The sequence below is a fragment of the Camellia sinensis genome, chromosome 4, assembly GCF_055761805.1.
Source record: "Camellia sinensis isolate YWXY chromosome 4, ASM5576180v1, whole genome shotgun sequence".
Lineage (NCBI taxonomy): Eukaryota > Viridiplantae > Streptophyta > Magnoliopsida > Ericales > Theaceae > Camellia > Camellia sinensis.
This window is the reverse complement of record NC_138964.1, coordinates 181,060,219-181,132,307: the sequence shown is the minus strand read 5'-3', so window position 1 is coordinate 181,132,307 and position 72,089 is coordinate 181,060,219. Positions and strand designations below refer to the sequence as shown.

General features: G+C 38.2%; 2 protein-coding genes across 3 annotated transcripts in view; both read left to right on the top strand.

The window, feature by feature from the left end:
• The window catches only part of LOC114293265 (butanoate--CoA ligase AAE1), a 10,375-nt gene extending 649 nt beyond the window's left edge, over positions 1 to 9,726 (top strand). Inside the window, exon 2 of the mRNA XM_028237302.2 lies at positions 8,174 to 9,726. Coding sequence (XP_028093103.2) covers positions 8,174 to 9,625 — 1,452 coding nt within the window. The 3' untranslated portion in view covers positions 9,626 to 9,726. The remainder of the gene's footprint in view (positions 1 to 8,173) is intronic.
• A 27,844-nt stretch (positions 9,727 to 37,570) lies between these two features.
• On the top strand, positions 37,571 to 59,975 carry LOC114293254 (protein DETOXIFICATION 45, chloroplastic). 2 transcript variants are annotated; one of them, XM_028237294.2, is made up of 15 exons: positions 37,571 to 37,737; positions 37,930 to 38,342; positions 38,545 to 38,687; positions 39,945 to 40,088; positions 40,251 to 40,375; positions 40,605 to 40,740; positions 42,134 to 42,230; positions 42,374 to 42,474; positions 43,634 to 43,797; positions 43,929 to 44,000; positions 44,188 to 44,304; positions 44,394 to 44,489; positions 44,587 to 44,708; positions 59,018 to 59,075; positions 59,714 to 59,975. In XM_028237294.2, the coding sequence occupies exons 2-15, from the start codon at positions 38,053 to 38,055 to the stop codon at positions 59,723 to 59,725; spliced, it is 1,677 nt and encodes a 558-aa protein (XP_028093095.2). In that variant the 5' UTR covers positions 37,571 to 37,737; positions 37,930 to 38,052; the 3' UTR covers positions 59,726 to 59,975. The 2 variants fall into 2 exon arrangements, with proteins under 2 accessions (XP_028093095.2, XP_028093096.2); XM_028237295.2 differs by having other exon boundaries at positions 37,689 to 37,737; positions 38,490 to 38,687.
• Positions 59,976 to 72,089: the final 12,114 nt, after the last annotated feature.

Genomic DNA, 72,089 nt, shown 5'->3' with positions numbered 1-72,089 from the left:
CTAAAATGATTCATTTATTTTTTAATGTTTCATTTTATCATAATTAGGACATTTAGCTTAATAGTTGTATAACACGTTTTATAGTGTGAGGTCTTGGTTAAACTCCTATTCAAAAAAGTTTGATACCTTTTGTGATGAGTGGTTTATTTTTTCAAAAAAATAAATCATTTCACCATTGATTTTTGTCGGATGTCATCATTTAAATTAAATTGACATAAATTAAAATTTTAAGTAACAAAATTAAAACTACAATCTATTTACTAAGATCTATTAACAATATTTATTATCTTCATATATAAATTTCTCATTCCATCAAAATTGGATAATTTTCATAATCACACCCCTAATTTTTTATTTATTTATTTTAAGAATAAAATTTCTCAATGTTTTGAATGACACTTACAGTTTTAAGGTTAAAATTTCTTCTTCTTCTTCTTCTTCTTCTTCTTCTTTTTAATGTGATTTTCTTTTTCTTTTCTTTTTTTATTTTTCTTTTTTTAAGTTCTTGTATCTTACCCAAAATAATTTCCCAAAACCAACTTAGCATTTATTTATTTTAAGAATGAAATTTCTCAATGTTTTGAATCACAATTACAGTTTTAAGGTTAAAAGTTCTTCTTCTTTTTTCTTAATGTGATTTTTTTATTTTTTATTTTAAGTTTCTTGTATCTATCCCAAAAATAATCAGCTTGTTTAGTTTGAATTTTCAGGATTCACTTTTCAGGAAATTAAAATTTTTTATTTTCCATATATTTTTTTTGTTTTCACTATTTTTTTTTAAATATTCTAAGCGGTTTTTTTAATTTTTAGATTTACCAAACATAAATACACTTAAAAAGTATAATAATTGTGAAAAAATCTTTAGAAAATTCACTAAGTACTAAAAATATTTTTAAAAAAATGAGAATTCGGTACATTTTTTTTTATTCTAGTGTATTTATTGATTTTTTAAAATATTTTTTTTTATAAATATTTTACTTTTTAGACACATCTAAATAAGGTACATATAAAAAAGTAAAAAATTATTTAAAATTTTAAAAATATTCACTAAAAATAAAAATAAAAATAAAAAACTTAATTTTTAAAAAATTGAATCCAAAAAATTAAAACCAAATACACAGAATAATTTCCCAAAACCAACTTAATGGGTGTTTGGCAAGCTTCATATAAGCTGCCATCGTTTGGCATGTCAAATTTTTTGACTTTTTGACTATTTTAGTTATAAAAAAATAAAATAAACTTTTTAATCTAATAAGACAAAATATCATATTCAAACTATAATCATTTTATTTTTTTTCTCACAAAAGTCATAAAAGTTAAAAAATTTATCACAAACAAGACTTTTTAACCCCAAATTAAAATAATTAAAAAAATTAAAAGATCAAAAAATCAACCCATATCCTAAACAAACACTTTATAAAAGACAAAAAATAAAAAGCCAAAGGCCTTACCGTTAGAAAATAAAAAAACAAAAGTTAGGACATGTGATCAAATGACAAAACTACCTTTCTTTTGTCAGCATCCCACCCATTCTCACAGTTGGGACACGTGTTCCCAAAACAAGGGTATAATGGGAAAAATTAATAATAAAAATTGTAATATGTGACATAATATATATAAAAAATAAAAATAAAATCAAACCCCTAAAGGACAGCTTAGTGATGTGAATATTCAGTAATGTTTTGAAAAATTGATAAAAAAATTAATTTTTTAATTTTTTGTGACTTTTTGACTTTTTTGTGTTAAAAAAATTGGCTTTTTTTGTAACATTTTGTGTAAAAAAGTTAAAAAACTAAAAAACTAAAAAAAATTTTTAGAAAGTTCTCAAAACACCTTTCAGTAGCTTAGGCCTTCTTTGATAAGTTGTGATTTTATTTTAGAAGTCAAAAAATTATTAAATTAAAATTTTATTTTCATTCACTTTATTTTTTGCACATTTTATTATATTAAAAGCTTATTTTAAATATATTAATTTTTTTTATTTTATATTTTAATCAAAATATTAAAAAATTATTTAAAAAGTCTGTTTTCAAACAAGTTACTATAGAAATCCAAGATTTCGTAAAAGAATGTTGTGATTTGAATTTGTTGAATTGAAACTGTGAGGAGGATATATACATTATAGGGTTTTTTTTTTGGTACATATTTTTTTGTGATGTGTATTATATGCTAGTTATAATAATTTATATTTTTGATATCACTATTATTATAATTAAATTATTTTCATTTATAATTGAAAGAAACCTAATGAATAATAATCAGATATCATTTGAGTACAAGTTTATTTAATTATAACTAAAATAATAATTATAATATGTTATAACACTAATAAGCTATAACCAATTTTTAACAATCACCAAACACCAAGCTACATCATATAATTACTACTTGTGCCACAACCAAAGACATCTTTGATTTCAATCAAAATAACAACCACATTTGGTGTTCAGAAAGTTGGGTTGGCGGTTTTTTTTTTTTTTTGCTAAAAACAGTAAATAAACATAAAATAAGTTAAAATAACCATAATCATTTCACTTTTTTCTCATAATCAACAATCAACTATTATTCTAAACACAATTTTTTTTAACCAGACTAAAATAATCAAAAACTCAAAAAACCAATTAAAATAGTCAAGTTCTCAAATGAGCCCAATAAGTCAATCTTAAGAAATTAAAAATAATCACAACCATATAATTGGATGGAAGCAAATTAAAATCTTCATCACAATAAATCAGTGGACGCTGCAAACCAAAATTGTCTACATGTAGACAATAAATTAGGGGGGGATCCTGCTAACCAAATGGTCTACATGTGAACCTCGTAGCATGTTCTCCATAATATGAGCATCGATTTTTTTAGATTATTCTTTTTTTTTAAGTAATTATAAAGTACTATTTTATTTTATTTTTATTAAACTTAAATTTGATATAAAAAAAAAATTAAATACCTCCAATCTTTTTACTAAATGTTCATCAAATTAACAGAAAATTATCTTTTCATCAAATATTTCATTAAATTTGAATTTGGGGAAAATTTTAAGAGAGTGGAATATCCAACAATATTTTGTGGTACATTTATTTAGGATTGTTTTAAAATTTGATTATTTTAATTAATTTTTTGACTTTTTACGAAAAATTGTGAAAAAAATCAAAAAAATTAATTAGTTTTTTTGTAATAACATTTTGAATATTTTAGCCAATTGCCAAAACAAGCCTTAATAAAGTCTACAAAATAAGTCTAGGCACCAAATTCCTCAATAAAGTATTTTTATTGATTAATTGTAAGAAGTAAGATTAAAAGTTAAAACAACCTTGATTATCTCGATTTAAATCACCAAATTTTACAAATATATTGCCTGATATATAACAAAAATACAAATATCCTCATATGATATTATGAAAGTTACATACACCCATCTTAGAGTTTTGGCCTTGTTTAAGAATTCTGTTAAAAGTTAATTTTTTAGTTTTTTGACTTTTTTTTTTCATATTATTTTTATATTTCTTTTGCACGTTTTTTCAAATAATGACAAAAAGTCAACTTTTAATCTACTTTACAAAACAAACAGTCTTTTAACATGTTAACAAAAATCATAAAATTACTTAATTACCCTTTATTTCAAAAAGAGTTACCATATTGTATAATCTAATTCCTCACCCAACTCCCTTTCTTTACCCTCTCCAAAAACATTTTACCCATTATCCCTCTCTACCGAGTGATTGTTTGGTAGTTTGAGAGTATTACTCTATTCTATTTATTACTTAACACTTGCCAAATTATTTCTTACAATCATAACAAAAGTACTTAATTTTACAACTTTAATCAATAAATAACAAGTTAGAGAACAATGTGAATTTACTCCAAAACTACCACCTAATTTTTCTTCCCTTCAATCACCTCACTTGCGTCCTCCATCACCTCAAACATACCTACAAATCCACTTGTACTGTATGATGTTGGATTTAGGGTTATAGTGAATTTCTTAATTGTTATATTTGAATCATAAATTTAGATAAAAATTTAAAGAAAGAAGAAAAATACTATTTGAAAATAATTATTGGACAATTAATAAAAAACAAATACTATTTTGCCATGTGATTAGATGATATAAAATAGTGATAAAAATGAGTAAATGATATATGACAGTCTTTTTTATCCGTATTGAATTGTTGATCACTAATTTAATATAACCATATTAAATTATTGACTACCAGTTCATCTAAAAGCTCAAGACCTTAAAGAGAAAAGCAATTTTATTATTTATATTATACTAATAGTCAACGTGTGCTATGCACGGCTAAATACATATGATAATGATGTCTATTAATTTTGTATAAATTTTTCAGTTATAAAATTATTTTTCTTATGAATTTTGAGATATATAATAATAATATCTATTAACACCGTATGGATTTTTAAATTATAAAATTTACTTTACCCAATGGCCTAACTTGAGGAGATGCAAATTGAGTGGATTCAACCTGAGTAATTTGAATTCTTACAATTTTATGACATGGTCAAAAGAACAATAAATTTGGCTAGACTCGAAAAAAAAATTCAGTCAAAACTTAAATAAGGATTATCACAATTCAAACAAACAACCAATTTCTATTGTTAATTATATATATATATATATATATCAATAATGCTAGGTATCATGAAAACAATGTCATGAAAAGTTTTCATGAAGATTCTCTACCCTTGGATTAGATTATAGTGTTTGTAGTGTTTTATTGTATGTTATGCATTCACCATTGAATTAGTTTCATGAAATTTTTCATGATATTTATTTTATGATATGTAGCATTACCCTATATATATACACAACTCTACTGGGACCTCCAGTGGGGGTGACTCACAGTGCCACGTGTCGGCCTGGGGGTGGCTGAAAACCAAAAAAAAAAACTGATTTTTGGACCAATCACAGAGGACCCCAGCACCCTCACTGGGGTCTCAAGCTTTATTCATATATATATATATATATATATAACCTAGTATTAAATTCATGGAAACTAGAAAAAAAAAAAAAAAAAAAAAATTGATAAGAGTTAGACCATGTGATGCGCCATAGAAAATGGCCAACTTCCACCATGTGGTGTGCCACAGAAAATTGCCAAGTCTACCTGTAACTTCATTATTGCCTTAGTTGTGTAATAACCAAATCTTGGGAGTTGATCAGTGGTCCCATAAATTCAATCCATTGGAAAAAAAACTATGCCTTTATAAGAGGATCTCTCTATCTAAAACATTAAAAAATTAAAAATTATATATATATATATATATGAGAATCTCAAACACTATAGTATTTTAATTATAGTAATGTTGCTTTCCGATGTACTTACAAAAATTATAGTAATGTTAAAATAGTACGTGGTACGAAATATTAATTTCAATATTATAAGATATATTGTACTATAGTGGGATAAAATTATTTTATAACGGTCTAGTTTGTTTTTAGTTAGAGATTAAGATTGGACCGTTCAGTTCGGCTTGTGTGTTCATTTTTTGGTCTCATTTTAATAATCTGAACCGTTAATGTGTAGAACTCGTTAAGTACTATATCCTTGTAAAAAATCGCGTTGATCGGATATCGATAGCTATTTGATCAGATCAATTTTGTATAAAAAAAATGAACGACAAAAAAATAAACAATTGACAAAAATTAGATCTAATCAAATAGCTATCGATTTCCGATCAACGTGATAACAGAAATATAGTACTCGACGAGTTCTATATATTGAACGATTCGAAATATCTAAAAGATGCTCAAAAATGAACCCATGGACCGGATTGGACGGTCCAATCTTGATTGGGGACCAGCTGGACCCATTTTATAACATCTGTGACCAATTAACTTTTAAGATAAAATTTACACCTATACAATATAAATAGAAATTACAACTTATGTGAATGATAAATGAGTGAAAGATAATTTGATACAACTAACTTAAGATAAATTAAGCGTAAAAATAAAAAGCACATATATGACACAAGGCTATTTGTTTATTTTGTAACTTTAATTTAAAGTTATTAGTTGAAGCATTTTTAAAATTATGGTGAGTTATAGATACATGAAAAAAAAATTAGAAAAATTAAGTGTATAAAAATGTATATAAAAAATATGTCTTATTTATTCCAAATGTAATATTCACCACATTGAAAATGAATTTAGATCATACTAATTTTTATGTAAATTTTTATATATTTTTCCTCTACACCTATCATTGCAGTAAGCACGCAATATTGTGTAGCAAGAAAATTGTAACATATTTATATATTTTTATTATGTTAAAATAATGCATAAATTACAACACCACCAATAGTAATGTTTAATAAAATAAATAAATAATCTAATTACACAAAGTGTCGACATCTAGGGGTGTAAACTTGATCCGAACCCATCCGGGCCAGGACTTGGGCCGGCCCATGTCAAATCTCACAGGCTTTCGTCAAAATTTGGGTCAGTCGGGCCCGGCCGATCTACAAGCTAGAAATAGTAGACTCAAGTCCAGGCCCAGGAGATATTCCGATCTTAGGCCGGTAGGTGGGCCTGGACTCCGGCTTGGGCAGGACTTAAATATTTTTTATATTTTTTTCCACCAAAAAATGACTTTGGGTCTCGGGTTGGGCTTCAAGTGGGAATTAATCGGGCCGATGGGCAAGGCAAGACTTTAATTTGATGGCCCAGGCTAGGCCTAGAGTCCCGGGTTAGGCTCGGGCCCAGACCTAACCGAGCCTAATCGGGTCAGCTCTACCCCGAATAGCAAGCGGATTTTAAGTCACCCACGAGCCATTTTTAGTCACCAACGAGCCATTTTTACACTCCTATCGACATCCATTCCACACATATCACATGCCACCAATAAAAACTCGAATCCATTGACAGAATTTCACCGAATCCAATTGATTACTGCACTAATGTGTGGTTTGATTAAACAATATCTACATATTATTTAATTTTCATATTTGTATAAAAAATATTTTGTAAATAATAAAAATGTTACCTTTATTTAAGACAGTTGTTAGCAGCGTTAAATAATATTATTGACGTATTGTTGCTATATAAGTAATCAATTACTTTGTTTTTCACATTTTGTTTATGATATAACATGTCATAACTATAACTATATATAGGAGACATGAATGATTAAAGTTATTAAAATAATCAAAAATATAAATATTCCAATCAAATGACCGAATATACTATTCAACAATACTAGTTAAGTAAGTGGGGTTCACGTCGTCCAAATCTGTAAACGGCGATACCAATAATATAATATCACCCATATACAATGAAACTACATGTGAAAGATCAATTATAAGTACAATTGACTTGCCACATCTATATATATATATATATATATAAAGACTAAAATACAAGATGTGATTAGATAATGATACTAATGACATTATAGTCTCTTTTAGGTATTTGACTTTTATTTGTAGCAAAAGTTAAAAGTTGACTTTTTTGTATTTAAAGACATTTGGGAAGTTAGTTTTTAGCCATTGGTGAAATTACAATTCTACCCCTCATGGGTCAAAATGTGCTACATGGGTGAAGTTATAAATATTTTCAATTGAATGAGAGTAGTTTGGTCATTTTATTGTGATTTGATATCATAAACTAATATTAATCAAAAAAGTCAAAAGTAATTTTTTACCAACTTCTCAATTCGCTTGTCTAAAAAAATTAAAAAGTCACTTTTTATTATCTTCTCAAGACACCCCTATATAATCGTTGTATTGCAGTTTTTTTGCCTAAAAAGGAATGAAAACTTTTATGAAAACAATTTTTAAAACCAGTTTCTTTAACAAGTTTCCGTATCAATTTTAGTTATTGGGGGCTTGGTTTCTAAAATGAAAAAAATGACCTAATACAGTAAAATCGCCTTAGGGGACAACCTACCCGGGACAGAACTTCTATATATTTTTTAAGAAGGCAAGACTAATTAATTAGTTAGGCTTATTTCTGTATTGCAACTTCTTTTTTTTTTTCCCCCCCACATTTTGTAGATTTGAAACAATTTGATATATGCATGGTTTTCATGGCCTCAAATTTTCATGGCACATCAATATATCCAAAAACTCAAATTTTTTGGAAGCCAAATAAATTCTTGGGTGCTAATTAAATTTCTCACTATGCTTGAAAACCCTAATTTTGTAACAAGGGCAGGTTGCAGCTTTGGCCCCGAACGTTCCAGCACTCTATGAATTGCACTTTGGTGTTCCAATGGCAGGGGCAGTGCTTTCCGCACTTAACACAATGCTTGATGCATCCATGTTAACATTGTTATTACAACAATTAGAGCCCAGAATCATTTTTGTCGATTACCAATTTCTTGAAGTTGGCCTCAAAGCATTGGAGACGCTCTCATCTCTAACCAAAACCAAGCCTCCAGTTCTTGTTGTTGTCGCAGAGGACGATAAATCTTCAATATTCATAAAAGAACTCCCATCGGGTAGCCTAGACTATAACGAGGTTCTAGCAACAGGACAAATTGATTTCAAGATTATACCTCCAAGTGATGAGTGTCATCCAATCTCAGTGAATTACACTTCTGGCTCAACTGGGATGCCTAAGGGCGTGGTGTATAGCCATAGAGCCGCCTATCTCAATACGTTGGCTGAGATTTTTCGCAGTGAGATAAGAGAGATGCCGGTGTTTCTATGGACAGTGGACATGTTTCGCTGTAATGGGTGGTGCTTCACTTGGGCAGTGGCGGCTTTAGGTGGCACCAATATCTGTATTAGAAATGTCACAACAAAAGTCATCTTTGATTCCATTTGTCTTCACAAGGTGACACATTTTTGTGGTTCAACCACCATATTGAACATGATTGCAAATTCTCCCACCACAGATCATCGGATACTTTCTAGCAAGGCAGTTATGATAGTTGCTGGAGCACTGCCACCACCTCAAACTGTCAACAAAATTAAGGAATTGGGTTTCAATGTCGTTCACGCCTATGGAATGACAGAAGCACTTGGTCCAGTGACTGTTAAATTGTTAGTACCCTTAGGTGATGAACGTGAAAAGATAAAATGTCGCGAAGGGATCCACCACATTATGATGGAAGGAGTTGATGTAAAAGATCCAACAACGATGATAAGTGTACCGTCTGATGGGAAAACCATCGGTGAGGTGATGCTTAAGAGCAACACTATGATGTCAGGGTACTTAAAAAATTCACAAGCGACTCAACAAGCTTTTAGGGGCGGGTGGTATAGGACTGGGGACTTGGGAGTCAGACATCCAAACGGACACATACAAATGATGGACCGTGTTGTCGACACAATTAGTTGTGGGGGAGAGATTATAAGCACACTTGAGGTTGAAGCAGTGCTAGCTAGTCATCCAATGGTACTTGAAGCCGCTGTTGTTGGGAGGCCTGACGAGCGTTTAGGGGCGACGCCTTGTGCTTTTGTTAGGTTGAAAGAGGGGTGCAGTAGTACAAGTGCCCAAGAAATTATTGAGTTTTGTAGAGATAGATTGCCAAATTATGAGGCTCCTTGGAGTGTAGTTTTTGGGGATTTGCCAGTCAATTCAACTGGAAAGATACAAAAATTTGTTCTTAGAGAGGAGGTCAAAGCCATGGGCAATCTTCCTTGCTCAAATGGACATTGATGTAACTATCAAACCACAATAATTTAGGACTTTCTTGTAAAATTGTGAATGTTGGTTTCATATAACTCAACTGTTTGTCAAATAAAACACATGTTTTGCAATTTCATTGAATTGTTCGTTATATAATATGTGTTCTATATATGCTTGATTTCAAATAAATAATTAAAAATTATTTTTGAAATTAAAAAATTAAAAATTAAAATATACAGAAAAAAAATTATTTAGAATTAAGTAAATTTCAACTATTTTCATCGGAATTTCACTTGAGGTTTTTTTCTTTTTTGATTGTTTTGCAATTATGTTTTTCATTCTAAATAACAAACACATATGTCGTAACACAATTAGTAGAATTAATGTTGTGTTTGGTTGGGAGATTTGGAAAGGGATTTGGAAAGGAAAATGGAAAAGGTAGGTGAAATGTGAATAAATCATGCCTATATTTCACATAGTTTCACACACATTTTCCCTTTCCCTTTCCAAATCCCCCCACCAAACACAGCATAAAGAGAACATACGGTAAACAAGCTACAAAAATCCATTTTTTTTAAGAACAAAAAAAATTCACTTTTAATAAAATATAAATATAGTTCGTCATAGGTTTTATAATTTTAACTTGCTCTATGCCAGATTCATATGATGATACAGTAATATGCATGTGTCAATATACTAATTACTATTCCTTTTTATGAACTCGAGAAAGAATTTGTAGTTTAGATAAATCTCAAAAATTGTAATTAAAATTTATTCTATTTTTTATATCCTTTATTTAGATACTTGATATGAAATTCAGTGGTATATTATACTCCTAAAAGTACAAGATATGCAATACCACATCCCTTTTGGTATTGCATATCATAGAATGAGTTATTTTTCTTCTAACGGTAAAAAAATAATCATTCTCTTTTTATCCCATGTTATATTTTATTCTAACTAAACATAGTATATACATGGCTCCATAATTTATATATATATATATATATATAATTCATCTTATATCCTAAACATATTATATCTCACCATATATCTCTAATCATTATATATCCACCAAACCTCCCTGAGACTGTTAATATCATGTTTGTTGGCAAAGTGAAGCTGGGATCAGTAGTCCTTTCGAACTAGCATGGACCTTGGAAGAGAGGATTAGCAAAGGTCTCCAAGGATTGGGTTTCAAAATTAATGAGGGGATTAACTTGGAAAAAATATATTTTGCCTATGTATGTGTGTTTGTGTGTGTGGTTTTCAAAAACACCAAAGGATATTTATTGTATTTCATATAGCTGATCCCCTTACTAAAATATATCACAAATAAATACAATTATTTTTTTTTTTTTTTTAATTTCCTCACTAGCAATTTTTGTACTAACAATTCTATTCAACCTAAGTCTGGAAACAAACTGCCCTTGGAGCTCTCCTCTATAGGATGTCAGCTTATGTCAAATCCTCCAGTAAGTGAGGGTGAATCTTGTCTCAAATCAACTTGGGGGTAACTCAATTGAAAAATGCTTTGAGCTCTAATTTTTGAGTTCTAAAGCTAACTCTAATGAGTTGGCAGTGATATTTTGATCTTGATTTTTTTTTTTTTTTTTTTTTTTTTGTCATTGCCATGTTGTAGTGCTCTGAATCATCGATGAACTCAATTAGCCACTTTTATAGTCTTCTATTTGGGAGATTAAGGAATCAATATATTTTTTGCCAACAATTTCTCTCATTATAGGAGTTGTAGGTAGTTGTTTATTTCTTCCCAAATTTGAGCTGTTTCTTATGGTAGTTGTTGGGTTTGGTGCCTATCGGGCTTCTAATATGTGTTAGATTCTAATTGATTAGTTTAATATAATTATTCTTATATTTGTAATTAATCTGTTACTAATAAAGTAGGAAAAAAATGTATCAATTTTTTATGAATTCTGTCAACAAATTGCTCATTGGGTGTTCATTAAGGATCAAATAATGTCAAATAAGATATAATTTTAATATATGTTTTACATATTTTTCTGTACTTTATATATTTTTATACATTTTTATATTTTTTGATATATTTTCCATTAGTGGTTGTTAGCATTTCTTTAAAAAAAAAAAAACACGTTTGGTTTGTATTTCTGAAAAAATTTTGAAAAATTTTCTCTACAAATAAGTTTTTAAAAGTAATCAAACTAAACAAATTTTCCCAATAAAATTTCTCAAAACTTGTAAACTAAACAAATTTTCCAAACAAATCTCGCTCTCACACACATCAAATCAATCACTTTTTTCAAAACTCTCTCTCAAATAATTTTCCAAAACATCTTTTGAAAAAAACCAAACCAAACAACTTTTCGTACTTTTTATCACTAAAATACATCTCTCAAACACAAACCAAACATACCTTTAGCATTTGGTATAGTACTTTAAAAAGATTGGATAGTTTAGTTTGGGTTTGTGGGCCGATTACGGCTATACTTTGATTATTCAATTTATAATATTTTAGATCGCATTTATTAGATCATTCATATAGAAAAATTTTTTTTGACTATTTATGATAATTATTACCACGTGTTTTAATTACATTTGTTTTTAAGGAGGAAAAACATGAAATTATCCATTTCAATCCACTTCATGATATTCAATTTTTGTGTGTCAATTTCCGACCACACTGCCTAACAGGTATCCAGTTGGAGAGCACCGGCAGAATAGATTAAACCCGAACGACCTGTAACAGAAAGAAGAGTTTCGGGCGGTGGCTCGTCCACCCGGGGGCACTCCAACAATCAAGAAAGAAGAGTTTTCGGCGGTGGCTCGTCCACTCGGGGGCACTCCGACGATCAAGTCAGTACTCAATATCTCTCAAAGATAACCAATACTGCTTAACTCACTAGACAGAATATCAAAAGCATAAAAGACATGCCTTAGACCCATGAGGGTGCCTCCCTTTTGTAGCCAACACAATCCTAGTCCCAATAAAAGTCTAGCTCTAATGGACTTAGGATTACTGCTAATCTTGAACTCCCAGTAGAATTAGGATAAACTCTTTAAGAGTCTCATCTTCACCCAAACTGAAATCTTCTCCCATTGTAGGTTTCTTGTCCCTTATCCGCTTATCTCAGATTCCGGTATCCTCGCAGATAACCTCGACCTAGCCGAGATTACCTCGGCGTCATGATCAGAACACGTGGCACTTCGGCTGACACTTCAGTGACATCTCGGCCACGTGTTGTCATTCAAAAATTATGTACTCACACAATTCATTCTTAAAATTTTCTTAAATCTCTAAAGTGAGCAACATGTGACATTGGACAATAATTATTGGGTATTTTCATAGCAAAATGTGATATTGTTTATCTAGTAATCCAAATTAAAAAAGTTGTAAAAAAAAATATTGATAAAACATAATAACTTATTTTTATTAGATAGTTGAAAGAAAAAAAACGATTCACATAATTTAATTGGAATTTTTTATTTGTTGAAAATTTTATGAAAGTTAAATATTACATTAAAAGTATCTAACAATTTTCTTGACGGACATTCCATGTTAGTGGGGCAAAGTATAATTTTGACGGATTGCATGGAGATCGCTATTACAACCAAACATAATCATTGACTACATAACCAGTTTACAAAGCGCAGATGGCCCCAAGTCCCTATCCAATTAACGAGCACCATACAAGCATTTAGTGTGGTGGTGTACTACAACTCTCTGCCACTTATTTTCATCCAAATTTAGGAACATTTTAATGTGTGGACTAAAATTTTAATGTCATGGTAGCACTTCATCACATTCAGTGAGTAATTATCTTTCCACATATAGATGATAAGGTAAATAGAAAAAAATTAGGAGAATTTACGTATAAATTTTAATGGGTAAATTTATTATTTAATAAGTTATATGATAATTATTGACATTTTTTTATTAAATACTATAAAAAATTATACCAATTGTTAATTTTTAACGGCAGTTTAAAAATTTTGTTACAAAAAATATTATCAATTATAAGTTTTAGAGATAGTTTAAAAAAATTATCACCAAAAAAGTCACTAATTTTTAATTTTCACCGACAGTGTAAAAAATTTGTCATTGAAAAATGTCACTAATTATAAATTTTAGTGACAATTTATAAAAATTATGACAAAAAAAATCAATAATTGATAATTTTTAGCGACATGCAAAAAAAACACCTCAAAAAATTATTTTAGCGATAATTTTACTAGAATTTATTTTAATAGGATTTGATAGAAATTAAATCTAACTGTTAAGACCTATTAGTTGTTTATCCAAAAAATTATTAGATAGTGATTCTGACGGAGTAGTATTGTTAAGACCTATTAGTTGTTTATCCAAAAAATTATTAGATAGTGATTCTGACGGAGTAGTATTGTTGTATTCATATGTAGGGATTGGTCTCGCTTTGGAATTAACTTTTTTAGTGTTTTTTTATTTTTTTTTATGAGGTGAAAAAGAAGTTAATGTGTTTGAAAATGACTTTTTTTTTTCTTAATTGTATTGAAAATCATAAATTATTGAGATGTTTGATAATTTTTTTCAATATGTATATTTTTTAACTTTTTTTATTGACTTTTTAATTTTTTTACTTTTTTTTATTTTATTTTTTACACAACTCTTTTAACCAAAAAGTCAAGTCACTGAAGGTGCCTCAGATAGTGGATTTGATAATGGCTTTCTGGTAAGAATAATAGTACACTTATCATCTTTTTATATTACCTTTAGTATATCATTTTTTGTGTTAATATATTATTGATATAATGGGTTGTATCATTTATATCTATTTAGAATACAATCCTATAACATATGAGGTGGTACACCAAAGTAATTCTTTTTATTGTAATTTTTTTTTATAATATTCTTAAAAAAAATTAAAATGCATTTTGCTTTTGATTTTGTAAGATTAGAGCTAAAAAGTATTTTAAAAAAATCTGAACTTTTTTTGAATTTTTTGAAAAAAAAAAATAGATCCTTTTGAACTAAATGGCCGCAAAAAAAGAAATTTAACATTTTTTATAAAAAAAATTCACTAAATATAGAAAATATAAAATTTTAATTATTTCCAAATAAAACCTAAATCTAAATGAAACAAAAATATTTTGCAAATGCAAAATTGTTGAAGCTCTCAATTTTCGTATTAAAATGATGAAAATTAGTTAAATATATGTGAGATAAGCACTAAAATTTCCATGGACAACGGGTATGGGCGATAGGGTGGCAGATTCACATATGCGCGCGGGTGTGAGAGAGAGAGAAGGATCTACTTTTTCTTTTCTTTTTTTTCTGGAACTGAGGATCTATTTTTTCTTAGACCATCTCTAACGGTGAACCAAACCCAGCATCAAATTCAAATTTTGATGAAAAATTTATTTTTTCAAGCTCCAACCGTTGCACCAGATTGATATCAAAATGAGATTTCAGCAAAAAAAGCATCAAACTGAGAACGAGACACAGATTTTACCAAATCACTGTTACTGACCGTTGAAAGAGGTACACCGGTCAACCAGCCGGTTGCCCGGCTGGTTGACCATCCAGTCAACCAATAAAAGATTCAAACAGTTCAGGAAAAAAATTTCAAACCGTTAAAAAAAAAAAAAAAAAAAAAATTTGCCTAACCGGTCAACCGGCCGATCGACCACCCCGGTCGTCCCGAAAAAGTTCAGAAAGTTCAAAAAAAAGTTCAGACAATTCGCCAAAAAAAAAAAAAATTTTTTTTTTGCCTAACCGGTCAACCGGCCGGTCGACCACCTGGTTGTCCCGGGATAGATTTGGTGAAAGGTAAAGCGTTGGAGCGAGTGGTATCAAATTTAGTAAAATGGGTCATTTTTTACTCAAATTTGGTGAAAAATTTGAGTCACCGTTGGAGATGCTCTTAAGAGTAAGAGTTTGTTTGGTTGCACTAAAAAATTGCATTTATTTATCTTTTTATTTTTTCGAGTTACATTCTTTTCTCTTTTTTTTTTGTATATTTTTTTTGTAAAAAATTAAAAAGTACACTTATTTAAATTATCTTAAACGAATTATGTGCACAGAAATCAAATACAAAATGAGACATAACTCTTTTACAAGGAGTGGAGCCTACATGAGACCCACTAATGAGACCCAACCCTTTTGAAAGGGTTATATCCCATTTTGTATTTGATTTATGTGTCCCTAATATTACTACTGCCTTTTCGGAACTTAAATGTAATAGATTAGGAGGCCTGTTTGGTTGTGTTTTATTCTTATTTTTATATTTTAAAAATGCAGTTGTGTTTTATTCTTATTTTTATATTTTTATTTTTAAGATAAAATTTTAAAGGTATCCATTGTTTTCATATTGTTTCAATTTTGTGTTAACAGTTTTAAAAAATGTGACAAATTCATTTTGATATTTTCTAAAAAATGAGTTGTTTAAAAAAAAATGCAAAAACAATTTCGAAAATAGTTCATACAACAAATTTTATATGTTTTTCAAATAAATAAATAAATAAAAGCACAATCAAACAAAAAATTATTTCTTTTAATTGATTTGTCCTTTTCCCTTGCTTTCTTCTCTCAATTTTTTGGTTTCCCTTTGTAATGAATGGTACTTAGGGGCAGCGATGGTCATGTAAAAATGATCCTTGTCGGGAATTAGTGATGGAGACGGGTAAAAATTAAAATCGAGCATTGCCTGTTATCATTCTTAAAAATAAGACATTACTTGGTGAAATTTAAGGATGGCTCTTTTTCTATTAAATTGGGTCAAGAATATTTTGTTTTCAAATCATTATTTATTTCAATACACTTAAAAATTAAATTATGTGAGAATTTTGAAAAGGATGAATCTTAATAAATAATTAAATTATTATGAATATATTGAAATAAGAGATAAAAATTGGAAAACAAAGGATACCAGTAACCCGCAATAATTCATAACATTTTATATTAATTTTGCTTTTGGTATTAATTTTCTAGGTCACGTGTATTTTTATTTTTTATTTTTTATTGAGGATCACATGTATGACATGGGCAATCAAATGATAATAATAATTGATTATATGATCGTCATCAGGGTAGGTACGGCATGTGCATTTGTAATGTGCAATCAGTGCTATAGTTTGGGCAATCATTCTATGTTGTCGGGACCAAGAATAAAGTAAAACTGATTCTTTCCCCCAAACACTGCCTTAGTCATGAACCAGCTATTCAGATGGGCTCCATTTAAAAGATTGGACTTTAAATGATGATCACATAACATAATGATATCAAAATATAAATAGAAAATAGAAAAGCATTGCCAGCCTCAAGTGTTGGCTGATAGGTTCGTGGAGGAGAGACAAAATATTACATATCGGACGCATCAGTCACCTTCAAAGTGGTCGGCTCATGTGATTGATTCTTGAAAAAATAAATCTCCATTATCCCTTTTTCTTTCTTTTTAATTTGAAATTTCTATTATCTTAATAATTTATTAATGAATTTTAAGATCTATCATTAAAATATGATACTCATGAAAAGGCATCTCAAATGTTATGCTCACCACTATAATATTTATAGAAAAAAAATATAATGGTTAGTCCTGATGAAAGAGTATCTCAATCGATAGATGAAGTCAGTCTTAATCACACAAAAAAAAAAAAAAAAAAAAATTTAAGTAATTTTCATATTAAAAAATTATCTTGTAAAGTTAAGAAACAATTGAGACCATCTTGGCTTAAGCTAATGTTTAATGTTTTGTGCAACTCTTTTAAGACTTGTGTTTTTTTTTTTTTTTTTAAGGAAAACTTGGTTAAAACTCTCTGAGCCTAACACGTTAATCCTAAACTCCCTGAATAGAAAGCATGTCATTTATGAAGGACAAATTAATATTTTTTTTTTCTTTTTCTAGACAATATTGCTTGACTATACATTTTAGTGATGACCAACGAAGCATTCTTTCCTTTAATTCTTTGGTGTTGAAAGATTGGAATTCGAATTTTAGCGATGACCAACGAAGCATTCTTCCCCTTTAATTCTTTAGTGTTGAAAGATTGGAATTCGATTCCATCCGTGCCTATTTGTTGGTTTTTGAAAGGAAATTGGAGGTTGTTGAGACAATGCAGCCATTGGAAGCCTTGCAAGATCTGATCGAAGAAGCTAGGCTTCGAACAGTGTACTGGGCACTTTGTATCTATGTAGTATCTTACTTTTTTACTCTTAAGTTCTTCAATTTCGATGCAACTCAATGCTTTTCAACATCAAAGAAATTGATTCTTTCTGTTAAAAATTAATGGTTAACATCAAGGGTGGTTTTTGTGATTTCTGGATCGAGAAACTGTTAAATTTGTATTATGATATATGAAATTGAGAAGGAGATTAATGATCTGGTACTGGGCCGGACAGATCTAGGCCAGGCAGAATTTTGTCGGACAGATTTGGGTCGGGCAAGTGTTGGGCCGAGGATGTGTGGCCCAGTTTGGAAAGAAGTTGCTCGGTTAAGGCAACGCTCGGTTAGACCGAGCTACATGTTTGACGGAGGCGAAGCCAGTCAAGTTAAGTGACCGGCGCCCGGAAAGGCGTGGTCAGCCGAGGTACTTGTTTGTTCGGCTTTGTCGAGATGTTGCCTAGCCCGGTCCTTATTAAGCTTAGCTAGTGGAGTGCTTGGACATGAAGCACAGCACGACCGTTGGCGGACAAGATAGTGCAGCTCGGCTGCCGAGCTCCCAATAGAGTGAGCGGGCAGTTGAGATTAGGTGACGCTCAGCAGGATTTGTGCTGACAGATGGGATAGCAGAGCCACGTGTCAAGGGACCATTGGGAGCAGGTTTGGGATGCAGAAGGGTATATAAGCATGTCTGCACCCCCCATACGAGGAGAGGAACACTTTGTAAGGAACTCCTACACTCAAACACTCTCTTTCTCCTCTCCCTAAGGTGTGTGCTAATTAGATCGTCGGAGGGGTTTTCCGGCCACACACCGCCGAGTAGCTCACCCTCATTGTGCTTTCAGGTGATCGGACAGAAACGAAGCTTGGAAGAAAGGAGTACGGGCTTGTTGAAATATTTGCTCCCCGTACAATTGGCGCCGTCTGTGGGAATCTTGCAGATAAAACCTTGTCTTCCACGCTCGTCTGACCGCCGACCATGGCGAACAACGAAGAGTTTCTGTTGTCTGCCATAGACGGAGCAACCCCGGAGTTTACCCGACGGAGAGAAGGACCTCCCGCCATCCATCCAATGGCGGACTTGGAGACACCCACCAGAGGATAGTCAGGAGACGCGCGGGATAAGCGCGGGAGAAGTTATGGTCATTCACGAAGTCCGGACGGTCATCGGCGGCGGAGAGAATCACATGCCCGACGTCTGGAACACAAGTTGAGGGACCAAGACGCTGTCATCCGGCGAATGGCAGCGGAGATGGAGGAGCTCAAGCGGCATGTCAAAGGGAAGGGTGTAGCTGGAGTGGGTGACCACAGTGAGCGCACCCCATCCCGCCGTTCAGGCGATCAGAGTCAGCGACGCACTCCATCCATTTCTATTACCAGAAGTTATCAGGTTGGTGATTCCGACGTGCATGCAGAGAAGTCTAGCGCGCAAGATAGCACTTACCGGCCCTCACGTCCGGCGACGACGTCGAAGTATTCTCACTCCGCTCATTCAGAGGATTTGCGAGCGGTCTTAACGGAGCGGGCTCGCCGACGTGAAGCTCAGAGGATACCGGCGTTCCAGCGGCTATCCTACGGGGTTCACGCCAGTGTAGACACCCCATTTTTGACCGACCTTAAGACTCAGATGTCACCAGTTGAGCGCTCAGTGATACTGCATATTATGCTCATTTAGAAGTCTCAGAGTCGCGGCCGCGAGCCCTGCCTCCGGATTTCCGAACCCTCTTCTGTGCCTTGCCTCGATTTGCGAACCTGACTCGATTTTCTCTGTTTCTTTTCCTGAGGGGAGGGAGAGGTCCTGTAGACCATCTCTCAGTGGCCGTGGGCTACATTTTGTGGCTGTAGGCCATTTTACCCATTTCGGGGCCCGGTTCCCGGTTTTCGGAACCGTAGGCCGTGTGCCTCGGTTCGGGACCGCTTAACCATCACCTATTGCTCCGGTTTTTTGGCGTACTTCTTATTTGCTCCCTTTTGAGGGACACTGAGGTCTGAGAGACCCACTTTGTGGCCGAATGCCACTTCCGGTGCTTAACAGGCAGTTTTCGGGGCCCCGAACTGCGCGTTCTGGCTCCCGAACATTCGTTTTGCATCGATTTTCGTTCATTTTTGGCAGGTACCTCTGTTTCATCACCAGGAAGGCCGTAGAAGGGTGGGAGGCCAGCAATTGTTTCAGCAACCAGTTATATATCCTCCGGCGCCCTCCGACGCCCGTTTTTCTCACTTCCGAGCCAATGTTGAACACCCTTGGGCCATTTTCTTGAACTTCTAACTACATATTTGTGATGTACACACATGGGAGGACACCAAAAGTTGGTGGCCGGCCACTAATTCCATCTGACCCTTTTGAACCCTTCCTAAAAATGGCCTATTCTCTCTCCTGTTTTACAGTTTGCAATTTTGAACCATAGGGTTGTGATGAGGGAACCTGGGAGGACAGCAATGTGTGGTGGCCGGCCACTAATTCACCTTGACCCTTTTGACCCTTGGCCAGCCGGCCATGGGGGGTGGCCGGCCGGCCACCTGCATCTCCAAAAAGTGGCCGGCCATGATCCTCAGGTTGTGTTTGTTACAGTTATACATTTTTTCCCCCCAAAAACCTGTATCCGGAGGGGACCTTTTTTGGGGGGAAACTTGGCTTGTTTTCCCCCTATTTTCTTTCCCTCCTTTTCCCCCCTCTTTGGTCTAAAAAGCTGGCCTCCAGCATTGAGATAAGGGTGACAAAAAATTTCCTAAGAGCCTCTTGTATTGTATCCATCTCCATCTCCATCTCCAAGCTCCAAAACACCAAAATCCTACCCCATTTTCACACCACCACCTAGCATCACCACCACCACTCCATTTCCAGCAGCTTGGGAAACTTTCCAGCAGCTAGGAGGCATCACTTCTCAAGCCAAGAAGCAACCAAGGGTTGGTCTTCAAGGGTAAGTGTCAATTCCCTCTTTTTGAGCTTAATTTTGCAACATTTTTCTAGCTAGTTTTCTTGTTGTTTTGAGCTCCGGTCAAAACTGAAAGTACCCTTTATTTGAGCTCTATTTCATGTTTCATTAAGGGACTTTTGTCATTTGAGGTCCCCATATTGCACTTGCTTCATTATCCCCCTTGTATGCCATAATCTTGCATAGTATTTTTGGCCTGTGTGTGATCTGTTTTGAAGCATGATGTAAACTGTAAGTGAGATTATTTTGAGCCCCTCTTTAACATTGAAGAAGGGCTCATCACTGTTTGGGACCTCCATGTGCCACTTGTCATTATATCCCTCTTTGGTCCCCATTTTTGCATGATCTATTAGCCTATTATGCTTCTGTTTTTGGTCATTTTACAGAACTGAAAACAGTCTTATTTTAACCCCATATTCATGTTTTATTAAGGGTCTTTGGCTGTTTGATGAATTTTTTGTATACTTTGTGTTTTGACCTCTTTTGGGCCCTATCTTGCATGGCATTTTGAGCATACTTGTGTACTGATTTAGGCTTGGCCATCAACTTTAAAATATCATATTTTTGGCCCCTCTTCAATATTGTAGAAGGCCCCTAATCTGTTTGGGGTCAGCAGCTGTGAGTTGTTTCATTATCTCACATTTAGGGCCATTTTTGCATGCTATTTTTGCCCTATTTGTGTTTGCTGTTTGGCCATACTTTGAACTGTAAAAATGCTTATATAGGGGCTGCCTTGCTTCTGTCTTTTCATCTCATGTTCAAATTGTGCATGCATTGCATAGCTATAGGCCATTTCATGCGCCAAAATTCATGTTTCGGGAGAAACTCCATGCATCGGGTATCATTTCGCCTTGTTTCGGGGCTGTTTTTCCCCTCATTTTGCTACTGATTTTTTTATGTTCGCATATCATATTCCATGTCTTTGCCATGTCTCATTAGAGTGGCATTTCGGTGCCTGAGGGTTGGTCCTCGGTTTGCGTGCATGCGTGCACGCGTTTCGAGTTGTCTTGTTCTCATCTGATGGCCTCCTATGTAAGTGTGGCTGAGGTTCTCTCATGTTAGTGTAAGCCCATTATTGCATTGCGTATGCCATTTCATCCACAGCATTGTGTATGCTCGGTTGTGTATTACCTTATTACATTGTGTATGCCATTCCATAACATTGTGTATGTTAGGATTGTATCTTAGTTGCATTTCATACATGTCATGCATATTGCATCGTGTTCGGGATAGGAGTTAGCCCGGGCACAGGAAACGAGGTACGTTTCGTACTCCGAGTGACGGGACGTGTCTCAATTCCAAGTCACCGACACTCCGGATCATCCATGATGGAGTTAGGTTCTTGTTGTGTTTACACGTGCATTCATTCTATATTGAGTTACACATTTCGACTCCTCGGCCATCATGCATCGATATGCGTGATTGGTGGCACGAGGATCGAGGCATGCATATATCTGTGAAAATACATCGCTATGCCCCTTTCCTGCTCTCTGTTGCAGCAAATCAAGAATCAGCGATCTTCCGAGGCTTGGCGCGCATTTCAAGAAAAGTTGTAAACAGAGACTAATTGGGGCATCGTCATGGATTTCCGCGCAAAGGCAACCCGGGCATGCATCATTCATCATCCGGAGTGGAGTCAAGATAGTCCCTGGCTTGCATGCCAGTTTATTTATTTTCTTAGTTAATTTGTTAATTAATTAGGAATTTGTACATTATTTGGACTGTATTATTTGGACTGTAATATTCTTTTATTCGGGACTGTATATTTATTCGGACCCTCTGTGCGAGGGCATAATTGTAATAAGTGTGGGTGAGTGTGATGTATGTCTTCCAACCCCACGTCTTTCTTCCCTTTTATTTACCTGCTTATGATGGTTAGATTAGGGCATATTTCAATTAGCATACAGTATGACAGCATGTTTGCATCATTCATCTGTTTTGCATGCACTGGGCTCGGCGCATCATACTAACTGCATTTGTATTTCAATTCCAAGTTGAATACATGTTAGCTGTAGCATTCTATATGCCATGTTTAGAATAGCCGAGCCTGCTATAGTTTGCATTTTTGCATGTGTTGCATTAGGCATTTCTGTATACTTAGGATTCATGCATGATTTCTAATGAGTTTTTGTTTTGGCTTGGAGTACTCGGTAAGTTTTATGCTTTAGCATCCTTGCATGCGTGTGAGTGACTGCCATGAATAGCATGCTTACCATGAGGCTATATGCTTATGTGATATAACTGCCTGAATGCTTGTGGGTGAAGGTTGGGTTACTTGGATTGGAATAAATCATCAACTGTTTGTTTTAAGCCCACTAGATAGTGGCAAAACCATCTTTTCTAAGCCCACCTGCGGGTGGCAAAATCTGCATTTTAAGCCTACTTGCGAGTAGCAAACCATCTTTCAAAAAAACAAACATGAAATGTTTTCTTCCAATTCGGGCGATCCAGTCTATACTTGTATGCTGTGCGCATCACATAGTAACCTAGGCTAATAACCGGAATAAGGATACACAATGTTTTCAAAACTTGATATCACGGTTAGTAGAGGCCGATCTTTGATCGGGCGAGCGGGGGTGCTCACGAAGTGACCTTCCCTAATCGTACCCAAGTTCTCGAGCCGATGCAACTTTGGTGATGACGGACACGTGGCCTTTGGCACCGAGTCAGGGTTTCCTAAATTTTTCCAAAATAAAATATTTAGGTGGCGACTCTGTATCTGGCAAAGCAGTCCATGTTTGGCACTTCTTTCAAAAATCAGTTTTCTCAAAAACGATTTGCCGGATTTGGACTCTTTGGTTCAGACTTAGAACCGTGACCAATTTGAGAGTCTTGAGCTGTAGTGACCCCAAATGAACAGAACGGGAGCTCGTTCCTCCCGGGGCGTTCGGGGACGTCTACAGCCAGCGAGGAGGTCGGAATGCCTCCACCCCGCCAAGCAGCGCCGCTCCTAGTGGATTCAGATTTGGCCAGGCTAAGTGCCACCCCTTTTGTCCAGGAAATAGAAACAACACCGCTTCCGGCAGGCTTCCACCAGCCAAAGCTCACGCTTTACGACGGGAAAACCGATCCTTACATGCATGTGAGCCACTTCCGACAGGTTATGGCCGGACATAGGCGAAATGACCGACTTATGTGCCTGATCTTCCCGTCAAGTTTAGGCGAGCTGGGCTTGAAGTGGTTCGAGAGGTTGCCGAAAGGGAGCATACAACGGTGGCATCAGTTGGTCGAAGCCTTTGTGACGCGCTTCAAAACCAACATAAAAACACCAAAGGAAGTCAATCATTTACTGAGTGTGAAGATGGAACCGAGTGACACATTGAAGGCATACAATTCTAGGCATTGGGAGACCTTCAACGAGATCTTAGATTGCCCGGTCAACCTTGCAATCACTCAATACAAGCGTGGTCTCCCGGTCGGATATAGACTGCGGGACTCGCTTACCATGCACCAACCGACCTCCATGGGCTAGCTTATGCAGCGCATCAATGAGCACATCCGAGTCGAGGATGATGCGTCAGCATCTACCGTGAAGGCAACTTCGGTAGCAACAGACAAGAAGACAGCAGGCAAAGTGCACGCGGTTGAGCAGGAGTCCAACCGCTCAAGTGACCGCGCAGAGGAATCGGACCGTGGCTCGAATCGCAAAAATCGGGGTAGAGGACGTCGAAATGACCGGGATGACTACCCCCGAGATGACGTATCGGATGCAAACAGACGGTTGAAGGCAAGGACTGGCATAACCACGGTCTTCAAGATTCCGATCTATCGCATCCTTAGTGAAATCCGAGACGAGGAGTATGTCCAGTTTCCTGCTAAGTTGGGCGATGGACAAAAAGGCTACAATTCGCGGTATCGTTGCACGTTTCATCGAGCGCGAGGCCACCAGACAGAGGATTGTTTGCCATTAAGGCAACACCTGGAAGAGCTAGTCGCGGCCGGGTACCTGGATCTTTACATTGATGGGGGCGTTAAGGCAAATCAAGTTCCGGTTGATCCGCGGGGACCGGATGACTGAGATGCACCTCCTCAAGGGATTGTGAATGTCATCCACGGCATAGTGGAACCGGCGCGTGTTTGCGAGCTCCGTGGTATGATCAAGAAGGCAGAGAACATGAGGGAAGTTTTGTCAATTCAGCCTGCGCTCAAGAGGGGGAAGACGGAAGTGAAAGAGGTGATCAGTTTCTCCTCCAGGGACTTGGAGCGCATTCAGACACCGCACAATGACGCCTTAGTAGTAACACTTCGCATCAAAGATTTTGAAGTGAAACGGATCTTGGTCGATCAGGGAAGCTCGGTTGAGATCATGTACTACGACGCTTTCCAACAGCTTAAGCTCCGAGATACGGATTTGGCCCCGGCGACATCGCCGTTGGTTGGTTTTAACTCACAACCGGAGTGGCCTTTGGGAAAGATTATCTTGCCGGTCAAAGCTGGGTCCGTGGTCAAACAGGTGGAGTTCTGGGTATTACAGGCACCATCTACTTACAATTTAATCCTTGGAAGGGGGTGGCTTCACGCTATGCAAGCCGTGGCATCGACTTTCCACCAAGTAATGAGGTTCCCCTCGGCTATGGGGGCAATTGAGGAGATTTGGGGCGATCAGGTCATGTCAAAGCAGTGCTTCGTGGCGGTCAACGGGAGCCAGGCTGCCAAAGGATTTGTTCAAATGATTGAAGGACCGGAGGACCAGGGTGTCTTGGATGATGTGGGCAGCAAGTCCGAAGACAAAGCTGTCGAGGAATTGGTGGAAGTGCGAATTGATACAGAGCAGCCGGACAAGTTCTTCTTGCTCGGCTCAAGCCTTACTGCCACAGAACGGACCGAGATGGTTGAGTTCTTGATGGCCAACATCGAAGTTTTTGCGTGGTCGCCTTACGACATGCCCGGCCTCGATCCTAGTTTTATTTGTCATCATCTCAATGTCTTCCCCGAAGCCAAGCCAGTCATTCAGCAAACAAGGAGATCGGCGTTACATCACGCCGAGGTAGTTGCGGAAGAGGTCAAGAATTTGCTGGAGGCACGAGCAATTCAAGAAGTACACTATCCTCGGTGGATCTCAAATACAGTGGTGGCACCGAAGAAGAATGGGAAGTGGCGGGTTTGCGTTGATTACAAGACCGTCAACCGAGCTTGTCCAAAAGATAGCTTTCCTTTGCCTAGAATCGACCAGCTTCTGGATTTGACGGCTGGACATAACAAGCTAAGTTTCTTGGATGCTTACCACGGCTATCATCAGATTGCCATGCATAGGCCCGACCGAGAAATCACCTCGTTTACTACACCAAGGGGACTCTTTTGCTACCGAGTCATGCCTTTCGATTTGAAGAACGCCGGGGCAACTTTTCAGAGGATGGTGACCAAGATGTTTGCTCCTTTGCTGGGCCGGACAATGGAGGCCTACATTGATGATATGGTGGTTAAAAGCCGGCATCAGGCAGATCATTTGTCCGACTTGGCCGAGATATTCGCCATTCTCAAAAAACACAAGCTACGCCTGAATGCGTCTAAGTGTGCCTTCGGCGTGGGATCCGAAAAATTTTTGGGATTCTTAGTCACGAACCGAGGTATCGAAGCAGACCCTACACAAATTCAAGCCGTGCAAAAGTTGAAACAGCCTAGCTCGGCAAAAGATGTGCAGCATCTGGCCGAAATGGTCGCCGCGCTTAATCGATTTATAAGCCTGTCATCAGATCGCTGCCGCCCTTTCTTTCAGTCCTTAAAATCAAAGTTCTCCTGGGATGAAGGTTGTGACCGAGCTTTGGCCGAGCTCAAGGAGTATCTTTCTTCAACGCCACTGTTGGTCACACCGGAGCCTGGAGAAGAACTTTATCTTTATTTGGCTGTATCACAGCATGCAGTCAGTGCGGTGCTTGTCCGGGCTGAAGGAATCAAGCACCTCCCCATCTTTTATGTCAGCAAAACTTTGCTACCGGCAGAGTCGAGATACTTGCCGTTGGAGAAGCTTGCTTTGGCATTAATGATGGCTTCAAGAAAGTTGGCGCACTATTTCCATGCACATACCATCATCGTCTTGACCGAATTTCCCCTCAAAACTTTATTCGAGCGAGCAGACTTCTCCGGTTGGATTCTTAAGTGGGCGGTCGAGTTGGGACAGTTTGATGTGAAGTTCCAGCCGCACACTGCCATCAAAGCCCAGACTTTGGCCGACTTCGTCACCGAATTCTCACCTGGAACCCATCCGGTATGCCCGGTCGATATTACCACGGCAGATGATGAGGTGCAGACAAGACCATCTGAGATACAACCAGTTGGTGGAGGTAGCGACGCGGAGTTTGCGCGCACCACTGAAGCACCCTCAGTTTGTACGGTTTTATCACCCAGTAATGCGATGACGGAGTTGAATATCACCGACCAACCAGCTCTGTCCAGTCCCGCATCACCAAGAGGGGAAAAAATAAAACCACACAGCTCAGAGCCTGCGGCCGGCATAATACCGTAACCTGGTGATTCGCCTACGGACTTGAGCATTGCAGATCAACTTGCTGAGTCCGGTGCCGAATCATCAAGGGTGGCTGAATTGGAACCAATCAACACAGAACGTGAAACCGCACAACCAAGCAGTCGTGATCTCATCGACCTTCAAGCTTCTCAAGACCCCACAGAATACTAGAAGCTCTTTGTGGGGGAGATGTGGAAACTTTTTGTTGATGGAGCCTCGAACCGTCACGGCGTCGGGCTAGTTATAGTTTTGATATCCCCAGACGGATTGACAATTGAACACTCTATCACCCTTGGCTTTCCAGCATCCAACAACGAGGCTGAGTACGAGGCGCTTTTGGCCGGTCTCAAAAGCGCGCTTCAGATGAAAGCTTCCAAGCTAATGGTGTACAGTGATTCCCAGCTTGTGGTTAACCAAGTCGCTGGGATTTATGAAGCAAAGGATGACAGAATGGCAAAGTACCAAGCTTTGGTCAGGGAACATATCAAGCATTTTCAGGCAATCAGAGTTCAACAGATTGGCCGAGAAGAGAACAACCGAGCTGATGAGTTGGCCGGCCTCGCCTCAATGGTTGATTGCGCATTTCCTAACCCCCTGTTAATTGAATATCTTCCCCGGCCGAGTATTGAAGAAACCGGGCAGATGGAAGTACTCTGCACCGAGCTAGGTCCTTCTTGGATGGACCCTATCGTCGTTTTTCTCAGAGAACGGACTCTTCCACCCAACAGGAAGGAAGCACACAAAGTGCGTGTAAAGTCAGAGCGGTTTTGGCTCTCTCCTTCAGGCGTTTTGTATAAAAAGTCTTTCACCGGTCCATATCTGAGGTGTGTGCACCCGAGTAGCGTAGAAGCCTTCTTGTATGAAATTCACGAAGGCATTTGTGGTAGTCACATAGGGGGCAGGTCCTTAGCCTACCGCGCTATTTCACAAGGTTATTGGTGGCTGTGCATGCAAGCCGACGCCCAGAAATATGTTCGCAAGTGCGAGAAGTGCCAGAAGTTTGCGCACCAGATTCACCAGCCGGCCAGAGAATTCTTCCCCTAACCAGCTCTTGGCCTTTTGCAATGTGGGGATTAGACATAGTGGGGCCGCTCCTGACAGCTCCAGGCAACCGAAAGTTCTTCATCGCAGCAACCGACTACTTCACCATGTGGGTTGCAGCTGAGCCTTTGGCAACAATCAAGGAGAAAGACGTGAAGCGGTTTGTCTGGCAGAATGTAGTTACACGATTCGGCGTCCCTAAAATTTTGATTTCTAACAACGGCACCCAGTTTGACGGTCGCCTATTCAGAGGGTTTTGTGAAGATTTGAAGATTGAATTCTACAACTCCACCCCGGCTTACCCACAGTCCAACGGTCAAGCCGAGGCGTCGAATAAGACCATTCTTGACGGACTGAAGAAACGGCTGGAGAAGGCGAAGGGGAAGTGGGCTAAGAAACTCCCCAGCGTCCTCTGGGCATACCGAACAACCCCTCGAAGGTCGACCGGGGAAACACCGTTTGCTTTGGCTTATGGCATGGAGGCGGTCATTCTATTGGAAGTTGGAATGCCCACTCTCAGAAGTGAAAGTTTTGAGCCTGAGCTGAATGCCGAGGCCATTGCTCTGGAGTTGGACCTAGTGGAAGAACGCCGGGAAAAGGCTCTTATCCATGTGGCCGCCTACCAGCAAGAGTTCTCCAGGAAGTACAACAAGATGGTGCACCCCAGACCATTCAAGGTGGGTGATTGGGTCTTGAGGAAAGTTATGGATAACACCCTGGTGCCAGGTGAAGGCAAACTAGGGGCAAATTGGGAAGGACCCTACAAGATCACCGGTCTGGCGGGCAAGGGGGCTTACCACTTGGAGGATCTAGAGGGAAGAGCAATACCCCGGCCATGGAATGCGGCCAACCTGAAACTGTATTATTTCTAAGCTTTTGCTTTCTTTTCTTGTGCAAAGGAATTTTTTGGCTTGCACCTCAGAATGTAATTCTTTTTGTCAATATATAGAAGTAATTTTGCTTTAGCACTTGGACTGTTGTTTTAATGTAAAAACCGAGATGTTTTACTCCGGCTTGAAGAGTTGGTGTTTTGTCCAACTTAGGCCACCCCAACCGAGATGATTTACTCCGGTTGGAAAAGTTGGTGATTTGTTCAAAATTAGTTATTCTCGACTGAGATGGTTTACTCCGGTTGAAGAAGTTGGTGTTTTGTTCAACTTAATTATTTCTAGCCGAGATGATCTACTCCGGCTGAAAGGCGTTGCTGTTTTGTTCGACATAATTAACCCAACCGAGATGATTTACTCCGGTTGGAAGAGTTGGTGTCTTGTCCAACTTCGGATTCCCAACCGAGATGATTTACTCCGGTTGGAAGAGTTGGTGTTTTATCCAACTTCAGATTCCCAACCGAGATAATTTAATCCGGTTAGAAGAGTTGGTGTTTTGTCCAACTTCGGATTCCCAATCGAGATGATTTACTCCGGTTGGTAGAGTTGGTGTTTTGCCCAACTTAGGATTCCCAACCGAGTTGATTTATTCCGGTTGAAAAAGTTGGTGAGTTCAACTTGGGTGTTATGTTCAATTTTACAATTTATACCGAGATGTTTTGCTGAAAAAGGAATTGATGACGACCGTCCAAACACTTGATGAAGTCAAAGCTTTTCATTGATAAAAAGTTAATACAAAAGGTGGGGAACTTAGCCCGGTTACATTTACAGAAACAGAAAAAAGAAACCTAAGCTAGGGGGGAGAGATTAGGGAATTCCTCATCAGCCTCCAGGTTGACCGTGGCAGTTGGGTCCTGGACACCGGTCCCAGTCTGGCCGACCTGCTCCTGTTCGGTTTGGTCCTCTCCTTCAGCGTCGCCCTCGCCCTCTTTTTCAAGTCCTTCCTCAGCCTCAGCTTGCAACGCGCTGAAGACGTCATTGGCATATGGAATGAGGTAGGTCGGTAAGAAGACAGCCGGTAGAGAGGCAAACACGTCAGTGTTAGGACCCTGACCGAGCTGTTGACAGGCAGCCTTCCATCCAGCCTTGAAGTAAATGTCCTGGGTGGCGAAGACTTGTTTCTTGTAGTTTTCCTCGGCTTCGTTGAAGCCGGCGTTATTGGCGTCCTCGCAGTCTTTTTTCTTGGACTTCTTAAGCGCGTCAAGCTCGGCCTGGAGCCCGTCTTTCTCTTTCTCGGCTGCTTCAAGTTGGCCGAGCAGCCTGTTGTTTTCGGAATTGGCGGCTTCGAGCGAGGACTTTGCTCGGCCAAGCTCGGTTTGGAGGCTTTCGACTTGGCTGGCGGTATCACTCGCCTTCTGCCGAAGTCTGTGGATGCGCTCCATGACCAAGTGCTGCTTTTGGATGGCCTGCAAAATGAGAATTTGATCAGAGAAGAAACCGTGCAAACACTTGTGAAAATTGAAGCAGAAGATTGAAATTCTTACCCTGGTCATGGACTTCACGGCGGATTTGACCAGCCGGGTGTCAGGAACGTGGTCGCTGCCAACCACGTCGCTGGGCAGCAGCAGAGCCTTTGAGAGGTCGAAGGCAAGCAAGTGCTCCTTGTTGCCTTTGACCGAAGCATTTGTCGGGATCTCTTTGCCCCAGTGCTTCAGCTGCGGCCGCCATGCTGGGATGGGGCTGACCGTGACGGCAGGTTGCTCGGTTGTTAGTTCGGCAATGAGCTCGGCAGAAGGATCTGCCCGTGGTCTTTTGCCAGCTCGGCGTGTTTCTTTGCTAGACTGCCCGGCGGCCGGAGAAGCTAAGGCGACCACGGCGGCACTTGATTGACCAGCAGCTGGGGAGCGGGCGACGACGCTCGGTATCTCGGCCGAGGTTGTAGTGAGAAGGTTTTTGATTCGGCTTCTTTTGGCCATTTCTTGTTCGTCTGTCAACCGGATTAAGGGGACGTCAGGAAGGGTAGGGTCTGGAGGTGGCGATGGAGCACGGAGGAAGTCTGTTACTTTACTCCGGCGTGGAGCAGAGTACCTGTAGGTTGGGGTGTAACCGAGCAAATCATTACAATCTCGGTGGCTGTAGCGGAGCACGGTTCGGATGGCCTCAACGTTTGGATAATGATAGTTGGCTTGTAAGGCTTGAATTGCTGCAAAAGAAACGAGGAAAATGGTTAAGTACAGAATAATGGAGATAGTAAGCTAACTGAGCAAGTTTGTGCGGCTTACATGTGGAACCGAAGTTCTTGCTTACGAACCAGCCCGGTACCTCGGCTGTTTCGTAATTACCAGACACCCAGAAGAAATCGTCGTCGTGCAAATCCTTGTCTGGTGTGCCGGTCACAATTTTCTCTTTGCCCGGCCTGATCTTAAGATAGTAGGCGAGGCCTTCGCCGGTATGACCAAGGGTGTACTGCCGCAGTATCTCGGCTAAGCCTAAGTTTGTGCCTAGCCGGTTGTTTAGTTCGTGCACACCGTTTATTATCCGGTAGGTGTTGGTGGACACTTGGGTGGGTGCTAGCCTGGTTCGGCGTAGGAACTCGGTAATTAATGGATTGAGTGGGAAGCGCAGGCCTCCTTCGATGATAGACAGCACGGTGAAGGGGCATTGTTCTTGTCTGCCCCAAGGCGTTGTCTGTTGTGTTGCAAGTTCAAGATGGACGTCGGCCGGAATGCCGTATTCCTCCCTGAACGCAGCCAGCGCGGCCGGAGTATCTACTAGGAAGCGGAATTTCTCCATTTGTGGCCGGCCTAGGATAGCTCGGCTGAGGGGTTTGGCACTGTGGTAATTGGTTGTTGCTCGGCCTTGAGAGCCTCAGGAATGGACAGTGGTCCCCTTGGACTCTGCAGGAAAATGATGGCAAGTGTAAGTGTGAGCGTGGTCGCGCGAAGGGAGCCACTTTAGCTCGGTCATTAAGAGTGCCAAACCACCTCGGTCGTCTAAGCTAACTAAGGAGCTCGGTTGCCCAAGCAGACCAGATGTTAGCCCTGTTGAGCGACTAATTCCTTTTGCTATCTCGGTTTTTGCTGGGGTTGAGACAAACATGTTATTTGCTCGGTTAGATTGGTTTTTTGGATCAAATGAAAACCAGGAGCCCGGTCCGCCCCAGTTCTTTAGTGTTCTTCAGGAAAAATGAAGAACACCGTTAACAATGGAGGGTTTGGGATGGTTTTAGGTGCCCAAGGCCTAAAAACAACGATTTCAGGCCCTAATATGTGAAATATCAAAGAAAACGACAACAAAAGAGAAATTTGAGGACTTACGAGCATAGGGCAAAGTCCTCTTCTTCAAGCACAAACTCAGCGTTGGCAAGGAACAAGGGGCAGGAGCTCTGTGAAGCTTGATAAGCAAGAGAGGCAGTAAGAACGGAAGGAAGAGGGCAGGGGCGTGTATATAAAGGGTAAGAAACCGCCCAAATTCAAATTTGCAAAGACGGCTGGGTTAGCCGCTCGAGGGCGAATAGAAGGATGACACGTGTTCCCATTAATGTAGCGTCAGTTGAAGCGAAAGGAAGGTCAGGCGAGACGACGACCAAGGAGTCAACCGGGCTGGTCTTGAAGACAGGAATGAAAAATCGAGAAGTCGAACCGGGCAAGTTCTGAAGCCAGGAATAATAACCAGCCTGATCGCCATTCTGCAAACTGCGGACCAAGGAAAAGATTATCCCGGTCAGTATAGGTAATCCCAGTCACGCTCGCGCGGACGGAATTAAGGGGCAATTGAGAGGGAGATTAATGATCTGGTACTGGGCCAGACAGATCTAGGCCAGACGGAGTTTTGCCGGACAGATTTGGGTCAGGCAAGTGTTGGGCCGAGGATGTGTGGCCCAGTTTGGAAAGAAGTTGCTCGGTTAAGGCAACGCTCGGTTGGACCGAGCTACATGTTTGACGGAGGTGAAGCCAGTCAAGTTAAGTGACTGGCGCCCGGAAAGGCGTGATCAGCCGAGGTACTTGTTTGCTCAGCTTTGTCGAGATGTTGCCTAGCTCGGTCCTTATTAAGCTTAGCTAGTGGAGTGCTTGAACATGAAGCACAGCACGACCGTTGGCGGACAAGATGGTGCAGCTCGGCTGCCGAGCTCCCAATAGAGTGAGCGGGCAGTTGAGATTAGGTGATGCTCAGCAGGATTTGTGCTGACAGATGGGATAGCAGAGCCACGTGTCGAGGGACCATTGGGAGCAGGTTTGGGACGCAGAAGGGTATATAAGCATGTCTGCGCCCCCCATACGAGGAGAGGAACACTTTGTAAGGAACTCCTACACTTAAACACTCTCTCTCTCCTCTCCCTAAGGTGTGTGCTAATTAGATCGTCGGAGGGGTTTTCCGGCCACACACCGCCGGGTAGCTCACCCTCATTGTGCTTTCAGGTGATCGGACAGAAACGGAGCTTGGAAGAAAGAAGTACGGACTTGTTAAAATATTTACTCCCCGTACAGAAATATATTAATTTAATCTCAGTTGGGGTGTGACGTTGTAAATTTTGAATTAGTATTGTGTTGTGTAGTTTTTTTGTGAATTTGCGTGAAGGTGATATGTGTTAAAAATAGTATGTGTAGTTTTTAGTTCAAATATAAAATTGGCACATCCAAGCAATCATGCAAAGTTCAGCAAAATCAATCTCGTAAAACATGTGCTTATCTATGAAATTGGGATCCTCGGAAAACAAACAAGAGTAGCAATGATCAAACAACGTAATAAATAAGCATAAAGGCACATTGTTACAAATTCTTTATATATGAAAACTACAATGTTGAGTAGTTGACATGTATCATGGCTCTCCTCCAGAATTTGGATCCTCGGCCGCCCTTTTGGCCAGCCGTTCCCAGCAGCCCCCAAAACGACGTCGTTTTGGGGGCTTTTTCGTTTTTTTTTTTTTTTTGTCGCAGAACCAGGTCGCAGAGGGGAGGGGAGGGGAGGGGAGGGGAGGGGAGAGCACAGAGCAGAGGGGAGGGGAGGGGAGGGGAGGGGAGGGGAGCTCGCCGTCGCAGGTCCGGATTCGCCGTCGCAGGTCGTGGAGCTCGCCGTCGCAGGTCGTGGAGCTCGCCAGCCGTCCGATCGTCGCCCGATCTGCCGTCGCCTCCGCCTCCGCCTCCTCCTCCTCCTCCCCCGGTGATTATGGCCCCCTCCAGTCCGGTGCTCCCTCTTCTTCTCCCTTCCTCTCTCTCTCCTTCCCCTCCCCTCCCCCTCTCTCTCTCCCTCCCCTCCCTCTGGTTCGGCTTTGCAACGAGGAAGAAGAAGAGAAAAAAAAAAAAAAAAATCAAAATAACCCCCAAAACGACGTCGTTTTGGGGGGCTGCTGGCTCGGCCGCCGGAAAGGGCGGCCGAGGATCCGGACTCCTCTTCTCCAACCCTTTTTTTTTTTCTCTCTCTCTCTCTCTCTCATGCTTCAGCAGTAAACTTCCCAGTCTCATCAATGTCTTTGTTCTTCTCAAGATAAGATTGTCTAGAAAATATATATATATATATATTAATTTGTATTTCATGAATAACATGCTTCCTATTTAAGGGGTTAAAGAAGTAAAATATTTTAAATTGTCTTTTACACACCAACATATTTTGTCTAGGGGGATTTTGGCCAAATTTTCCTTAATAATATGTACTGGGCTTTTTAAGAATTTTTTTTATATTTATCCTTAATGTATTAAAATTTTATTATAAAAAGATTTTGATGAAATTCTTTTTTCATTTTTAGGAAATTACACTGACATAGTGTCAATAAAAAAATATTTACAAAAAAATAAAAATTATTACAAATATTAATAATTAATATCATAAACTTTTCCATTAATATGCAATAACTTTTTAAAACTTATTCTCAATAATATTTTTTCTTTTTCTTTTTTATAGTCAAGGGATAAAGTGGAGTGAGTCTCGAGATTCGTGTCAGATGTTCAATTTGACAATTTTGAGAGTTTGTATTTTTACAGATCACCAGGAACTATTCACTATTGGTTTCAATTTTCAAAAAATATTTTTTAAAAAATTTTATTTTTTTATTTTTCTTGTTCTTTTGTTTTTACTGATTTTTTTTAATATTTTAAACAATTTTTTTAATTTTTAGGCATACCTAATCTAAATGTATCTAAAAAGTAAAAAATTTGTGAAGAAAACCTTTTAACAATTCACTAAATACTCAAAATACAAAAAAAATATGAGAATTCAGTACATTTTTTTATATTTTTATATATTTATTAATTTTTTAAAATATTTTTTCACAAATTTTTTACTTTTTAGATATATCTAAGTAAGGTACATCTAAAAAGTAAAAAAAATGTTTAAAATTTTAAAAATATTTACTAAAAACAAAAAAAATATGAAAATCAAAAAATTTAATTCAAAAAATTCAAACTAAGCACCCTGATTGATTTTTTGAAACTTGTGTTATTATTGATCCAAAAGATGACATGGGAGTGTTTTGAGAATTTTCTAGGAAAGTTAATTTTTTAGCTTTTTAATTTTTTTTTATATCAAAAAAATGAACTTTTTTATACCAAAAAAATGAACTTTGTTAATATAAAAAAAAGTTAAAAAATCATAAAAATATTAAAAAATTAATTTTTTATTAACTTTTCAAAACACCGCATAATAAAAGATGGATTGTTTTCATGAGTACGTTAATTAACAAATATGAGATTCCTTTTACATGTGTAGGTATATTTCTTTAATAATTAAGGGTTGGAATCAACGTATATTTCTTTAATAATTAAGGGTTGGAATCAACTTAGGTAATAATGGATTAATCTCCTAGACCCCAGCAAGTTATCATCACTTTAGGCTGTCTTATATAGAACCCCGGTCTTATACACGGGTCATGCTACATCTCCTAATTTTTGCCCCCCTAATCTCCTTAAATTTCAAACCAAGGCAAAAAAAAAAAAAAAAAAAAATCCCCAAAATGACGTTGTTTTGGAGATTAGGAGGGCTTTTTTAGAGGGACAAATCATTTTCCCTTATATAATTAAGCTAACTAGCATCATGCACGTGGCCTGTAACAATGTTCATATACACCATATAATTATTGCTTTGATTAAAATAAAAAGGCATCAATGACACTCCGTACAAATACATATATTTTTTAATTTTTTTTTATAAAAATAATAAATCATTTTCACAATAAATAAAATATTTCAATAAAATAATATGAGAAACTACAAAACAAAAATAAATCTAATTATTCGGTAGAAGGATCTTAATAACAAGAAGTTATTAAAATGATCTTGTGATATATAGGAGTGCTTTGAGAAGATAGTTAAAAGTTATTTTGTGATTTTTTTTGATTTTTTTTGTGAGAAAAGAGAAGTGAGTTAAAAGTTGAGAAGTGACTTTTAACCCACTTCTCAAAATAGGTCATAAACATGTGATTTTTTTTGAAGATATGTATTGATAGAGAAGTTTGTGTTGAGATAGTAAAAATAGTAAGAGCTGTTTGGTGATTTGTGGGTGGTACAAGGGCATACAATAAATAATTTTCTATGAATAACACTTAAAAAAAAATTAATAAGGATAAATATTCACCTCCCTTAAAATTTAAAAAAAATAATTTATTTATATTTTTTTAAATAATTACACTAGTCTCTCTTAAGTGTTTTTTTTTTTAGTAATTAATTAGTTATATCAATAAAAAAAAATAGATATTATCATATAATGGTTATATTTTGATTATGATTTTAAATAGGGATTTTTTTTAAAAAAAGAAAAGAAAAGAAAAAGTGAGTGGAATATTTGTGAAAGAAAATTATATTTTATTTATATTTTACTAAATTTTTTTATTTTTTTAAAATTGCTATCTAAATTTATGATTATAATTGCATGTTTATATATCTACCCACAATTTTTATTAATTTTCACCCATTTAACATAATTAAAAAGAAGAATAGTAATATAGTTATATCAAAAAAAAATTATTTTAGAAATGATTAGAAATTTGAAGAAAATGAGTGTAATTTACTCAAGTAATCATGTTGATGAATTAGTGGGTCCCACTGAAATGCACCCATTGATGGATCCCATCCCCTGACCAACACCAACAGAATCTCCAAACTAACCTTCTCTCCTTCCTTGGTATGAGCAACTGTCACTGTAATGGATATATGTGCTGCTTTATGCAGGACAAAATTTAAGATTCCATTATCGAAGGAGTTAAAACATAAATATATATATATATATATAATATGACATATAAATTATGCATATATATATATAAATATTATAAAAATAATTTTTAATAGAATAAAGTTTTTTTTAGTGTGAAATAAAAAGAGAACACAAGATAAGAGAAAAATAGATAATTATTTAATAATTTTGAAATATAGACAAGTAATATTTTATAACATCATGATTAATGAAGAAGGTAGGTAGGTGAACTATTGCGTTGAGTGATTAAAAAACATATGAAGATATTAAATGATAATTAATAAAGAAATGGAGACACGTGATATTTTTAAAATATTAAATAATTATTTTTTAAAAAATGAGTTATTTTAAATAAGATATATTTTTAAAAAATGAGTTATTTTAAATAAGATATATTTTTAAAATGTTATGAGAAATCATAATTCTTTAACAAAAACAGGAGCATGACCCCCATTGTCTCCCAGCACAGTCTCCTGGTAGCATACTCTCTCACTCACATCTATATTTAAGCACACATACAAATCAACATATGGACTTGGGGTTCTTTTGGATTAAATTTTTCTCCAACTAAAACCCTCAGGTAATCTTCTGTTTCTTTTTCTTTTTCTTTTTGTACAGTTATCCACATTGTTGAATTTCTTTAATGGACCTCTGTTTGGCTGCCGAGAAAGCTGAAGGAAAAGGCTTGGCTGAATTGTGTTCTTCCACTTTCTCGGGAGCCAAATAAGGAAGAATACAAAGATTAACAGTTTCTGTTCTTTTTTCCTGGTAGTTTCTCTGTAAACAAACGCAGAACGACACGGCACTAGAAGGAATTTTCACTTGTTCTTCGATAATTCGCGGATACTGCGTCTGGATCTTTCGTTAATAGCTCCAAAATATAGTTGGATCAAATATGACAGTAACTAAGCTTGCTGGTGCACTTGCTTGTGGAATTGCTGGTAAAAGATGTGAGAGGAAAGCAATTAGACAAGTTTTTGAGGACAACAACTCTACTCGAGATCTTCGTTTTCGTTATCCCGGGGCGATTTATGGAAAGGGATTGAGATCAAACAAAGTGGTTCGGAATTGTGGATTAGTCAGTGGTGAACAGGCTTTAGATTATGAATTGGTTCCTTCTACTGTAGAGGAAATATTAGATTCCACCACACACAGACTCATTAATGGCTCAACTGAGGGATTCATGTAAGACTCATGATTCTTCCACCATCAATTCCCTGTTGTTTTAAATCATTTTTGCATATTTTTATCACCCAATTCACATAATTGAAATATTCTTTCATGGTCTTTCAGATACTTCTCTTTGCATTTTGTGAATTGTGATTCTTGCAGTTAGTTTCTTCTTTGTACTTTGTATGGTTGTTGAAAGCTCTGAATTGTTTCTTAGCGCGCATACGGGGACCTCAGCGAGTCAATCACGGTCTCCAAGTGTCCAGACTGAGCTTATAATGCTTTCTATACCAGCAATTGCTGGGCAAGCCATTGAGCCCTTGGCACTACTCATGGAGACAGCTTATATTGGCAGAATGGGTAAGTTTTCCCCTCTTCACTGTTTTATTCTTTGCATCTGTATTCTTTCCCACTTTATGGGGACCAGGAGAGTCTTTTTCTTTGTTTTAACTGCTAATAATCTTGTTTGTAGATTTATAAGAGGACTTGTGCTTGAGACAAATTCGATATGGTGCATATCAATCTGCCCTGACTATAATACTGTTAGTAGGCGTTGGTATTCTATATTGGTTTCTCCATCTGGAAATTTGGTTGGTTTGTGTAAGAATATTGTTGTTTCAATTTGTCTATGTTACCATTAATGAAAAAGTTGGGTTACATAATTGAGGAAGTTCTGCTTTTTATTGTTTCTTAGGCTATATTTGGATCGTGGATTTGGATAAAGATTTGGAAAGTGAAAAAGAAAAGATAGGTGAAATGGGAACAAAATATATAGCTACATTTCACCTACCTTTTCACTTCCCCTTCTCCAAATTCCAATCCAAATCCATGATCCAAACACAACATTAGTGTCCCATGCATATATATAAATTGGAAAATCTATGATTAACCCTAGTCTTCATGTTACAATTATGGTCTTCACCTTCATCAGCATATAAAAGTTTGGCATGTTCTGTGGCCGTTTAAGTACCTCAGTTCACAGAAGGCACATCCAATGTGAGAAAGCATTTTATACACTTCAGTGACTACTGCATAGAATCTACTTGACTTGTCCAGGTCTACCGAGGGTTATGTTTATTTTGTGTGATTCTTCTAGCGAGAGACATCAAATTTGACACACTTTTGGTGACTTTGCCAAAATAGATTTATCTTATTTGAACTTGATAAAAGGAAAACTCTCTCTCTCTGATGCATTTCTTTACTGGAAACAAATTTTTTTTTTTTTAAATTTTCTATTTTTCTGTTTTTTGTTTTAGGGTGGTGGCCATGATTCTTCTATTTGTACCATACCATAAGTTAGTTTTTTTTTCTTCATTTATCTTATAATTTAACTGATCTCATATAATTATAAGATGATACTCTCAATGAGGCAAGAATCAATCATTTATGTAAAGACCTAGTTTTAGATTCTTCTAGGTGAGTTTATGGATTCATTCCTTTGCGAAAGATCTAATTGTTTGTTTGGGATTTTAATAGTCAATTTGTCTCGTGATATTTTTTTGATGGTCTGGTTTGTCAAAAACTTCACCCTTGACCAATGTATATTTCTGTTTATTTTCCATTATCGTCTGCCACTTCACTGCTTGATGAGCTCTTAAATGCACTTGTATTGGAAAGGTCCCTTGGAGTTGGCATCAGCAGGTGTTTCAATATCAATTTTTAACATCATATCAAAGGTATTCAACATCCCTCTCCTTAGTGTTGCGACTTCGTTTGTAGCTGAAGATATCTCCAAAAATGCAAGCAAGGGATCAACTTCAGGTAAAATTAGAATAGGTGCAACAAGGACTTCAATCTCTTGAGCATGAAATACATTACACAAAAATAAGAATTTTTTTTTCTTCCATTTGTTCATTTTGAGAATTTGATGTAAAATGACGATTGTGACAGAAATTAACCACAGTAAACTCCTTGATGAAACAGATGAAAGAACGGCACTACCCTCAGTCTCTACTGCCTTACTTTTAGCGCTCGGAATTGGTTTATGTGAAGCTTTAGCTATGTATTTGGGATCTAGACTGTTTCTCAACATGATGGGCATATCAACAGTGAGTAGAACATGTTAGTTTATATGAGTAATGAACATATATCCATAACTAACTCTTTATGTTAACTGATCACATTTTAGACTCAAACTTTGATACTATTAGTGCACTCCTGGGAGAGATCTGTTTTTCCCGTTATGCTTGTTTCAGAAATCTCACCATTCAAATTTTCATATGCATCATTTTCTAGCTACAGGGAACCAAAATTTCCTAAAGTTGATTTTCTTAACAGGCTTCACCCATGCACATTCCAGCACAACAATTTCTTAAACTTAGAGCTATTGGTGCTCCTGCAGTTGTTCTTTCACTGGCCATTCAAGGCATCTTCCGTGGGTTTAAGGACACAAAGACCCCCGTCTTATGTCTAGGTAAGTGTTTGGTATATTGCCTGAATCTGCGATGGAGAAAAGAAATAAAGATCATATAATTATGTATCATGTTTAAATAATCTAGACAAATATCTCTGAATGTTACCCTCGTCCAAGATTTATAAAGATACCCCTATCATTTCAGTATTTTTGCTCCTTAGTTCTGTCATTATTTCAAATCACCATCAAGATCTGTTGGAAGTACATGTAGGATTGATAAAAGACAAAAACTGGTGATGTTCTCATTGTATTGTCACCATCCAGGATAGTTAACTAGATTATAGTTCAACACGGTAGGAAATTTCCTTACAGAACTCAATTGTTTTGAGTTTTCTCAGTAAGGGTAAAAGCATTTGATCTATGCCCAGAGCTTAGGGTATCTATTTCTGATTACCTATGAAGCACATGTACGGGTACGAATACTAGTACTGGTATGATACGGGTACGTCAATACGGTAAAATTCAAAAAAAATAAGGTACGGGTAGGCTTGATACGCTTGTAAAAAAATATTTATTTTTAATTTAAAATAATGCAAAAATTAATTAAATGGTTTAATTTGTTAAGGTCCAACCTATAATTAACATTTAATGCCAAAAGGAAAAGTATAAATCAAAATTAAATGTCAATATATTAAATAACTTACAAACCATAGTTTAATTTTAAAATCATGCTAAGCATAAAACAAAAACTAAAAAAGAAATCTAGTGAAATGAGTTTTATCTCTGTAGTAGAAGGAAAATATTGTTTCAATTGAGGTATGGTACGGCTTGGATATCTACTAAGTACGTCTGGGTACGTCAAAAATTAAGAAGAAAAAACTTGGGTACGTGTTTTGTGCACCCGGTACGTATGCAGAAGTACCATACGGGGTACGGTACGCCGGTAAGTACCCGGTACGGATACGGCATGTTTTTCGAAGTACCCATACTTCATAGCTGATTACCCTATAAGTACTGGGGATTACTTTTTCCCCATCTACAGTTATTCCTTCAATGACAGTTCAAGCTGCTGAACACTGTAGGATCTGATGTTGTCCCATACTCCATGCGGCAGAACAATCCTTTTGCATTTGTTTTAGTAAATGAAAAATTGGAGTGTTTACGATTTTTATTCTTGATAAGGTCATACACTTATATGACCTTCACTAGATGGTCTGTTATTGTAAATTTGGTATTCGGGGTACGTTTATATTTGTAAGTTTTGTTAAGCAAGTTCAATCAGCAAGTAATGCCCGTGCACCGTGGGCTACGTTTGTTACCATTGTTATTTTATTTGGATTCCTTTCTTTGGTTCTGTGTGTGTTCTATTTGTCCACAATCAAGCATACCTCTAGCTAATCCTGTTTTTCTTTGATTTTAATGTTGCTTACTAATATAATTGTCAAATGTGCAGGACTTGGTAATTTGTTGGCTGTTTTTTTATTTCCATTACTTATGAATCATTTTCAGATGGGTGTAACTGGTGCAGCCATCTCCACTATTGTGTCTCAGTATGTCCTTTCATTGTCTAATTTCTTCTTCTTCTTCTTCTTCTTCTTCTTCTTCTTCTTCTTCTTGTTTCATTGTTTGACTACGACTGATGTTGTTATTGTTATCTTATTATTTGTTTGTCCTATGTTTTGATATTTCTCAGATACCTTGTTACCTTTTTGATGATTTTGGATCTTAATAAGAAGACTGTACTTTCGGTACCCAAAATAAAGGATTTGGATTTTGGTGGCTACCTAAGTTCTGGTGAGTGCTTGTTACTTGAATAGCTTGTTTAGATTGCAGTCCAGTTTCACTTGCTAGAATCCTTAGACATTATCCAGTAGTTATTTCCTTTTGTTAGAATTTTGTAGCATATAGATCTTTCCCTGTATAGTATGTAATGTTCCATGGAACAAATCCCAGTTTCCGAGTGTTCATTTTATCTCCCTGGAAATGGTTCTGACATTGGGGTGTACTGTTTTTTATTTGCCTTCTGAATTTTCAAAATGGTATTTTTCACATAGCAGTAGATGCTGTTTTGTTTTATGTTTAAATGGCATGTAATTTGTAATGAATTTTAAAGATGTGTGCAAGTGATTTTTTAGTAAGAGTCATTCATCAAGCATACATAAATACCAAACTGCTGGTTCTTGGATGATTTACTCTGCTAAACCCTTAAATTACATTTTCATGGTTCTTTGAAAAAAGAGAAATGTACATTTTTCTTTCTGTAGAATAAAACTGCCAAGTGAGAACTTTTTATTTATTTATTTATTTATTTTTATCTCAATGGTTAGATTGTTTTGCTCCTAGTTACTGTGCTTGTGTCAATCCTCTACTGCAAAGTTTTCCTTTTAAGTGGTAAAATATATTAAAAGAAGAGCCTAAAAGGGTGCACCCTTTGTACACAAAGTTTACAAAGATCAAACTTTGCATGATCAACAAAATTCAACTGCCCTACAAGTCAATAAAAACAAATAAATGATTACAAAAATATCCTAAGCCAAAATTGAGAAGAACGTAATGATCAACAAAATTCACCACATGAGACATAGGGTACCACCTTCCATGCCTCCATCCTTTTCAAATGAAACCCCTGCCAAATACTTATAAATTTGGAGAATGTAGCAGCTAGCAACCATCACCCAACTCACTCCAAAGATATAGAACACTATCAAATCTTTTGCCACCTCACTGATAACAGAGACAGACAGACACTCGGTCTCATACCTTTACTTTTTCAATTTTCTCTATGAAGTTTATTGTCAAATAGTCAATCGGCAAAAAATAAATGATAAATCTGTTTTGGAATACTGTTTATGAAAGTTGGTAGTGTATGTAGTCATAGCCTTCGTGAAGAGTCAAACTATTTCTCTCTGAAGAAAATTTTCCTTTTTCATTTTTTCAAATGCCTCTGATTTAGGTGGTTTTCTGCTTGGGAGAACTCTTGCTGCTGTTATGACTATAACTTTGAGCACATCAATGGCTGCTCGTCAAGGGCCATTAGCCATGGCGGCCCATCAGATATGTTTGCAAGTGTGGTTATCTGTATCTCTTCTTGCAGATGCCCAAGCTGCATCTGGTCAGGTAAACAGTTACAAATTTCACAACTTTTGTGCTCATTTACTTTTTGTCATTTTGAATGAACCTCCTCTACAACTACCTTTCCTTGTTATTTTATTTTTGGTGGTTCCTGAAGAGAACTTCATATTTTGCAGGCTCTTATTGCAAGTTATTTTTCGAAAGGAGACTACAGGACTGTTAGAGAGATTACTTTTTTTGCTTTGAAGGTGACTTATTTTACATCACTTCATTTTATCTGAATTACTGCTCACTTTAGGTTGAACTAATCTCTGTACTTTTTTTTTTTGAATTCCTGTTCCCCCCCCTCCCTTTTTTTTCTCTCTTTTGATTTTGTTTGTTTATTTATGTACTAAAATATTTATTTTTGATAACTTTCCATTCATGTTTCTCCAGACAGGATTGTTTAGTGGCATTTTAGTAGCTGTCATATTGGGTGTGTCTTTTAGTTCTTTAGCCACACTATTCACCAATGACAAAGAAGTACTAGGTATTATTAGATCTGTGTTAGTGGTACGTACATATCCAGATTCCATATATACTTTTGTTTACAATTCCTTCTTTGAATCTCTCTGATGGGCTTCTATATAAATATTGTACAGTTTGTTAGCGCCAGTCTGCCTGTCAATTATCTTGCTTACATTTTTGATGGTCTCCACTATGGTGTTTCAGACTTCTTGTTTGCCGCTTACTCCATGGTAAGTGGCCTCCTAATGACGTTTCCCATATGGATAAGAGGTTAGTAATAGTAGATTAGCATTTTCTAATGTTGATTACAACTTGCATGATCTTTAGATGGTGGTTGGGGCAATTTCATCAGCATTTCTGCTCTATGTTCCTTCTATTGTTGGTCTTTCGGGAGTTTGGTGTGGTTTGACTCTTTTCATGGGCTTGCGTACTGTGGCTGGATATATGAGGTAACTACGTGGAATGGCATCGAGTTTCTTTTCTTTTAACATTTTGATGGTAACATATAGGGGCTAACTATTCTGTGTTTCTTCAGTGTTAAAGGCATGCTTATTTAATAATTTTGATAATAATTTCCGCTTGAAAATTTTAATTCTGGCTTCAGATATGGTTGGAACTTAAAGTTGGTTGTCCTTCCATGTATGCAACAAAGGGCATCATAGTATAAGACCCCACAGCTTTAATATGTAATTCAATTCTCTTATAGTTTAATTTTCAAAACTATGTCCAGTTTATGGCAACTAGGGACAGTGCTAGGGTTACACCCAATTGGAAGTGAAAACTTCTGTTTAGAAATCATGATGGGCACCGTGACATACGTTTTGGTTTGGGTTGATATATCGACATGTGATTAGAAAACTTGGAAATAGTTGACTCCAGTTAGTTTCTGACTTCACAAAATGGAAACAGTACAAACTTAGAAAACTGACAAACCCCCAGCTAGCTTAGAAATTGTGGGTGAGAGGTGTGGTTAGATGTAGTCCGGGAAGATGGCGGGCACTTCAATGGCTTGGGATCACCGGAGGTGGAGAGGAGGAGGTCAAGGCAAGCTTGGAGAGGGAGAGGTTGGCAGTGATAGACCTTTGAACACTAATGTAAAGTATGAGAGAGTGTTTTAGCATAAGACTTAGTTGTATTGTTGTTGTTTCTCGCTGCATATACGATACGTTATATAGGCCGCAGGAGTATTGGAGCCCAAGCAAACTGTTGGACAGGTGGCTCGTTCTCCTCAACTCTGCCAGAAGTGATATAAGCCCTTCTGCCGTCTGTGGCTTGCCGGCAGGCGGAGAGCAACGTTTCGTGGCAGGCAGAAAGTAATGTTTCGTATATGCATCGGATGACATGAACGTAAGGTCATTGTTGCCTCTTCTCCAAGCCTGGTCGAGATAGAGTTGTCATGGCAAGAAGACAACTATCTCGACGATCCGATGACCTCAGCCGCCAGTCCAGTATCCTCTGATGATCCCGAGCAGTAGTGCCTGGGTCCTGCTCCCAACCCAGGCATCCAAGTAGATAGGCATCCAAGTAGATAAATGGGCCAGGGCCCACCTTAGTGTTTAAGAGAGCCAAGGGCTCGCTTCCAAGTGACCAAGTAGGAGAATGGGCCGCGGGCTTAGCTCAATGTTTAAGAGAGGGGCTCGCTTCTGAGCGATCAAGTAAGAGAATGGGCCGCAGGCCTATCTCAATGTTTAGGAGAGCCATTATTTATCAATCCAAGTACAAGTGAGCCGGGGGCTGATTGTATTGTTGTTTGGCCTTGGAGCTAGGTATGAAGGACCATGGACCCTGCGGGGCCATGGTGCTGCCTGTTGCAGGGCTCTTCATATCTAGATATATTTGGGCTTGTATATATGCTCCCGCTTAGGCTAAGCATATAGTTTTGGTTGCCTTGGCACATGGCGCCTATAGGGCTCGCCATGTATCAAACATACGACATGCCAGTCGTGGTGCCTTATTGGTCTGCCACGTAGGTGGGGTTTTGGTGATATGGCACCTGTAGGGCTTGCCACGTATTGAGCTTGATACAAGTACCCACAATAATGCCCCCCTGTACAGATGCTCTTATAGTTGATGAGAGTATTTGTACATGACTATGTTAAAAATTTTGAAAAATATTAACTCATGCAGACAAGTATTCAGATAGAGCCGTCTAAAATTAAGTTTACATTTTAAATTTCATCCGGTGCAAGCCGGCCGGATAAAGATGTGGGCTTGTTGGGCGATGGCTTCATTCCGGGGAATTTCCACTACTTCACAGGAGATTTCGGCTTCATTCCATAGGCACCAGATTCCGCCTCTCACCCTTTCCATACTGCTAGGAGGGGGGGCAATGGTCTTGGTGTTAGGAAAGCCCATGATTTGGCTCATGAACTGGGCCTCGCTTCCTTCTTTTTTCGTGTTTGTGATGATGACGAGGTGGAAGCGTCTGCTAGAGTGTAGGTGCATGTAGTGTTGGAGGAAGTTGGGGCGAGCAACACCCTCAGTGTTGAAGAAGAGGATGTTAAGTGAAATGTTGAGCGGGATGTTTGGCTGGGCACTACGGGAAACGCTCTCTTCTCCTATGTTGAGATCTGCAAGGCTCTCTATGTCCCATCCAAGTCCCAAATCTTCATTTGGGTTTACCAATGGCGCTGACATGATAGAGATGTGGTGGTCTAGATCTCTTTCTGTCGGTCTTTGTGAGAGGATGTTGATACGGATCCTCTCGAAATGTGGGACTAACACCTGATTTGCCTGGCAGGTGGATCCCTGGAGAGTGAGGTTGATTTCTTGGTTTAGCAAAAACCAAGTATGGGACAGTGGTATTGTGTAAAGTTCTGGAATGGTTAGTGCCTTGTACCATCCTCTTATTTTACCCCGGAATTCTTCTGGCACCTCTACTACTGTATGAGCAGATATTGGGTGTTGGATCCAAGGGGATTCGAATAGTTGATCTTGGAATTGCCATGGAGGCATGGAGAGCATCTTTCGAAAAAACTCACACACAGGGCGGCGGTGAGTAGGAGTGGAGCTCCAAACTTTAGAGCTGGAGCATGAAGCTCTATAGCTTGGACCTCTTGGGTTTGGAGCCTTGTTCACCGGCCGCCAAACGGTGTTATCTCGGTGCCCCTGGCCGCCGAAAGCCATTTAGAGAGGATGGGTTGAAAGGAGAGTGTTAGTAATTGGATATGAATTTTGTCCTGAATTTGTGCTCTCTTATAAAGACGGGGAAGAGGTGTGAATTCATTGACTTTTTGCAGCTTTTTGTTGGGAAGAGCAATCTATGGAGAAGACGACTCATCAATTGGACTTATAGGTTTAGAGCAGACTACTAATAGTAGCTGATTTGGAGCTGCTTGGTAGTGTGCGATAGCTTGAGCGATTTGTTTGAAGAGTCTAAGGTTGTTGCAGTTTGCTTTTAATATTTGTAACAGGCAAAGAGAATTTTTGATTGGTTTAAAGATTTTCCTTGGGAAGGTACGACCTTAGTATGTATATAAATTTTTTTTATTTTTTTATTTTTTTTTATTTATTTTTTATTTTTTATTTTTTTATTTTTATTTTAAACCTCTTGCCCTGCTTGAACGTTGCATTATTGCCACGTAAAAAGATTGTGTATATTTTGGGTATATCTTGAACTTGTTGGAACCATTCTCAAAAATGAGCTTGCCGTTTTAGAAAAATAAGGACTCTACATATACAGATATATATAGATATATATACATTTTTATTTTTTTATTTTTTTATTATTGTTATTATTATTATTATTATTATTTTTTTTTTTTTGAATCAGGATCTCTGGTTGTTCCTTTTACCCATTGTACAGAAGGGTGTGTGATGGATTTGGTTACCCGTAGCTGGGTTTCTTATACCATTAAGGGAGGGGCTAGGCAAGTTTGTGTTTGGATAGACTTTTCTGTTCTCTTTCTAAAGACCTAGAATTCAACTTAGTGGGAAAGACTATAGAATCCATAATATAGTTGGGAGAGGAAGGTTGACAGCTACGAAGGAGGGAAAGGGTTGCCGCCGACGAGCTCCAAAGTGAGACCCGACAGCGCTTGTGTGGTACGAAGGCATCACGGCTTTTCTCACACTGTTGTTACGGGATCGAATGGTGAGGGGCTAGATTTTTGTGTTGTTTGTTTGAGGGTGGGGAATCGAACCTCGAAGTCGCGAAAGGAGGAAAGAGACGAGTTGGGCAGAGAGAGAAAGGAGGGAAGAAGAGTGCTGCGAGTCACAGAAGGTGCTGTTAGGTGAGCCGCGGGGGTGCTGTGGGGCGGTCGATTGGGCTGTTGGGAGTTGAATTGTGATTCTGGTTCGGTTGCTAGGGCTGGGTTCTGTTTGGGTCTTGATCGAAGGACCCGTGCGTGAGCCATCAGCAACAAGGGTTGGGTTTCGATCTGTTTGATTCGGTAAAGTTGGGTTTCTAAGGGTTATTGCTATGGGTGGATTCTGAGAGGAGCAACGAACCAGGAAACGAACCAGGAAGGGGAAAAAGAAGAGCTGCGGGAAGGGGAGGGAAGAAGGACGGCAGACGCTCGTCGCGATTGGGGCTTCCTAATGTTGTAAAGGTATGGGTCTGTGCATAGTTGATTTGAATTATGTTTTCATGTATAGATTCATATATATATATATATATATGGTGCTATTTTGTGGAAAATAAAAGGCTGAAAAATAAAGGTGAGCCCCGAAATATTTTTATTTTTATTTTTATTTTTTTTAAAATATATATATATATTTTTTATTTAAAATGTATATAAATTTTTTGTTTTTTTTTTGTTTTTTGTTTTTTTTTTTTTTTTTTTGTTTTGGAGCAAGAGGCAGATCAATAAAAGAGGGTTGTATTATGGAGAAGTGGAGAGGTTTATAATAAAATTGTTAATTAGGTAAAAAGAGAAAATGTTGGAAAGTAATTAATAACGAATAATGGAGGAGTGTATGCTGAATAAAAAGAACTGTCGGAATAAATATCGGAGAGCTTTTTGGCCAAATTTTAGTATTGTATTGCGAGTTAAGGAGTTTTATTGTTTTATGATTTATAGGTTGTAAACAGAAAAGCTGAACCGAGGGAAGCTCTAAAAGAATTTGGAGAAATATAAAAATAAGGTAAACAAATGAAATAATGAAGGGGCAATTTAATTTAATTTAATTTAATTTTATTGTATTTTATTTTATGTTATTTTATTTTTAAATTGATGAGGTAATAGAGGACTGTAAATAAAAGGGAGCTATAAAGATGAAGTCCATGAAACAAATTCGGGTAGTATAAGAAAATGAGGCGAGGGAGGAAAGAAAAAACGGTAATTAAATGATTTTTTCTTTTTTTTTTTTTTTTTTTTTTTGTTTTAAAAAAAAAGAATTTCGTGAAAGAAAGATGAAGTGAGGGGGGATTTGGTGATGCGAGGGAAAGGGGCTATCCCAAAATATGGGTTTTGTTATGCGAGGGAGAGAGGCTTATCTCAAAATATGATGTTTTTTTTTTTTTGGATGGAAAAGTTATGCGAGGGGAAGGGGCTAACCAACATATGGGTTTGGCTATGCGAGGGAGAGAGGCTATCTCAAAATAGTTTTTTTTTTTTTTTTTTTTTTTTAACTTCGGTGGAAATAGTTAGAAAATTTGCGAGGGATAGAGACGTATGTGGAAAGCGAGGGAAAGGGGAATTGGAGCAAGGGCATATTTCGAGCGAGGGATAGAGGCCTAGCGAGGGGAACAGGCCAAACTCAATTTTTTTTTTTTTTTAAAACTTCGGTGGAAATAGTTAGAAAATTTGTGAGGGATAGAAATGTATGTGGAAAGCGAGGGAAAGGGGAATTGGAGCAAATGCGTACTTCGAGCGAGGGATAGAGGCCTAGCGAGGGGAAGAGGCCTAACTCAAAATAGTTTTTTTTTTTTTTTTTTTTTGTTAAACTTCGGTGGAAATAGTTAGAAAATTTGCGAGGAATAGAAACATATGTGGAAAGCGAGGGAAAGGGGAATTAGAGCAAAGGCATACTTCGAGTGAGGGATAGAGGCCTAGCGAGGGGAAGAGGCCTAACTCAAAATAGTTTTTTTTTTTTTTTTTTTTTTTTTTTTTTTTTTTTTTTTTTTTTAAACTTCGGTGGAAATAGTTAGAAAATTTGCGAGGAATAGAAACATATGTGGAAAGCGAGGGAAAGGGGAATTGGAGCAAAGGCATACTTCGAGCGAGGGATAGAGGCCTAGCGAGGGGAAGAGGCCTAACTCAAAATAGTTGTTTTTTTTTTTTTTTTTTTTTTTTTTTCGTAATTGAAAATCTTCGACTACTTAATGGAGTTGACTTTCGAGTTAAAGCGTCATCTTTTATTATTTGTGATTATAGTTAGAATAAGTGTGAAAAAGGATGATATTCATTGAAGAAGCCCAAACGGGCACAATACATCTTGGTGTATTATATAGTAATGGGTAATTTCTAAGGATAGTAAGCCTTCAACCATTTCGCATTGATGGGGCTTAAGAGGGTTTGAGAATCAGGCTCAGAAATTCTGTAATAGCCATTTTCATTGACTTCCCTTACTACAAAAGGACCCTGCCATTTGGGTGTGAACTTGTGAGTAGATGTTCCCCTCATGACGTGGGGTGCAGCCCGTAACACTAAATCACCTTCTTGGAACTGTCTTGGACGTACTAGAGTATCATAAGCTTTAGCTATACGGCCCTGGTAAACTCTAAGATTAGTCTGGGCCTTGTCCCTTCTTTCATCAAGGACTTCCAGCTCTGACGGCCTGGAGTACGGGCTAGTTCCGCTTCGGAGGGCCATACGAGCTGATGGTATGGCAATTTCCACTGGAAGGACGGCTTCCGTGCCATATACCAACGAAAATGGGGTCATTTGAGTTGGTCTCCTTTTGGATGTTCTGTATGCCCAGAGCGCCATTGGAAGCACATGTGCCCAGTCCCTTTGATAATCCTTGAGAGTCCTTGAAAGGATTCTAAGGAGTGTTTTGTTGGTTGCTTCAACTTGTCCATTCCCCTGGGGATAGTAAGGCGTTGATTTATGGTGTGTGATATCGTAGGAGGCCAAGAGTTTTCCCACTTGGCGGTTGACAAAAGGGGTCCCATTATCCGACAGGATTACTCTAGGAATGCCAAAACGACATATAATGAATTCTCGAATGAAATTGGAGACAGCGGCTCCTGTTGCCTTCTTCAGGGGGATGGCTTTTACCCATTTAGTGTAAGTCTCTGTGGCCGCTATGATCCATATGTGTCCCTTTGACGGTGGAGAGATGGGGCCAATAAGATCCATAGCCCATGTGTGGAAAGGCCATGGTGAGCTCAAACTATGCAGATCAGTGGCTGGTGCGTGAATAAGGTTACCATGGACTTGACAAGGTTTGCAGCGTTTGGCATATATTTTGGCGTCCGCTTCCATGGTGGGCCAATAATAACCTATATGCAAAAGATGTTGGAATAGCTTGGCTCCGCCTTGGTGCTCCGACCCATGAGCAAGTTCTAAAACTTTATGGATCTCTGCTCCCGATAAGCAGCGTAAAGGCTTCCCGTCAAAGCCACGCCTGAAAAGTTGCCCTTCGTGCAAAAAGAATTTCGAAGCTCGCTTCTTGATTATTGCTGCTGCAGAACGATCTGGCGGCAATGATGCTTCTTTGAGGTAGTCTATATACACCTGTCGCCAGTCGGAGGTGATTTCTGCGAAATTACATTCAGCTTTTGGAGGGAATTCCTGGCATTTGGTGCACTTTCCCTGAAGGTCGTTTGCTTCTTTGGCCATAGTAGGCCAATAATATCCCTGTCGTTGTAGCCTCCTGTAGAGGCTCACGTCTCCTATTCCGCAAGAACGATTGTGAACCCCTTCTAGCTTAGACTTGGCTTCGGTAAAGTCGATGCATCGTGCTAGCAGACCCCCAGGCCCTCTGTAATAAAGGACTCCCTGGTAAATCGTGAAGTGTTTGATTTCGCACAAAGGTAGTTTACCTGAGGGGGTGCGAAGCTCATCGATGATTGGGGCTCTCCAGTCGGCGGGTTCTTTTTCAAGAAAAATAGTTGTTACCGAGCACGGCATGGAGCGCTTCAGAACTTCTATCTTAGTTGATTCTTCGGCGAATTCTACTTTAGAAGCCAAGGTAGCAAGGGCGTCTGGGTGTCGATTGTTGGAGCGAGGGGCGTGTTCTATCCTTACCGTGTCAAATTTGTCTGTCAACCTTTGGACAATGGTTCTGTATGAGGCTAAAGGGGGCTCTTTGATAGCATAGTCTCCATTGGTCTGCTTGACCACCAAATTAGAGTCGCCTTTGATGCATAGGAGACTTACTCCCAGGTGGAGTGCTGCCATAAGCCCTAATATCAGGGCTTCGTATTCAGCCTCGTTATTAGAGCATTTAAAATCCAGTTTGTATGACAAATTGACTTCAGTTTGATTTGGGGAAATAAGGACTATTCCAGCTCTTCCCCCTTTAGATGTGGACGATCCATCGAAACTCAAACTCCATTCTCCTTCGGTGTTTACTTCAGCTGCTTGGAACTCATCACCTGGCAATTCATCCGAAGGCGGTTCATGTTCTCCACTAGGGAAGTGAGCTAAGAGGTTGGCAAGCGCTTGACTCTTGATGGCCTTGGAAGCTTTGCAAGTGATGTCGTATTCTGCTAATGATAGGAGCCAGCAAGCTGGCCTGCCGGAGAGCGCTGGTCTAGTGAGGAGAAAGCGGATAGGATCACTCCTGGTCATGAGATGGATGGGATAAGAAAGAAGGTAATGGCGGAGCTTTTTGGCTGCGAACACTAAGGCGAGGCAGTGTCGTTCAATGGGGGAATATCGGACCTCAGCCCCTTGGATGACTCTGCTTATGTAGTACACGGGCCGTTCAAGTCCGTCAATTTCCTGAGCGAGTAGAGCGCCAACTGATTTTGGCATGGAAGTGATGTAGAGGAGTAAGGGCCTCGCCGGCTGAGGAGGAGTCATGGAGAGAGGGGATGTTAAAGCTGATTTCATTCCTTCGAATGCTTGTTGGTGTTCCTCATTCCAAATGAACCTGACATCCTTTTTTAGTAATGAATTGAAGGGTTGTGTTATTTTAGCCATAGCTGGGATAAACCGTCTCAAGTAAGATGCCCGACCAAGGAAGGTTCTCAACTCGTCTAGACTGGTTGGTCGTGGCATATTTTTGATGGCGGCGACCTTTGCTGGGTCAAGGTCTATCCCATGGCGATGAACGATACAGCCAAGGAACTTGCCGGCAGTGACTCCGAATGCGCATTTAAGCGGGTTCATTCTGAGTCTGTATTTCTTACAACGTTCAAAAACTCTTTGGAGGTCTTTGAGGTGACTAGTCTCCTCTTTGGATTTTACCACCAAATCATCAATGTAACATTCTAAGGATTTGTGCAACATATCATGAAAAATGGCTGTCATAGCTCTCTGGTATGTTGCTCCCGCATTTTTCAACCCAAAAGGCATTACAGTATAGAAAAAGTTGCCTATAGGAGTGCGAAATGCTGTCTTTGGGGCATCCTCTGGAGCCATCTTGATCTGGTTGTAGCCGCTGAAGCCATCCATGAATGAGAACATATGGTGACCCGCCGCTGAATCAATTAAGGTGTCTATGTTTGGGAGTGGGAACTCATCTTTGGGGCAAGATTTGTTTAGATCTCTGAAATCGACGCACACTCGAATTTGACCATTCTTTTTGATAACTGGGACGATACTAGAAAGCCAGGTGGGATGCTGGATGGGTTTGATAAACCCTGCTCCAAGCAGCTTCACCACTTCGTCCTTGATGTTGAGCTCCACCTCGGGCTTATAAAATCTTACTCCTTGCTTGACTGGTCGAGCCAGGGGGATGACGTTCAACCGGTGCATGGTAACATCTTTATCTAATCCTGGCATTTCTTCATATGTCCATGCGAAAACGTCCGAATATTTCATGATCAACTCAATGAGGGGCCCTCTTTGATCTGCTGGAAGATCTTTGCAAATGAAGATAGGGCGCCTGGGTTCTCCTTCAGAGGCTATGTTGATTTCTTCCAGTTCTTGTTTTTGGGGCCTAGGGCCGTCCTGTAAACACTCCGGAGCCGGTCGGACTTCTTGCAATCCATCTTGCTTGGCAGGGACTTGGTTAAGAGATGAAGTGGCTGCCTTGAGGAGTTTAGCTTTTGAGCCTTCGGCTCCATCCAAATGAGTTACCACGGGACAATAGGATTTGTCGGAGTGTTTATCTGTTGCTGGAAAAGCCACAACTTTTCTTCTCCTTCTGCTCTTCTTGTCTCTACTTTTTTTGTTCTTTGCCATTGGCGAGCGTTGGGCCAGCGCAGACAAGGTGTAGCAACAGTGATCTTCTCTACTTAGTTCACGGCGGACAATTGCTACGTCGTCTAGCTGGGGGTCGGCATTGGTAACATTTGCCAACCCCTCGCACCGTCATAAACGATATACCACTCTGCCATCTTTTGTTTGAAACCTGGTGACTTTAGGGAGCTTTCTTGAGGGCTCTGATTTGGCGAACGTCTTTCTACGAGGTGGTGATGAACCTTCTTCAGAGAGGTCATCCCAGTCAGGTACAGGAGTTCCTCGAAGTGGCAGGGGAGGTTCGTCTTCGTCGACATGATTATAAAATACTGCATCTGCCATGTAAGCTTCATCTACTCGAAAAGGCTTTTGAGAGCCAGCTACGGCTACTACTTCATTGTTGTAGATTGCTTTGACACATTGATGGTAGGTGGACGGAATCGCAGCATATCTGTGAAGCCAAGTTCTCCCTAGGAGAGCCTGATAGGTCGTCTCTGCTTCTATAACATGAAACTTAGTAGTAGAGCGAATTGGTCCCACTGCTAAGTCTAACTGGACATGACCTATGGTTTTAATTTTTTGGCTTCCAAAACCAGTGATGGAGATGGGTTGCCTGACTAAGTGCTTTTGTGGGATCCCCGCCGCCTGGAAAGTAGAATAAGGCATCACATTGAGTGAAGCTCCTCCATCCATGAATCCTCTTTGAAACTCCATCCCATTGATGAATACTGGGACGTAGAGGGGACGGTTATGTGGAAATGGTACTTGTTTGCCGGCCTCGGTAAAGGTTATTGCCAAAGAGTTATCTCGAAATACTTTCCTTACTGATCCGCTTACGCTCATGCACGTTTCACCATTCTGCTCTGCAAGTCTTAAAAAGGCCTTGGTGGCTTCAAAGCGCGTTGCTTCAGACAGGCCGAATTGGTCGAAGAACCATTTGAACTTTGTCGATTTCTTAAGTGCTATCACGCGTCTAGTCTCAAAGTCCGGACAAGTGGGAGCTGGGAGTTCAGAGAGCTCGCACACCATTGGCTCTTCCATCTCGTCATAATGGGAAAGCATCATGACCGTCTTGCCATTATCCTTATGGCGCGGGAGAGGATCTTTCAAGACATCTTCTGTTTGGCGAGGTAACTCCAAAGCGTCTTCAGACATCATCTTTCGAACTAAGGATCTGAGTGCCCAGCATTCCGTAGTAGGATGTTTAACGGAACGATGGTATATGCAATAGTCTGCCCGCGCTTGATCTTTTTTGTTAACATGTTGCCTTGGCTCGGGAAGGTGAACTTTTCCATCTTCTACCCAGGCGTTGAGGAGTGCCTGTGCCTCATTCACTGAGATAGGTAATGGCGGGGGAATTTGATCGAACTTTCTCTTTTTTGCCTGCGGGTCTTCTCTTCCCCAAGAGGAGCCCTTGGCCGCATACACAGCGTGGTTGCGTCGGTTAGGCCTCCATGAGGAAGGTTGAGGTGCTGTTGGTCGCCATGAGTGGGGTTGCGGTGCTGTCATTCGTGCCCCTGATCTTACTGTTTCACTTATGTTTCGGGCCGCAGCGCATAAAGCGGAAAAGTCAGGGAAGTGGTGGTTGACCAGCTGGAGTTTATAAGTCGTAATCATTCCTTCAATGCACAATGATACCAGTTGGTGTTCTTCCATTGGGTCTTGAATGTCTACTGCTTTTTCCCTGAAACGGCGGACGTAAACGAGGATGTCCCTCCCCAAGTCGTTGTGTTTCCCTCATAAGATGAAGGGTAGTTAACCTCTCTTCAACATAGAAGAACTTGATATAAAACTTTTTTACCAAGTCTTCCCATGAAGAAATAGAGCCAGCAGCGAGGTTAGCATACCACGAGAATGCTCGATCTGTGAGAGATTTGGAGAATTCTCTCATGCGGAGGTTTCGATCTTCTCGGTGAGCTCCAAGGGCGTCAAGAAAGCGTGAAACATGCTCCCTGGCGTTCCCTTTTCGTCCGTCGAAGCGAACAAACTTGGGTACTGTATATCCCGCCGGATATGGAAGACTTGCGATGTGAATAGGGTAAGGAGGACGGAGATCCAATTCTGGGGAGGCAGGGATGTGACCTTTGTTTGTCTGAAGTAGGCTATGTATGTGTTCTTTTACGACCTCCAATGTTAATGGCTGGGACGGGTTCTGATTTGCCAGAAGAGCTGGAGAGCCAGTTGAAGCCACTGCGATGGGAGCTCCACTAATGGACCCAACTTGTGGTGGGGGTGTTTGGCTGGGAGCTAATGGAGGGAGCGGGGGGGCTGTTTGTCCTCCCGCTTGGGTTCGCGAGTCGTTTTGCGTAGCGAGGTTGGCTTCTGAGCCATTTTGGGGTAATGGCAGAACGCCATTTTGAGATGATGTAGGAGGGTTAGATGATGATGGAGCGTAGGTGCCCTTTGTAAGGCTAGCAGGGCGTCCATTAAGAGTCGTTGGTTCTGTTGAAGAGAGGTGACGCTCTCAGTCAATACACGTAGTTGATCTGTTATAACCGGTTGGGAGGATTGTTCTTCCGGAGAGCCACCGGAGTTGTGTTCCGAGGTTTCCGCCAGGATCTCCCTACCGCCACCTTGGGACGTCGCTACTCCAGTCCCAGTGTTCTTTTTAGGTGCCATGCGAAGCGAGCACCACTCTTCCCCAGCAGAGTATAATGTGGGTGAGAGGTGTGGTTAGATGTAGTCCGGGAAGATGGCGGGCACTTCAATGGCTTGGGATCACCGGAGGTGGAGAGGAGGAGGTCAAGGCAAGCTTGGAGAGGGAGAGGTTGGCAGTGATAGACCTTTGAACACTAATGTAAAGTATGAGAGAGTGTTTTAGCATAAGACTTAGTTGTATTGTTGTTGTTTCTCGCTGCATATACGATACGTTATATAGGCCGCAGGAGTATTGGAGCCCAAGCAAACTGTTGGACAGGTGGCTCGTTCTCCTCAACTCTGCCAGAAGTGATATAAGCCCTTCTGCCGTCTGTGGCTTGCCGGCAGGCGGAGAGCAACGTTTCGTGGCAGGCAGAAAGTAATGTTTCGTATATGCATCGGATGACATGAACGTAAGGTCATTGTTGCCTCTTCTCCAAGCCTGGTCGAGATAGAGTTGTCATGGCAAGAAGACAACTATCTCGACGATCCGATGACCTCAGCCGCCAGTCCAGTATCCTCTGATGATCCCGAGCAGTAGTGCCTGGGTCCTGCTCCCAACCCAGGCATCCAAGTAGATAGGCATCCAAGTAGATAAATGGGCCAGGGCCCACCTTAGTGTTTAAGAGAGCCAAGGGCTCGCTTCCAAGTGACCAAGTAGGAGAATGGGCCGCGGGCTTAGCTCAATGTTTAAGAGAGGGGCTCGCTTCTGAGCGATCAAGTAAGAGAATGGGCCGCAGGCCTATCTCAATGTTTAGGAGAGCCATTATTTATCAATCCAAGTACAAGTGAGCCGGGGGCTAATTGTATTGTTGTTTGGCCTTGGAGCTAGGTATGAAGGACCATGGGCCCTGCGGGGCCATGGTGCTGCCTGTTGCAGGGCTCCTCATATCTAGATATATTTGGGCTTGTATATATGCTCCCGCTTAGGCTAAGCATATAGTTTTGGTTGCCTTGGCACATGGCGCCTATAGGGCTCGCCATGTATCAAACATACGACATGCCAGTCGTGGTGCCTTATTGGTCTGCCACGTAGGTGGGGTTTTGGTGATGTGGCACCTGTAGGGCTTGCCACGTATTGAGCTTGATACAAGTACCCACAGAAATCCCATTGTTTAAGATGTCCAAGACTTGTTTTAGAAAGACATGCCAAAGGAACTCACTTAGAAATTCCTTTGTCCTCGATCAAACATTGAAAGAAGTCCAAGGACTTATTTGAAAAGGCATGCCAAACGCTTTCCCTAAGGGTCACTCAAAGGCTATGTTTGGAACTTGGATTTGGATAGAGAAAATAAATGTGGAGGGAAATGTGAATGAATATAAGCTTCTTCTTTTTTTTTTTCTTTCCAAATTTTCCCTTCCCTTTTCCTTTCCCCCACAAATGCTTACCCAAATTCATGATCCAATTGCAGTCTAACTGCTTGAAATAACTGGAAACAGCTCCAGAAGTTCCAAGAGCTTCAGGTTGCAAAATTCACATATTTGTGTATTGTAATGTCCATAATTAAGTCCTATGTGCTATACGACGAGGAGTTGCCATATCTGATTTCAAAGGGAAATCAAGATAGAAATTCATTTAAAAAGAAGATAACTATCCAAACTATTTCTCTAATTAAACAACCTTTCAAATCGTTGCTTTGGTGTGTACATATTGTGCCATATTCATTTCCTATGTTCATATCTGTGCTTCTTAGATTCTATATTCTGAATGTTTTTCATTTTCTTTACCAAGTTACCTTGCATGTTGGAACATTACTTGCACATAGGAATATAACTTTCAATCTTGACTCCATGTCTTTTTCTTGGTAGAGTCATAGCATGCTGTTGTTGGCTATGTTCTCATATGTACTTTTCACCTACACCTTCATTTTGATTGTTTTCAGATTATCATCGAAAAATGGTCCATGGTGGTTTTTACAGGAAGCCATCCAAAAACCTCGGGTACGAATTTCTCTGATTTTCTGTTAGGTAGTTGAAGTATATTATATATTCTATTAAGATTTAAATACATCAGTCCTATCCATTTATACATTTTAACATCAAATATTGGTCTTCAAACAGGATAGATAATACCCAATAGTTCACATATTTACTTTTCTAAAAGAAAGAAGAAAAAAAAAAAAAGAAACAATTTCATGAAAAGTGACAAGGATTGAATTTGGAGTAGAGAGATGTGGATTTTGGTTTATGGAAGCTCCGTATATAACTCTTACTAAAATGAAATGTAAAACTTTAAAACCTTTTTTCTCCCAAAAAGAAGAGACAATTAAGATTGGTAAATAAGTGACAAAATTGGATGGAACGAGAGTCAAACCAATCTCTTTCATCCAATTATCGAGTCATAAATTCAAGTAATGAAGTCGATTCTTACAGTATTGGCAACTATGAGTCTTTTTGCTTATATGCTCATAAAAAAATGGTCATCATGCAAATGATGTTATGCTCTTCCTTCAACTTATTTTCTTACATAATACACATTGTTACTTTGTGGTGGATTTTGTAACTCTTTGTTAATGCTAATTTCATGCAATAATTTTTCTTGGTTACTAAAGTTTTTTACTCATCTCTTCTATTGACAGGTTGCCATTTAACATGTCACTTCAGCTATGAGGATTTTGTTGGGATTATAAATCTCTCTCTCTCTCTCTCTCTCTCTCTCTCTCTCTCTATGGTGTACAGTCGTCAATGTTGAGTTGCCTCAATTAAATCTATAATCTCAAATTTATTTGTTTTTCAAATGTACACCGTTGGATCTTATCAGTTGATGTATCATTTGTCATACGCATCTGTACCATTAATTTTTGTGAATGTTTTCAACCGGTGATGATGCTGTTGGAACAATTTTTTGTATAAATAAAATAAATTGAAACTAAATCAAACAAAATAAATAAATAATGTACCGAATTTATTTATCAAACCGAATTAAAAATAAAAGACCAAGTCGAGTGTGTGATACTCTGTCCTTAAGACAGATTTGTTCCGCTACGGTACTTACGGTTGAGTGGCGTCTATCTTCCAGGATACAATAATCTTTACAAAATTGTTATAGCACACCAAACAAATTTGTACGGCGAACCAAATCTGTGTTTTATACTCTTTATTTTTTCCTAAAAATATATATGAAGAATATATGCCCTAGAGCAAAGTGGACAGAAAATGAGACAATTTTCATATTGATTTTTGGATCCTCAAAACTGTTGGATAGTGCTGGATTAAATAGAGCCGAACAAGTGCAGAAATTTGAACTGAACAAATATGGTTTCAAAATGAACAGGTGCATACTAGAACGGAACAGATAATTGCTGAAAATGTAGATCTGTTTGAACTGTTTGAATTTGTCAAAAAGTGCAGTTACGAACTATAACTGCTGGGCAGTTATGGGCAGTTATGAGCAGTTAATCTGTTACATAATTCGGACTGAAGGAGGCTCAAGTGTTGGACAAAAATTAGAATTCAAATTTGAATTAAATTTTCGCAATAATTTTTGAAAAAATTCAAATGAATTTTGCTCAAAAAATTAATATTAGAACCGACCCACAACCCACACCCGTGTCCGGACGGCGGCGCACGTGTGGTGGTTTGGGCTAAGGTTTACTTTGTCTATAACTCTTTCCTTCTACAAACTTGGGGTTCCCCTTGGGGCCCAACTCAAGTGTTGTAGTCTAGAGCTTATATACACAAAAAAACTCTCTTAAAGTTTTAATGTGGGACAACTCATTTTAAGGAAACCCACATTTCATTCTTTAAATGTCCATTCCACGAACCCGAAAATGACGTCATGTTCCCATTCACTCATAAATGGTTTTAATGAACAGTCTTCACCGTGTGACTTGCCACGCGGCAAGGAACACTTTATCTCTTCGGACCCATCCCAAAAGACGTTCGAGGCTCACTCAATTTTGGGCTCAAATATGGCCCAAAATAAGCCTTTATAAACCTATTTTTCCAACAATCCCCCACATGAATGGAATATGACGGAGAGAAAATCTAACAACATGATCTAATTACAAAGAGTACAAAAATTGGAAATATTCTGCAAATGATAGGCAGCTTTTGACTTTGAACCTTCCCTTGTGAGACACTATCGGATTTACTAGCTAACTAGTGAACATGATGTCTTGAACTGTTCAGCCGTTTGTGTAAACCAAGACAATAGAACTCGCATAATATATCCCCAGGCACAGTTTAGTTCTCACTATTGTGTTCATTTTGGCCCTGAACAACCTGGTCTTTCATGAGTGCTCTAAAGAATTGTAGCCCTTCACAAATCTTATAGAACTGGCCCAGTTCACACTCATATAGGTGATTCTTATGAAGAGTATCCTGCCATACTCGACTAGGTATACCTAGATATAAGAATCATGAAAAGTATTACTTAACCTAAAACTCTGCAGTCATCACTATTTCATTATAGAAATAGGTAGGAGTTTAACTCCCCAGTGATCTTTCTGAGTCATACACAACTCGGTTGTCCCTTTGAACCTAGATTTTGGGATCTTCAATCAACTAGGTTGGGTTGCCGTTGTGGTAACTCTTATTTAATAGGCTTAAGTCTCATTCCCCTCGATGAATTCTCAACTAACTCTCTTGCTAACCCTTTGGTTAGTGGATTCGCTATGTTGTCTTTGGACTTCACATATTCAATGGAAATAATTCCATTAGAGAGTAGTTGTCTTACGGTATTATGTCGACAACGAATGTGTCTAGACTTACCGTTATACATATGACTCTATGCTCTACCTATTGCTGATTGATTATCGCAATGTATGCATATAGCAGGCACTGATTTTGGCCATACTGGAATATCTTCAAGGAAGTGGCGAAACCATTCTGCTTCTTCCCCAGTTTTTTCTAAAGTTATGAATTCTGATTCCATAGTAGACCTAGCAATACAAATCTGTTTGGAAGATTTCCAAGATACAGCCGCTCCACCAAGAGTAAAGACATACCCACTGGTGGACTTTGAGTCTCTAGTGTCCGATATTCAATTTGCATCACAGTATCCTTCAAGTACTGCTGGATATCTAATATAATTAAACCCAATGTTACGAGTAAATCGGAGATATCTTAGAACCTTTATAATTGCTTTCTAGTGTTCTACTCCCGGGTTACTCGTATCTCTACTTAATTTACTTACTGCATAAGCTATATCCGGACGAGTGCAGTTCATTAAGTACATTAAGCTTTCAATAATTTGGGCATAATCTAATTGAGAAATACTTTCCTATACATTCTTAGAAAGATACAAATTAATATCTACAGGTGTTGCTGAATTTGTCAAGTATTTTTTCAATGTAATGAGATTGTGACAAAGTATAACCTTCTGATGTTTTGATAATTTTCATACCAAGAATTACATCTGCAATGCCCATGTCTTTCATGTCAAAATGCTTATTCAACATTTTCTTGTAGTTTTAATCATATCATTATTACTACCTATGATGAGTATATCATCTACATAAAGACATACAATGACATAACCTATCTCTGTGTTTTTAATATAAACACATTTGTCACACTCATTAATTTTGAATCCATTTGACATTATTGCCTTGTCAAATTTCTCATGCCATTGCTTTGGCTCTTGTTTTAAACCATATAATAATTTAACCAATTTATACACTTTTTTTCTTTTCCTGGAACAGAAAAACTTTCTGGTTGTTCTATGTAAATTTCTTCATTTAACTCACCATTTAAGAAAGCGGTTTTTATATCCATTTGATGAATTTCTAAATTGTATAAAGATGCAATGGCAATTGACATTCTAATGGATGTTATTCTAGTAACTGGTGAGTATGTGTCAAAGTAATCAAGACTTTCTTTTTTTCTAAAACCTTTGACCACAAGTCTTGCCTTGTATTTGTCAATTGATCTATTCGTTTTCAATTTTCTTTTAAAAATCCACTTGTACCCAAGAGGTTTACAACTTAATGGCAAATCCACCAATTTCCAAGTGTAATTTTGCAAGATGGATTCAACTTCACTATTGACAGCTTCTTTCCATAAAGGAGCCTCAGGACTGGACATAGCCTCTTTAAAAGTTAAAGGTTCATTTTCTAACAAATATGTTAGAAAATATGGACCAAAAGATTTTGAGGTTCTAGCACGTTTACTATGCCTAAGCTCCTCTTTCTCATTTTGATCTAATTCTTGTTCTTGATCACGTTCTTAATCCTGACTAGTAATAGCATCATGAGTTGTTTTATTGTTACTAGTCTTTTGTCCAGCCTTATTTTGAAATACATGTTCAAAGAAAGATGCATTCCGAGATTCAATAATAGTATTTACATGCATATCGGAATGTTCTGATTTATAAATCAAAAATCGATATGCACTACTATTCTTGGCATAACCAATGTAAATGCAATAAATGGTCTTAGGACCTATCTTAGTCTTTTTAGGACTAGGAATAGCCACTTTAGCCAAACACCCCCACACTTTTAAGTATTTGTAGGATGGTATTCTTCTATGCCACAATTCATAAGGTGTTTGATTCATTTTCTTTTGGGGTACTTTATTTAAAATATAATTTGCAGAAAGTATTGTTTCCCTCCACAAGTTCTGAGGTAATCCAGAACTTATTAACATGGTATTCATCATTTCTTTTAAAGTCCTATTTTTTCTTTCAGCAATTCCATTTTGCTGAGGTGAGTAAGGAGCGGTGGTTTGATGAATTATTCAATGTTCTTTACAAAATTCACCAAAAGGTGATTCATATTCACCATCTCTATCACTTCTAAGTTTCTTGATTTTCTTACCAAGTTGATTTTCAATTTCATTCTTATATTGAATGAAAGTTTCTAAAGCTTCATCATTGGTTCGAATTAAATAAACATAACTATATCTAGTATAGTCATCTATAAAAGTGATAAAATATTTTTTCCCACCTCTTGTTTGAATTGATTTAAAATCATATATGTCACTATGAATTAATTCAAGTGGTTTCGTACTTCTTTCAATTGAATGAAAATGAGTTTTGAATAATTTTGCCTCAACGCAAATTTCACATTTATGATTTGAATCAATGTCAAATTTAGGAAAACATTCCATATTAATTAATTTACGCAAAGATCCATAATTAACATGTCCTACTCTATCATGCCATAAATTTGAAGACTCAAGCAAGTAAGAATAAGATGTATTATTATTAATAGCTGAGGGTACAACGGTCATTACACTTAACTTGAAAAGGCCATCAAACATGTAACATTTTTCTACATACATCCCATTCTTAGTAAGTACAAATTTATCACTTTCAAATACTAGCCTAAACCCATTCTTACTTAACAGAGATCCGGAAACAAGATTCTTGAGAATGTCCGGTACATGCAGCACATTGTTGAGAGTGAGTTCCTTTCTAGATGTCATCTTAAGTATAATCTTTCCTTGTCCTTCAACTTTGGAAGTTGAGAAGTTGTCCATAAAAAGTTGTTCACCATTGTCTACTGCAGAATAAGATGTGAACATCTTTTTGTCGGCACAGATATGACAAGTAGCACCAGTGTCCACCCACCATTCTTTTGGATTTCCGACAAGATTTGCCTCGGAAAAAACTGCAGAAAGATTGATGCCATCTACACCATTAGAAATATTGTCCACTTCGGTCATATGGGCTTGAGCAGGCTTCTTGCTTGTTCTTTTTTTGTTTTTGCCTTTGCTATGGCAATCTTTGGCCCGATGTCCCTCTTTGTCACAGATGTAACATTTTCCATTAAACTTGTACTTTTTATTTTTCCCCCCTTTAGAGCTTTATGATGAACTTTCTCCAAAAGACTTTCGTTTCTTGATTTTTGAAACATGTTTCACCACATTTGCCTTAGACTCCATAGAATGCTTACCAGCCCGCTTTTCAGAATTGCGGTTGTCCTCCTCAATCCTCAAACGCACAATTAATTCTTCCATAGACATTTCTTTGTGCTTGTGTTTGAGGTAGTTCTTGAATTCCTTCCAGCCTTGTGGTAATTTCTTAATTAAGGCTGCAACTTGGAAGGATTCACTAAGAGACATGCCTTCTGCGTGAATGTCATGCAGAATGAGTTGGAGATCTTGAACTTGGCTGATAACAGTTTTTGAATAAACCATTACAAAATCCAGTAATTTACCAACTACAAATTTCTTTGAGCCGGCATCTTCCGTTTTGTACTTTTTCTCCAACGACTCCCAAAGTTCCTTTGTTGTCTTGATAGGACTGTAGACGTTGTATAATGTGTTGTCAAAAGTCCGTTCAAGATGTAGTTCCGGCAAAGGAAATCAACATGTTTCCAAGCATCGACCGCAACAACCATTTGCCGGTCGGTTTCATCCTCTTTCAAAATAGGAGCATCTTCACGGAGAAAACGAGCCAGGCTCAGAGTTGTAAGTTAGAACAACATTTTATGTTGCCATCTTTTAAAGTCAGTTTCTGAGAACTTCTCTGGTTTTTTACCGTGATTTACCAGTACTGTCACAACAAGAGAGGGGGTTGGCGTCATTGCAGCCACCACAATAGTACTTGTTTGAGTATTTGTTTCAGTAGCCATTAATTCTAATTTATAAAACAAAATTATAATTAGAATTTATACTACACAGAAAATTAATCCAAATTCACAGAATTAAATTCTGTAAAAATAAAAGAAACAAGAATGTAACTTTTATTTTTCAATTAATTTGGAAATAAAATAAAATTTTATTTAGCCAAATTAATTCCACACAGAAAATTAAATTTCTGTTTCACTTCAATAATTAAAATACTAAAACAGAATTTTAATTAATGAAAACTCAGAAAATAATTTCTAAAAACCAAAATTAATTTCTGAAAAAATTTCACAAAAATATATTCTGAATTGTTAATGACACCGGTATATTACTACTAGTTGTCAAAGAAAATAGACAGTATATTACTACTATCTGTCAAATAGCATATAATCACTATTTGTTTTTTCAACCAAAATATTATTTTGTAAATCCACAGAAAAGAATTTTCTTAAAAGAAGAAAGAGAAAAGGAAACAAACGAAAAATTCTATACACAGAATAATTCGAATCTGTCTTAAGATTGTTGGAACAATCTTCTGTGAAAATAAAATAAATTGAAACTAAATCAAACAAAATAAATAAATAACGTACCGAATTTATTTATCGAACCGAATTAAAAATAAAAGACCAAGTCGAGTGCGTGACACTCTGTCCTTAAGACAGATTCGCCCCGCTACGGTGCTTATGGTTGAGTGGCGTTTATATCCCAGGATACAATGATCTTCACAAAATGATTGTAGCACACCAAACAAATTTGTACGGCGAACCAAACCTGTGTTCTATACTCTCTTTATTTTTTCCTAAAAATATATATGAAGAATATATGCAAACTGATTTCCAGATCCTCAAAACTGTTGGACAGTGCTGGATTAAATAGAGCCGAACAGGTGCAGAAATTTGAACTGAACAGATATGGTTTCAAAATGAACAGGTGCATACTAGAACTAAACAGATAACTGCTGGAAATGTAGGTCTGTTTGAACTGTTTGAATTTGTCAAACAGTGCAGTTACGGACTATAACTGCTGGGCAGTTATGAGTAGTTAATCTGCTACATAATTCGGACTGAAGGAGGCTCAAGTGTTGGACAAAAATTGGAATTCAAATTTGAATTAAATTCCCGCAATAATTTTTGAAAAAATTCAAATGAATTTTGTCTAAAAAATTAATATTAGAACTGACCCACACTCTCGCGCCCGGCATGGCGGCGCGCTCGCGTGTGGTGGTTTGGGTTAAGGTTTACTTTGTCCATAATTCATCCCTTCTACAAACTTGAGGTGCCCCTCGGGCCCCAACCCAAGTGTTGTAGTATAGAGCTTATATACACAAAAAAACTCTCTTAAAGTTTCAATGTGAGACAACTCATTTCAAAGAAACCCACATTTCATTCTTTAAATGTCCATTCCACGAACCCGAAAATGACGTCATGTTCCCATTCACTCATAAATGGTTTTGACGAACCGTCTTCACCTTGTGACTTGCCACGCGGCAAGGAACACTTCACCTCTCCGGACCCACTCCAAAAGACATTCGGGGTCCACTCAATTTTGGGCTCAAAAATGACCCAAAATAAGCCTTTATAAATCTATTTTTCCAACAGATGCTACAAGGCTCCTTTTCGTTGTGGTTGTACTGTATGATATACAAAATCTATCACCTATTATTTAGTTTTGTTGATGTTTTATTATAGGGATATTTTTGCGTTCAATTAGAGTTTACTCTCTTTATCTTTATTTGTAAGGTCACAGAAAATTCAAATGAAAAGAAAAAGTGCAAATAATGTCTCATATCACGACATAAGCATTTCTACAACTACTATGCAAAATTTGACTAATATAGAGCTAGCATGACCAAAATTGGAAAGAGTAAATACTAGAGATACTATCGAGTCATACTATGCAGTCTTGTAACTGTTGGATTAGTGTACCCACCTAGCTAGTTTCCAAACTTGAACTAGCCAAACCAAGTTTTTCAATCATCATCGGCTAAGTTTTTCACCCAATCAATTGCCCACACATGGGATTTTTGTTCTTAAATTTTTCTATTTTCCTATTCTAATGCACTTTTAATCACCGGATCATGTTTTAATAGTCATATGTTTAAAGATATTTATGCAATTCAATGGCGAACTTCCAAGGATACTGAAGATTTTATTGGCCTTCAGCCACCATTATCCTTGCATAACCGAGTTACCTCATATACCTCTTAATTTTTCAAAGAAAATTGTGTAACCAGATAAATTTCATTATTTTTTCCTTTCACTTCATAAGTGAATCTATGTAATAAACAATCCATTATTGTTTTGTCGAATATGATATCTTATATATACACATGAAGTTTGTTGTGTGTATAAGAGCATAAATTCAAAAGCAGCATGAAAAGCTTTCTCTATGATATACAGTACCAGAGTATAAATTCAAAAATTCACTTTTACGTATACGTGACTTGTTAAAAATTTGGAAAAAAATCATTTTATGTATATGTTACTCTTTAAAAATTTGGAAAAATTCACTTTCTTTGCAACCGAATCAAAAAGTTTGTACACTTCAAAACTCGAATTGGATAAGGGTTGGGCCCTTTCTAGGTCCAGAGGACATTGCTCATGATCCCAGCTCCTCCCAACACTCATACAGGTAGCCGACCCATGGGACTTGAACCATAATGGACTTATTGTGGATGGTGCCTGTTAGGTAAAGTAGTAAGCTCTTGTATAAAATTTTTATATAGAATAATATAATTTCTTATGATTCTTTTATTTTTAATTAAAATTAAAGGAGAAAAATTCAATCCAAAATTTTGAACCTATACCTATCCAATTTTATCCAGTTTAAATCTGTTGAAATTCATACACAAATTTAAATAGGTTGTAACTTGCAAATCCAATTAAAATTGGGTTTAAATAGGTTGGACATTTTTTTTTTTTTGGATAAATTACACTGTTGGTAACAAATTAAAATTATAAAGTTCAAATTGCTCAAAATTATAACTTACCCTAGAGTTAGCCCTTTCTAATGTGGGAAATCCTATGTTGTGCACTCCTAAAGATATGCATACCATATGTAATATATCACAAAAATGTGTAATTTTATTATAACATGTCGTAACATCAACACAACATGCATAGCCTTACCCAACCACATTTCAAATAATTAAAAAAATTGATAACTGTTTAAATCCTTAACACATTAAATAATTTATCTTGTTTCTATATATATAAGCAGTGAAACTTTTAGGATTATTATTTATTTATATTTAAACATAACCACGACTTTTAGTGTTAATTTCTTATATCTAATTATATTATATATACATATATTATTTATTTACATATTTTATTAATTATATTAGATCGGGAGAAGCAATACCCGCCTCCGCCCCCGCCCCCGCCCCCACCCCCGCCCCACCCTGCCCTTGTTGCGGGTGACTAAAATATAATTCGCCCCCACCCCACATAAATGTCGGGTCGGGTAAGGTAAAATCTGTCCCATTCGAACAGGAATGGACGAGCTCCCTCAGATCGGACTAAAATAGTCATCCCTAGTTATCACTTACTATGTTGTTAGTTATTAATTTAATTATGACTTATTATGATATTTATTATAATTTATTGTGATTATTATTTTAGTTATGATCAAAAATAATTTAGTAATGATATTTATAATAATCAATTATAATAAATTATAATTAAAAATAATTTAATTATGATATTTATGATAATCAGTCACACACATTTGCACAGTATAAACTTTCCCTAAATAAATAAATAAAACACTACTTTCTATATGTAAAAATAAAAAAATAGAGTAATTATGAGTTTATTTATTTTTGAGTGTTCTCTCTGTATATTGTATACAAAAAATATATATATATATATATATAATATCATTTTCTAGACAGAGGTATATTCTCTTTAAACTTGAAGAATCCCCGCCCGACTAAAATTATGTGATATTTGTGTGGGTAAAAATCTGACCACACTGTCCGTTTAGTGATCAGTAGCAAAGCACCGGCAGAATAGATGGCTTTAGCAACCTGTAACAGAAAGAAAAAGCTCCGGCGGTGGTTCTTCCACCCGGGGGCACTCCGACGATCAAGTCAGTATGTTTCTCAAAGATAATCAAGTACTTGAACTGAATACTCAAAACATAAATTGCATACCTTAGACCCACGGGGGTGCCTCTCTTTTATAATATACTCAATCCAAGTCCCATTAGAAGTATGACTTCTATGAACTCCAATCTTAGTGCTTACTCTGGACTCTTTAGGAGATAGAGATAAACTCCCTAAGAGCTTTATCTTTATCTTAATTAAGTCCCCTCTTTGCTTTAGGACTCTTGTCCCTTATCTTCGGATTCCGACATCTTCGGAGATGACCTCGGCTTCTCCGAGATTACCTCGGCTTAACTACCAGGGCACGTGGCACCTCGGCTGACACGTCGGCGTCACCATGCCACGTGTTGGTATTCAGAAAATATGTCCCCACAACTGCCCCCTAGGTTCTATTACCTCGGCACTCTGAGGTGATGGAACCTATTCCGTTTATTTTGTCACTTCTTTTCTGAGTAATGGCTCAAAAACTGATTAGCCAAGTTTATCTACTTTCAGCCGACGTGTTCTCTTCGGAGAACAAGGCTTCGGTCGTACTCTTCCACGCGCATGAGCTGTCATGCACATCTAACTGTTTCTTTTACATGTTTCGTCTTTATTGGAGCGTATCAGTGACGCGCCTGGAAGCTGTCTGTTCGTTCGTCTGCGCCGTCTGACGCGTGCGTTACCCTAGGCGTAATGATTGCCCTAATTTTGCCGCCGTTTCACATTTTTGACAAAACTTCTTTTGCCTCTATCTTTTCTTCACTTTTTCATTCCATCTTCTTGCTCTTTCTCTTTCTGAAAGCTCGTTCTTCTTCTTCGAATCTGTCATTGCTTCAATTTCTCTTCTAGGACTGCTCTTAATCCCTCATTCTTGCAAAAGCCCTCTTTGCTGTTGCAACCAATTTCTGGGTTCGGCGAGCACTGCCTCGGCTTCATTTGTCCTGGTAAGACCCTTTCTTTTAATTCTTCTATTCTCTTTATGTGCTTTTGTCTGTCTGTTGCCATTACTGATCTTGTTCGAGGTCTGGGATTTATTTGTATCTTGAATTTGTGGCTATACTTTGAACTTCTATGCTTTTTCATCATTCTCTTTGCCGCTGTTTCTTGATTTGTTTCTGTATCTCTATTGTTTCTGAGAACTATACCTCTGTTCTTGAATCTGAAACTTCGTCTTTGTTTTCTTCTTTTTTGTATCTGCCCCAGATCTGTGCCCTCGATCTTTATCTTCATAGTTCATAGATTTGGGATTTGTCTGTAGAACCCTTAATCTTTAGGGAAACTTGAAAAACGCCCATCTTTTGAAACATATTCCTCTTAGTCTAAGCCGACATAATGGGTATGTGGAGGCATAGGGTCAATACCCCAACAAAACTTGAACACTTTAGGGAAGAATTCTCTATCCCAGCCGACATTCATCTTAAGCTGGCTGGGGATAATGATACCATCGTGCCCACAGACCATACAATGCCTTTTCCAATAGTTGCTTTTACCGAATGTGGACTTCGTCTTCCACTTGATCCCCTTTTTCGTCAAGTTCTCCATTTTTATAAGCTGAACCCCATGCAACTTACTATCAATTCCTATAGGGTAATTAACGGTATTATAGCCTTAGCTAGGCAAGAAAACCTTAGAATCACCCTAGCCGACCTTCAATATTGTTATACCATGTGCCCTCTTGATCTGAAGGATAGGGGTTTTGTCTATTACCTTAAGCCGAGATCTACTCAGTACAAAATTATAGCCGACCTCCCAGACTCCAACAAGGGGGCTGGAGATGATTTTCTCATTGCTTCTGGAAATTGGGAATTTGGCCCAGATGAAGATGTCCACCTCTACCCTCTTCCTTGATCAATTACAGAGGGCAAGAGTAAGAGCCCTGAGTCAACACTTAGTTGTTTTTATTTAGGACTTTAATACTTTTTGTTTCTGACGTCTGTTTCTTTGCAGATCTTCATCAGCCACCGAAAAATTTTCGTCAATCCTTCTTCCTTGGAACAGATCTGAAAACATTTCTTGGCCTTCCTATTCATAAACGAAAAGCCCCAGTATTACTAAACTTCATCCCTACATACAAATCCACCTTACCCGACGTTCCAAGAAAAAGGAAGAAGAGTCTTTCTCCACCTACAGCCACAACCTTAACTGCTTCTACATCCCGAACAGATCAAGAGTCCACATCTAACCCAGCCGATCTTCCATCAATTTCGGCCCCCTACTTAATACCAATTCCTGAACGTAAACGCCGACGAAGGCTTGTAAAGACTGCCGAAATGGTTCGCCCAAGGCCTGTCGTCCAAGACCTTCTTGCCGACCTTCCAACTGATGCCGAAGCTGCACCAACGCAATCAATG

What these genes read in the sequence shown, in the direction of transcription:
- LOC114293254 (XM_028237294.2), top strand. Translation starts at nt 38,053, where the DNA reads ATGACAGTAACTAAGCTTGCTGGTGCACTTGCTTGTGGAATTGCTGGT. An exon ending in AAGCAAGGGATCAACTTCAG is followed by an intron (nt 40,089 to 40,250) that starts GTAAAATTAGAA and finishes TTGATGAAACAG; the next exon opens with ATGAAAGAACGGCACTACCC. An exon ending in ACATGATGGGCATATCAACA is followed by an intron (nt 40,376 to 40,604) that starts GTGAGTAGAACA and finishes TTTTCTTAACAG; the next exon opens with GCTTCACCCATGCACATTCC.